Source organism: Melospiza melodia, unplaced genomic scaffold (genome assembly GCF_035770615.1).
Source record: "Melospiza melodia melodia isolate bMelMel2 unplaced genomic scaffold, bMelMel2.pri scaffold_54, whole genome shotgun sequence".
NCBI lineage: Eukaryota > Metazoa > Chordata > Aves > Passeriformes > Passerellidae > Melospiza > Melospiza melodia.
Window position 1 is genome coordinate 3,143,570 of NW_026948798.1, and position 71,696 is coordinate 3,215,265.

A 71,696-nucleotide genomic window follows, 5' to 3' on the forward strand; every position below is an offset into this window, starting at 1 on the left:
GTCCTTGGATGAAGATGCAGCCCCACAGGTAAAACAGGCAGATGCTTCCCACGCCCTGCCCACACACACACTGGGTCTCCTGACGCCAGGCTGGGGCTGGGCTGGATGGCCCCGCTCAGGGACACGGTGCCCGCAGGGGGCCTGGATTGTGCTGCCACAAGCACCAGCCCCGGCCTGCCCTGCGCTTGCCTGGGGCCACGCCAGCCCTTCCAGCCCCGGCCCAGCCCCTGGGGCCCAGCTGCCAGCACTGCTGGGCCCAGTGCAGGTGGCTGAGTCCAGCTCTGCTGCTTCCTTTCTTCCAGGACTCATGCACATGATGGCACTGCTCCGATGCCTTTGTAAATACGTTTGAGAATTCAGAAGTTGCTTGTAAATATGTTGACTGCGTTGGAAGTTCTTTGTAAATATGTTTCGAAGATTGTTAGCCCATCAGATCCCATGTAAATATGTTCTGTACGTTATTCCTGTTGTTGTAATAATGATTGTCACAACGAAACTTCTTCTGTAAATCTGAGATTTGCCGATCTTCGGCAAATAAATACTGTTTCTTTTTCAAACCTGACTTCTCTTAGCCATTCCTTTGGGTATGGGCAGCCTTTGCACACTTGTGGGTACCCCTTGTTCCGCGTTCCCAGGGCTGGAGGTCCCTGCAGGTGCTGGCATGGCCACCCCGGGGCTGGGGGTCCCTGTGCACAGGGGCTCCCACTGACACCACTCCTGGCACTGGGCACTGCTGCTCTTCCTGGCCTGGGGCACAGCGCTGTCCCCAAGAGCTCAGCTCTCACCAGCTCTCACACAGGGGGCTCTCACAGCACTGGCCCCTGCAGCCATGCCACCAAAGCAGCCAGCAAACCTTCAGCCACCCTTCCTGCTGCAGCCACAGGCACTCCTGGGCACAGAGCCGCCAGCAGGCCACAGCCATGAAAAATCCACCTGCACGCTCTCTAGGCCACCACAGCCTTGGCAACTGGGCCACCTGCATCTGGGCTGCTGCAGGGGCTGATCTTTAAGCCTTGCAGCCTCCAAAGGCCCTGGGCTCTGCTTCCCAGCCTGCTCTGCACTGCCCTGAGCCCGCATTGTTCCAGAGACAAAAGCCAAGCCAGGGCATCCTCACTCTGCCCGCACTCCTGCTGCTGCCAGCGGCCACGGGCCCCTGGGCCCCACTCGGGTGACAGCTGCAGGGACAGGGCAGCCTGTGCTGGGCAGGGGGCACGGGGCTTTGGGCCCTGGGGCTGCTGCTGCTGCTGCTGCTACTGCTGCTGCTGGGGGCCATGGGCCCAACAGGGCCCCGAGCTCAGCCCCTGCCCAGGCATCTGCCCCCAAAGTCCCACACTCCCCGAGCATCCCCATCACACCTGCCAGGGGGAAATCCCACGGGCTTCAGGAAAGGAATTCCCCATAGTGACTAAACCAAAGGGTCCAAGGGGAAAGTCAGCACCAGCTGATGTTTACAGCACCTTGACAATGGTGGCTGCAGGGCAGGTGAGATCTCCAGGGCCTCTGGCAGTGCCTGCTCTGCACGTGAGCCTGTGCGGCTGCTCCCAGTGGGACACAGCACCGGGCTCAGGCCAGCCCTCAGCCCCTCACAGCTGATCCCAAGGAACAGGCTCACAAAGCATTTCCAGACCACTGCCTGCAGATATTTCAAAGGACTACATGTCATTCTAGGAAGCCACCTTGCACATTTAGTTTTGGTGTCATGGCATGAGAAGCTATGAAGGTGCCTCTGATTGTGCACTCAGGGCACTTCCACTGCCATCCCACAGGGATCACAAAGGACAGGCCTTAGCTTTCAGCACTGCTGAGCTCCTCACCCAGAAATGAAATCTCAGGAAGAGGCAGGAATTATGTGCTCCAGAGATTCTGGACTCCAATAAATGGCATAAATTCCACAGGCTATCTAACCCAATGACCTGCATGTTTCTTTTTCCTCTTTCTCTCATCCCTCATGTCACTGTCCCCAAAACCTACCATTGCACAAATGGCCGAAGCATCAACCATTAGGATATCCTTACACCATGATGCCAGCCTAGCTAAGGCAACATTAGTTTGAGCAGAAGCTCAAATCATTTTGCATGTTGCAGTACAAGATGTCATCACCGCAGTACGGGAGAAAGGTTTTTAGATTGCAGCAGATAAATTCCAAAAGACAGACTCCTGGAAGTAGCTCGGCCTAAAAATCACAGAGAGAACCATCACACTCCAAACACAGCAAATCAAGGACAACCCAAAGACTTTGCCAGAACTCCACAGGCTGCGTGGAAGCTGTTTTGATGTCGTGGCCTGAGAAGCCATGAAGTGCTCTGAGGCCTGAGAAGCCATGAAGTGCTCTGAAAGTGTACTCAGGGCACTTCCACTGCCATCCCAAATGGAACACAAAGGACAGGCCTCTGCTTTCAGCACTGCTGAGCTCCTCACCCAGCAATGAAGTCTCTGGAAGATGCAGGAATTAAGTGTACCAGGGAACCTGGCCTCTAATAAAAGGCATGAATCCCACAGCCCTCCCAACCCAAAGCCTTGTATATCTGTACCTTTTTCTTCTTCTCTCTTCTCTCATGTCATCTTACCCATATTCTCTGTCCGGGAGTTTGGCTTTTCTCTCTCCTCTCTGCAGGTTCGGCCGCACGTGTGACTCTGCAGGAACAGCCTGACCTGCAAGCAAAGGTCACGTTATTTCAGAGCACTGCACGGCTCCAGCTTGGGGAGGAACTGGGAACTGGAGACACATGCTCCTCCTTGGGAGCAGCTCCTCCCCATCCTACACAGTGAGGAGTGGGATATCTACCACTGACCTCCTCCCATGCAGCAGCACCCCTGAAGTGCTGCTTTTCCCTCCCAGAATTGCCACCCTGAGCCACCCAAGGTGTCCCTCCGCTGCCGGGCTGGCTCTGATCCACAGTGGAGGTGGAACCCTGAGCCCAGCAGACACTGATTCCCTCCCTTCTAGCCCAGGTCCTAGCAGAGCACTAAAAGTCCACACTAGGAGTGGATTTGGAGGCTACATGGAGGAAGGGGAATTGTGTCTGATTGGGGCAGACAGAATAAAATGCAGCTGCCAAAGGGAAATCAAAGCATCCCACAGAGTACAGCCAGGTACGCTGCACATCTAGGCTGTGCTGGTGTAGAAATACTGTATTAAAAGGAATTTATGATCACTACTATCTGCCAACAAAAATACACAGAATACATTAAGCTTCAGTTTTAAATGCAGAAAAGATACGAAATTCAGAGTGGTTTTCACCAAACACATCTCAATGGCCAGCCCAGCACTGGGGTCAAGGGGAGGCAATATTTTGTTGCTACCTCTTGATGGCATTTCTTCTTCTCCTAATGCAGGAATTCTGCCTGCCCAGGACAGCAAGGATGCAGGTGGACAGTCACAGAGCTGCTCACAGATGGACAGACAGACCAAAGCTGCTCATCTTCCCCGTTCTGAGGAGGATTTCTTATTCAAACTTTCCTTTCTCTCTTCCTTTTACCTAAAAAGATACCTGGGATAGAGTAACAGCTTGCAGGAGACAGGGAGCATCTCCTACCAAAGGGAAGTGAAGGCAAGGGTAATTATTTTGTAGAATAAGTACATGTACTCACAGATAAAAACTCTGATCTTGGGAACAAATGGATCGATCCCTCCCTGTTCAAGACCAAAGAGACATTTCCCTGATCAAAGGACCTGGTCCCTCCTGTGTAAGACTGGGATGTTTGTCACAATTCAGACAGAAACATTTCAAAGCCTGTAGTCATCCAATAGGTATAAATGCTTTTAGAAAATGCAGGAAAATCCATCTTGGAGGATTTCCTATTAAAACAAGGTTTGTATTTCTGGTAGATTCTCTCTCCATCAGTCCTGTCCACTGGAAGCTGCATTGGTTGCATATGTGAGAGGACAGGTGTGATTATCTCCCCATTTTAGGGGAGGATAGGCTACATGTTCCTCCTCCACACTTGGAATGCTTTCCATGGAAAGATCCCAACCTTCTCCTGCTCCTCAAATTTGTGATACACAGGACCTTTAATCTCTGTCTATCTATGGAAGCATCCTCCCACGCTGAGAAATAGGGCTCTGCAGGAATTTGGTGCCCTCACCAATGTGTGCCCCTTGCTGGCGGTGGAGTGCTGGTCAGAAAGGAGTTTGTAGGATCTCCATGAAAAGGCCAACATCACATCTCCTGTCCCTGGCTCGGGCAACACCAGGACAGGGCTCTGCCAGCAAGGAAAACACAGCCAATGCTGACCTGCTCTAGTGGGAGACGTCCCTGCCCACGGCAGGGAGGTGGAACAAGGTGAGCTGTGAGGTCCCTTCCAGGCCAGGCTCTGAAGGATGAAATGCCATCGCGGGCTGAACGGGAGGCGGGAGGACGATCCCCTCCTCCGCAGACACAGCCAGGGCCCGGCTGGCTGCCTCCCCCCAAAGCCCAAAGCGTTCCTGACCGTGCCACCAGCGCTGGGCAGGCCAGGTCACAGCCCCAGCAGTGGCTGTGGCAGCTCTGGGCTGTCACACAGCCGGGAATGGCCCCTGACAGGGAGCACAGCACAGCCCCAGCTGCATCCAGCCACAGCAGCCTGCCAGGGAGGGGAAGGAGGTGGATGGAATCCCATCGAGGGAATCACCCAAAGGGAAAGCACAGGAGCAGGCTCCAGAAGGGTGGGGGACTGGGGAGCCCAGCCCTCCTGTTTCTGTTCTCAGTGTGAGAAATGCTACTCACTCCGAAAAAATTTAAAAGGTTTATTAAAACCTTATCAGAAATACAACAGCAGATGGAATAGAGAAAAGCGCTGGGAGCAGAGGATTTCCCCGCCATGTGCTCACCCACACCAGGGAGGTTTCATCTTTTAACCCTTTAGCCCCCCCAAAGTTCTGTCCATCGACTCCTCCTTCCCTGCCCAGGGGTGGAAATCCCTTCCTGACACCGTGAGTGGGGCTCAGGTGCTGCCACAGGAATGAATGACCCTCCCAAATGTCCCAAACCCAGGGCATCCCTGATAACAACACAAGGGGGTAAAACATAACTATAAAACTTCTCTGAACATTTTCTTTTTAATTGTGAGAGTCAACCATGGCATTACTCATCTGTCTAATCAGCAAGCAGAAAACAAAACCAAACCCAGGCCTGGTGCTCATGAGCTGCACCCCCAGCACAGTCAAATCCCCGAGGCTGCATCAGCCCAGGCACAAACCCTTCCTGCTCCTCCTTTGCACTAAATGGGATTTAACCAGGAGCATCCAAACCCCAGAGCAAAACTCACAGCCCTGATGTGTTTAAGCAGCTCTTGGTGCTCCAGAGATTTCCCCTCCCCACCCAGCACAGCAACTCAGGCTCATGGCACAACAGGACAAATGTGCTGCTTTAATAAATAAACCATGAAAAACATCTCTGTTTTCAACAAAAAGATTGACACTGACACATAAAAATGTTACAGCTGCTCAAGGAAGGTCTTCTGTCTTATTTAGTTTGGGGTATTTTGAAGTCAAAAGTGTGTTTGAGGGTGGGTTGGCTTGAATAATGTGATTAAAATTGCTGATTTAGACAAGTAAGTTGGAAATACTGAATTTTAATCATGTTTCAGTATGTAGTTTCTAGACATTTCTCTTAAAAATAGTTGATTCTCTTTGATTCCTATAATGTGATACTATTTAACAACTGGGAGCACACACTGGAGCAATACATGTGTAAGCAATTACACAGCTTCACATGCTGCTAAAACAGAACCATTCGGTTAATAGCTTTTTCCCGAGAGAAAATAATTTTTACTTATTGTTTGCATTAAGTTGCATTTGGGAAATGAAACTCAATTTAAAAAATACAAAACCACGCTTTCATTTAAGCCATTTCGTAACATTTTTTCTCCTTGACACCTCAGATAAATAAAATATGTGTATCCACAGGTAGGCACTGCATAGATGTGTTACTGAATCGTCCCTCTTCCCTGAGAGCTGCAAATACTACAGGTTTGTGGAGGGGATTTCCCAGCTCTAAATCAACTACCCAGTGAGCAGAAATATCTGTGAAATCCCCTCCACAAACCTGCCAGAAGGGTTCCAGCTGTGGAGAGGGAAGCAGCAAATTCCTGCTCCCACAATTGGTTTGGAACCCTTACCAATTAAAAAATATCCCACTCTTGGGATTTTTTTAACCACAACTAAAATAAATTAAAATCAATTAAAAATAAGATCACAGACTCACAGAATGGCTTGGGTGGAAAGGAACCTTAAAGCTCATTCAGTGCCACCCCCTGCCACAGCAGGGACACCTCCCACTGTCCCAATGTCCAGCCTGGCCTTGGGCACTGCCAGGGATCCAGGGGCAGCCACAGCTGCTCTGGGCACCCTGTGCCAGGGCCTGCCCGCCCTCACAGGGAAGAATTCCTCCCTAATATCCAATCTGAACCTGCTCTCAGTTGGAATAGGTGTTATTGCATTGCCTTGGGATGATGGATCAGGAGAAAGCCCCAGGGTGTGAGCAGAGCTCCCAGTGCCGCTGCTGGGGACGTGCCACCCACCTGCTCCTCAGTCACTCAGCTGCCTCACACCCAAAAAGACAGTGTCCAACAGGAAAAGTACTCCCAAAGGATAAAACCCTTGTCACTGCACAAATGACAAGGCCTTTATTGGGAATAAATGTCAAAGCAGAGCAACAGCGTTTATTTTCCAAACAGGAGACACTGATCCTGTGGCGACACTGCAGGGATGGTGTTATTCCTGTTCCTGATTTAATCCCTTTATCAGCTGCAGAAGCACCAGGACAGGCTTTGGTCTCCCATGCCAGCTCTGACTGACACTGTTGTCCCCACAAGCTGTCCCACCCCTGGGTGCTGCCTCTGCAGCCCAAAGCACCTGGAGGTCCCTCTGAGCACTGGCACTCCTCCATTTGGATGCACTCTGTCCATAAAGATGCTTAAAGAGACGCCGAGGAAGACTTTAATTTATAGCCCCATTCTTTTAATCTCGGTCAGCCAGGTTTTTTCAGACATCTGTTTATATCTCCTTATAATATATTGGCTGGAGCAGCAGCACCAGGCAGCAGCTCCCTCACAGGGGCTCTGCTGACATTTATAAACCAAAGCGATTTCTCTCGTGTGCTTTATGTTATCAGCTAAACCTGTCCACTTAAATTATTGCCTTGTAACCAAATCACAACTATCTGTTACTGTGCTCTGTGCACGTTTCCCAGGCTCTATACCAATATCAAGCTTTGCAGAGGCTAAAAACAAGATGATAAATTAATAAACAAATGGAAAACAGGACATGCTTCCACCAGGCTCACAACTGAGGGAGGATCAGGCACGTTGTGCACCACATTAGTAAAAGCAGAGGGCTGCTGGTGGAATATGCAGCACGCAGTGATAACCAAAGAACCCCATCTCTCTTCTTCTAGAGCAACCAAATGATCAGCTGTGTTTCCTCACTAAAGGAGAAAGGTCTCATCCTGGGCTCCTTTCCAGCACATCATTCCACATTCCACAGGTGGGTTTGTGTTCCAGCATGGGAACAGGGCTGAGCCCCAGCTCACTGCACAGCTACAGGCTGGCAAGTGGTACATCACACACTGACCTGCAAACCTCCCACCAAGGTTGTGCAGTAACTGACTGCATTCCTGGCAGTGGCTTCCCCATCCCATCCCATCCCATCCCATCCCATCCCATCCCATCCCATCCCATCCCATCCCATCCCATCCCATCCCATCCCATCCCATCCCATCCCATCCCATCCCATCCCATCCCACCCCACCCCATCCCATCCCACCCCATTCCATCCCATCCCACCCCATCCCATCCCACCCCACCCCACCCCACCCCATCCCATCCCATCCCATCCCATCCCATCCCATCCCATCCCATCCCATCCCATCCCATCCCATCCCATCCCATCCCATCCCATCCCATCCCATCCCACCCCATCCCACCCCATCCCATCCCATCCCACCCCATCCCACCCCATCCCACCCATCCCATCCCATCCCATCCCATCCCATCCCATCCCATCCCATCCCATCCCATCCCATCCCATCCCATCCCATCCCATCCCATCCCATCCCATCCCATCCCATCCCATCCCATCCCATCCCATCCCCACCCCTTGGACAAAGCTGACAGCCACTGACTGCCCATCAAGAGGAGCCCAAGAGGGACAGGAGACTCTCCCCCTGCAGCACCACCCTGCCCCCTTGGCACAGGAATGTCCCCTGGGAAGGCTGGAGCAAGCAGAACAAAGGTGATCCAGCTCACTGAGGAAGATTCCTGGCTAGTCCCCAAGTGAGCATCCGTGTTTGCCATTGTAAGAGAATTCAAAATCTATCAAGGGTTTGAAAACAAACCCCAGTTATGAGTCAGTAAGTGGCTCTACAGCTCTCAAAAATTACCTCGGTGTGTGAGCAAGCCTCAGATAACATCTACCTTCCTTTACTCTTTGTTTCTCTCCACGCAGGGAGTGAGGGAAAAGGGACTTTCTTTGTAGTACAGGCAACAAAGGAACTTGGAATCAATATGTGAATGTTTCAGCAAAACACACCGGCAGTGCTGCAGTACTGAAATAATCACACTGCCAGAGCATCCATAATAAGTTATCTGATGGCACCACACCTTCTCCCTTAATAAAATAATGATTAAAAACCACCAGGAAACAAATCCCAGTGAGCAGCAGAGCTCCCCAGAGCTGCGTCCCCAGCTCCAGGAGCCACCAGTGCCAGGGCTGGGGACCCAGCAGAGGCTGGGGCATCCTGTGCTGGTGGCACACAGGGACACTGTGCTTGACTCCAGCTGTGCCTGGGTGGATGGGATGTCCCACACCAGCGTGCTCAGAGGAAAGCAGAGGAGCCAGACCCAGTCTGGGGGCTCAGCTCACACCCTGACCCCAGACTCTGGTTAGAGCTGCTGAGCAAGGAAACAGCAAAGCCTGCCTCAGTTTTTCTTTCCTTTCTTTCCTACAAAGGCAAGTCTACCACTCTCCAGATTGTTTGTTACTTCAAAACAGAACATTTTTACACACAAAAGGAAGACATATAACAGACACAGGTAAGGATGAGATGGATTACTCATGGGAAGATGAGACCCAGAGCCTGAATCTCATTAATATATCTATCTTTCTTTCTTTCTTTCTTTCTTTCTTTCTTTCTTTCTTTCTTTCTTTCTTTCTTTCTTTCTTTCTTTCTTTCTTTCTTTCTTTCTTTCTTTCTCTCTTTCTCTCTTTCTCTCTTTCTTCTCTTTCTCTCTTTCTCTCTCTTTCTCTCTTTCTCTCTTTCTCTCTTTCTCTCTTTCTCTCTTTCTCTCTTTCTTTCTTTCTTTCTTTCTTTCTTTCTTTCTTTCTTTCTTTCTTTCTTTCTTTCTTTCTTTCTTTCTTTCTTTCTTTCTTTCTTTCTTTCTTTCTTTCTTTTTCTTTCTTTCTTTCTTTCTTTTCTCTCTTTCTCTCTTTCTTTCTCTCTCTTTATCTCTTTCTCTCTCTCTTTCTTTATCTTTCTTCCTTTCTTCCTTTCTTCCTTTCTTCCCTTTCTTTCCTATCTTTTCTTTCTTTCCTTTCTTTTTCTTTCCCTTCTTCACTCAGCTATAGCCTTTTGCATTAGTTCACTGTCTGATACTCACTGCTCCTCCCAGTTAAGCGCCACTGGAAAATGTCATTAATATGCTCTGTGTCACCTCCTCCTGATAGCTGGTGGGGAGGTTTCACAGCACCAGGCCTGGAAGCTCCCCCAGCAGCTGCCCCAGCACCCCCAGCATTCCCCACCTCAGGCAGGGAGGAAGCTCAGACACCTGTGTGCACATCCCAAGTACAAACTCCTGTGACAAACTCCTCTTCCTGGGGAAGAAATGCTTTACAAATGCACTCCCTGGGCAGCTCCTCCTCCCACGGTACTGCCGGGGAGCCAGAGCTGCCTGCTGAGTGCAGCATCTCCTCAGAGCAGCACCAGACTGGGCACTGCCTCTCCATTGCTCAGGTAACCAGGGACAGCAGGGGCTCTGCAGGGGATGGGATGCAGGAGGAACCCCTGGGGTGATGCACCATGCCCAGTGCCACGGTGCCACCTCTCCCAGGCGCTGCCCAGCTCGGGCTGGAGGAGCTGGGCTGCCTCTGCCTGCGAGCGACCAGCCCTGGTGCTGCCAGCCTGGTTTCAGCACTGTTCTGTCTGATCATTGCCCAGAGGGCTGACAAGGACAGAGATGTCCTTCTCTTCCTGGGGTTGCAGAGGAAACCCTAAGAGAGGAGTTCTGTCCTTACAGCATGAGCAAACAATTGGCATTGCTGCTTCCTTCTGCCTCCCAGGGCACCCCGATGGAGCAACACAGGGGTTTGGATGGTGGATGCTGCTGCCTATTTCCCAATAAGCATCTCCTTGGAAAAGCTGCTTGGGTGAACATTCAGGGAGAGCAGCCAAGTCCACACACCACACTCACCATGGCCAGTTCAGCCACGAGAGGCAGAAGGGCCTTTTGTATGACAAATTCCAGCAAAGGTTTATTCCAGCCCGCCAAAGGGGAATCAGAGACAAAAGAGCTGGCCATGTGGTGTGCACAGGGTTAATTAGGGGTCAGTGGCCAATGGCCCAAAGGCACTGGGGTGGCACAAAGGGCAGGGCAAAGGGCACTGCCCTACAGGGGAGACACAGAGCCAGGCACCAGGGATACCACAACCAATGAGGGAACAGGGAAAGGAGAAACTACCAGAATTTGGGACATATGGGGAAAGGAACTGGGGTGGTTCATAGTGTTGTGCAAGGCTCCATGGGGAAGTTTTCTCTTGCAGCATAGGTGGAGACTCTATAGCATAATTTAGGGCAAGGCCCTGGGGATTGCCCTGAGGGATTCAAAGGATTCCACACCCAGACACACAGGGAGCAGGCAGGGCCTGATCCCCCAGCCACAGACCTTGCAGAGGCTCTTCCAGAAAGGCCTGAAGGGAATGAATTGTTGAGAGATTGAATGAAGAGTTCAAAGCACCTCAACAAAACCAAGGAAGTCTCATGTAAGAACTTCAGTTGGCTAGTTTATCTGACAAACCTTTCTGTGACATTCCAAGCTATGTTAATAAACATCCTGGAAATTGACCTGTCAGAATGGTGATGTCTAAGTATGACATCTTCTCCAGCATCTGATTTTGTTCTGTGCTGCACTGGAGCAGGGACAGAAGCCATCTGAAATGCTTTCAAGCTTGCCAAGGGTGAATATGTCCCCTGTCCAACATCCAGCACAGCTGCTGGCAGCAAAGGCATTCCTGAGAAAGCCCCAAAGCCACCCTGTTCTGGTACATCCCAACAGCAGGTGTGCTCCTGCCCAGGCTCCTCACAGGTCCCAAAGCAGCAGCACTGCTTTCTGCTTGAACCCCACTTGGACAGGGACAGGGAAAGAACTGTGGAACGGTTTGGTTGGAAGGGACCTTAAAGATCATCCAGTTCCAGCCCTCCTGCCACAGTGATGCCACCCCAAAAGGGCTGATCCCGTTGCAGTTTCTCATTTAGCAAGAGACAAGTGCCCCACTGGTGCTTGCTGTGCTGCTGCTCTCCCATGGCTGATGCCACAGAGCTCAGTGGTGGACTCAGGGTGTTAAGGGCTCCTCACACCAGGATTACAGGGAGTCACACCCCCACAGTAATCTTGGGAGAACTTTCTTGCACCCAGGGATTTTTAATGCCAACCTTGCTGCAGTAACCACATCTTTAAGCACCATCCATCAGGCCTTCAGCTCAAACACTTGTTAGGCTGAAAAGGGTTTTAGAGCCACTCTTTTGTCACAGTGCTGAGAGGTCTTCTCTGTAATTTGTTCCCCTCAGCAAATAGAATGAAAACATTTTTAAAATGATGCCAGAATCCAATCCCTCCTCCTGTGATTCAATCCACAGCTAGCAGAGAACAAAGCCTCACAAGGAAGGGGCTCTCCACTAAGTAACCCTTGATAAGAGATGTGAAAGCACCATTCCATTTGGACACTGGGCTGGACGGCGCTCACAACTGGCCCTTTTCCCTGAGCCAGGGCTCTCCTGTGGCACTGGGATTTATGTTCTCCCAGCTGATCAGTGGGTGCTGAGTGCTCTGAACGCTGCTATTCAAACAGAGGCACCCTGTGGGGGAGGCTGGGCTGGGCTCCCTCCTCACACCGCCTGCCCAATCCACTTGGCTTCTCCTGCAGCTCCTGCAGCAAGGGGGAAGGAGGGGCAGGCGAGCCCCTGGGACAGGCAGGGCCGTGGGGACAGGCAGGGCCTGGCAGTGCCAGAGCAGGTCCCTGTGACTGCCACCCACCCTCCATGGCAGCCAAGGTGACGATGATGATGGTGGTGGCACACCAGGGGCCCAGCCTCATGCCCAGAGCTGAGCCTGCTGAACACACACCAAACCTCATCCCTCCCGTGCAGGGGAGCCACAAGGACAGGAGGGGTGTCCGTCACACACAGGGCACAGCGTGGCCCTCCCATGAGGTGCCTGGGCCCCCTGGGAAGTCTGGAAGTGATGGAATTGAAGGTGAAAGCCAGCGAGGAGCCTGGGGAGGAGGGATCTCAGGGAAGGAGGGGTGACAGGAGGGCTCCAGGGGGAAATACAGGGCCTCTGATGGGGGCACTGCTGCAGCATCTGCTGATGTACCTGCTGCTGCTGCTGCTGCTGCTGCAGGAGGGAAATGCTTCCCGTGGCAAAGAGCTCCTCCAACAAGTGCTCCATTCTCCACCTCCCTGCTGGGAGGGCTGCTCTGCCTTCAGTGCAACAGCAGCAAACACACCAGGAAAAAATAACCACAGGGCAGGAAGAAGAAGGGGTGTCCTTTTGTAGAGTGGGCACAACCTGTTTTCACTTTGCCAGCAAAGCCTTCTCCCCAGCTTCAAGGCAGGCACTGCAGTGAGTTACCACAGCCCCGGGTGCAGCAGGAGCCATGTGCTCAGGATTTAATACAAGGCACTTGATTTATTTTTTCTTCTGATACTGGGCTTGAAGTCTGTGAACTGCAGCAGTTTAGAGAGTTTAATCCCACAAAGGTCTGAGCAGAAGAAACAGAGAGACCAAACTGCCACACTGATATCTCATCAGTGAGATATCAGCCACACTGATATCTCATCTCTCAAATGGCACACCAGGCTGCAGAGACACTGCAGTGACCTTTGTCTCACCATGTCCCCAAGTCAACATCCATGAGAAGCTTACTTACAAATGCCAGTTTTAATCCCTTTCCAACTCCCTACAATATTTATCCCCAAGCCAATGCTACAATCCATTCAATAATTGTCATTCCTCAGGTCTATTTGTTACTCCAGAAAGCCCATCTGGGATGCTGAAGGCTTGGCTACGTTCAGAGAAGATCAATACAGGATGTAGGCAGAGAAGAACAAGGCAGCTGACCAGGAGAATTGAGAACCTGACAAAAGGAACTGAGGATGATACTGAGGATGATATTAATTTTGTGGGATTTTAGGCATTTAATACCTTTTGAGAGAGGCTTCTTTACTATGATGGAGGTTAGCACCTCCAGAACATCATCAACCATCATGTCTCCCACATGTGTCACTCTCAGCCTCTCCTCCTCTCTCAGCGACTCAGGAGAGGGCCACCAAAGAACCTGGCAATGTGGAGGCACATAAAGGACACAATAGGGAGGGATAATCCATCAGGACCGACACCAGTGTGAGAATCAGGAGGTTTAAAACAGCCATGGTAATCTGTTGTTGGAAACAAGGAGTTAAAGGCTAAAAGGGCTCAACTTGAGGAGGGTAAAGGAGCATAAAAGGAAACTATTTTCCAGGGGAGGGCTGGGAAGCTCAAGAAGGGGATTCATGACCAGGCCTCAGCACTCCCTGTTCCTGTCCTCAGCTTCTGAGTCTGTAACTCAGCGCTGAAATTGCAAGGATGAGACACACACAACACAAACTCCCTTCTCCCAGCTCCAGCTCGCAGTGGGAGCGTTTCAGGACACGCTGTGCCGCTGTCAGGGCGTGCAGCTGACTGCCTTGGATCCCCTCTGTGCTCGATGGGTGTCAGCTGCCTCCCCTCCCCCAGGCCCCAGCCCCGTCCCAGCAGTGGTGCCCCCCAAGCCGGAGCATCCCGGGACCGAGGGCTCCGCAGGGCTTGGCCAGCACTGCCCGGGCCAGCCCGGAGATGCTGCTCCCACCCCTGGCTGCCAGACCAGCAGGATGGATGGGCAGAGCTGCCTGCCAGCCCTGCTGCCAAGGCAGAGTGAGAACAAATTTGGATAATAAAAGCTGGAATAAGGAGATGCCTTGGAGAGGGCGCTGGAATAGCGCTTTGCGAAGCTTCAATTTAAAGCCTTGTTTCTACAGCTAACGCAGCCGTAAGGGACATTAGCCTAATTTCTGTCAAGAGAACTTGCCAACATAGCAGTATTTAAGATAGACACTAAAGATGTGTTTTATCTCACAGATAGATCACTGGGAAAGGAAGGAGCTGTGCCACACTTGGTTCACAGGAAAATAAATTGATGTTCTCCTTGGGCCTAATTCGTGGATGCTGTTTTATAACACCACATGCACGAGCAGCCTCCCATTTTATCAGTATGCAGCTGAGATTGGTGCCAAATCCACTAGAAAGTGGGATTAGATACAGGAACCCACAGGGACATGCTTCAAATGGGCACCCAAGGACACAGAGCTGGGCATTTTCCAGCCACAGAGTATCTGAAACATTGGGCCATGTCCTGAAGGGTCAGGTCCTTCTACTGATGGTGCTCACTAGCTGAGCCATAGTTGGTGGGGGGGCTTTCAGGGCCAAGGGGAGAAAACTGGGGATAGAAGAAAAGAATTGTCTTGGCTTCCTCAGGACCAGCAGCAGGAACTCACCTGGCCTGGTTTTTAGAGATGCTCCATTGTGAGTCAATAGAAAGCAAAGAAAAGAGAGGCTGTACCCTGAAGCTTCAGGAGAAAAGTGTTGCAAGCTCCTGCTCCCATCATACCCCACTCTGAGGAACTAAAACATTCCCAGGAGTCCAAGTATATTAAGGCTGGCATGGCTCCACATGTCCCACGTGCCAGCCTTGGAGCTGGGTTGGAGACATGCCCAGGAGAATGCTGGTGCCACGGCACAAAGGATTGTCCCAGACTTGCAGCTTCTGCAGTGGAAAGTTGAAAATGCCCTTTTATTTGCAGTTGTTACACAGAAATAACAGCCATGTAACCTTGTCCCAGCCTTGGAAAAGGAATCAGCTTGCAGAGGAAGCCTGAGGGAGCGTGACCCTGAGCTGCAGGCTCGAGGGCAGGAGGGTGGCTCTGCTCTGCCACGGATTCTGCACTTGCAGGAGAACTAAATCACTACAGCAGCCTGAAATGTCCCTCGGGAAGGAAATCCTCTCAAAGATAAATCAATAACTCAGTGTAATTTTAGCATGCAGCCAGGAGAATTTACATTGCCAGGAAGGCTGAGAGCTCTGCCACAGAGACAGAAGCACAGCATCATCAAACAGCCCTGCAGCAGACCCTGCACAGAGCACGGGCTCTGGGTGTTCACTGCCAAGCCACGAGGCTGGGCTCTGCATTTTGTGACCCCACAGACCCAAACCACAGGGACAGCAGCAGGGATGTGGTCCAGCCAAACACCCTTGGGACAAACCCACCTTTCCCTTTTCTCCTCTGCGGCAGCAATGCTGCAATCATGGCAGTGCTGGCAAACACTCCAGATCCTGCAGGGTGAGACACACAAAGCTCAGCTAAACCAGGCTCAGGAGCAGAGGGGGAGTGCTCCAGCCACAGCCCCCATCCCTGGCCAGGGGTTCCCACCAGCCAAGCCACCCACAAAACAGCACATCAAGGATGTGCTGCAGTCCCCAGTGATTAATGAGACTGCAATTTACGTAATTATATTAATGCTAAGTACACTTGGAGCAGTGAGTTCAAGGGAAGTGATGACACTGTAGAGGACAGTTCAACACTGAGCAGTAACTCCAGCAAAAAGGGGGGAGAAAAAAAGCCCCTAATTATTCAGTAGCTCTTCTCCCAGATTCTCAGGGTCAGCTTGGAGGAGAAGGTGGCCTGAATTATATTTTCATTTCCAGAACATCAACAGAATTGCTAAGTGAGTTGCAGCGGCAGTGTCAGAGCCTGCCCATTGTTATGGGTGCCAGCCCTGTCCCCTCCCTGGCTCTGCAGGGCCAGGCAGGGCTGGGCTGCCGTGTCCCTGCCAGTGCTGCCACCACCGAGCCCTGCTATCCTGGGGACACAGGACCAGCTCCCGTGCCAGTGTTTGTCCTGGTCCCCAGCACAGACAGACAAACTGCAACAACCAATTCCTCAGAAGCCAGGTGTAGCCTCCATGCCTGAAGGTGCAGGAGCCTGTCCAGGATAAGCCTGAGGAGCAAACAGCCCGGTCCAGCCAGCAGGGGTTTGTGCACACCCAGCCCTCTGCAGAGTGCCTGTTGGCACAGCCACAGCCCCTGGCAGATGTGGAGCCTGTGCCAGGGCATGCAGAGCTGGGAAGGACTGTGCCCACACACACACAGAGCTCTTCCCCTGTACGCCCACCTGGAGCCACGGAAGCATTTTGGAGCACCCATGCTGGCCACAGTCCTGCCACTCCTCACAGGTTCCTCTGGTGCCAACAAGCTCTCCCACAGATTGTGCCATCAGTGCTGATGTGCTCCAAGAGCCTCAGTCTGCAAATCCAGCTTTACAGCAGTTACCAATGCACACTGGGCTTCTGCATTGCTTCATTGAGACTTGAACCTTTACAGGGGCCTGGAGTGCCAGGACACAGGGAATGGCTCCCACTGCCAGAGGGCAGGGATGGATGGGATATTGGGAATCAGGAATTGTTCCCTGGGAGGGTGGGCAGGCCCTGGCACAGGGTGCCCAGAGCAGCTGGGGCTGTCCCTGGATCCCTGGCAGTGCCCAGGGCCAGGCTGGACACTGGGGCTGGAGCAGCCTGGGACAGTGGGAGGTGTCCCTGCCATGGCAGGGGATTGGAATTGGATGAGCTTCAAGGTTCCCTTCCAACCCAAACCATTCTGGAACCCAATGACTCTGCATCTCTGAAATGCTGAGATCTGCCTGCAGAGCTGCCCTAAGGGCCAAGGTCAGTGCTGGAAGCTAAAGGTGCATTATGACCACCCCACACAAAGCCAGGACAATGACTTGTTTTGCTCCTACAACACAGAATATGAAGCTGCCTGAAAAGCCAGGGCAGAAGAACTCTGCAAAGACAACACAAAAGAGGAGACCCCACAAGCCTCATGCAACCCCTGTGTCTGATTGAAAACCAAACCCAAATTAAAGCAGTCACAAGTTTGGTGTCTCAGGATTGCACTCAGAGCTCTCCTGGTGCCTTCCAAGCTCAGCAGCAGCATCCAGCAAGAGGGAACATGCAGAAGGCAACTCAGTGATGATTAGGAAGACACATATAAAGTTATCCATCACAGAGCAACCTGTGTGCACCTACATGTCCTGCAATACAATCAGAAATCAATAGCAAGATGCAGAAATCCTCAACCACTCAGTAAAATATAAAGAACAATTGTTATATTGATTTTAAAAGCACCTCTGTAAAGACAGTTGAGAAGAAGCCTGAGAAAGCAAAGCAAAATGCCTGAATTGAAACCTTTTCTTTCTTTTCCCTCAGAAAGACATTAATAATGGATTTTCAATGCAAGAAGGAAAACTGAAACCCACACCAGATTCTCCTGGTAATAACAGCTTTCTGCAAAGCCCAGCTATTAATGTAACAGGGACATCCATCAATCAAGCACACAGAAAGTACTTTGAGAGCTAAAAAAAGAGCATGAAAACATCTGCTTTTGGCAACTTAAATTTTGCCCTTAAGCACAAGGAACATAATAAATTAACAGGAGGTTGGGCTTGAACTTGTTTTCCTCCATCCTGGACCTAAATGCTGAGGATAAGGATGAAGGTACACAAACATGCTGCTGCAGGGATATGTCATGACAAAAAGTGGGCGAAAGGAGCACAATTTCATTTGTGTTTTCATTTGAGAACACTGGTGCAAGAGGACACCAAGCAGGGGTGTAGCATCTCCCTGTCTGCAGTTCAGGGAGCTCCTGTGCACCCTTTTCCACCTCCAGCATCCTCAGCACATCCAAGACTGCTGGAGTGGTCCCACAGTGGAGTGACAATGTGCCAGTGTGCTCCAAGGTGCCCATGGCTCCCCCCCTCGCCCAGCTGCTTCCCTGCTCCCTGTGGAGCTGTGGTGATTTTGGCAGCTCCTCAGTCCCTCAGTGTTCTCTTCAACCACCACATCACACCTGGGGTCCATCCACACAGCCAAGCACTGCCTGGGGTGTCCCAGCAATCCCAGAAAAGCTGGATTGGCACCAGGGGAATGGCTGCAGAAAGCAGCTGGGGTGTCCCCACGCCTCCAGTGTCTCCCCCCTTGTAAAACACAGCAGGTCAGAGCAAGTGCTGGAGATAATGAACACAATTTATGGATTCCAGCACAGGAGGCTGCAGGCATGGCTGCAACCAAGTCTTAATAAATTCTGAAGAGTGGCACCATAAAATGGCATTTTGGAAGGCTGTATTTATTGTCTCCCCATGCTTCCGTCTCCAAGGTGCCACACTACACTTAATAACAGTTTTCTCCCCAGCTGCCAGTGCTGCAAACCCTGACAAGCTAATGGTCAGGCCAGCCCTCCCCAAACACACACACATCTCACCCAGTACACAGCTTCCATGGCAGGAACAGGCAAAAAGGATTAAACCAATGCTGCCCAGCTGCTGCCCAGCCTGTCCCCTCCGTGCTGGCTCTGCAGGGCTCCCTGCCATGCAGCAGGACAGGAGTTCTGTCCCTGGAAGTGATGCAGAGGAGGAGCAGCTGCTGTGGGGTGGTACCTGCATGCCCAGTGTCCTGCTGGGACAGGAGCATCCCTGCCCTGCCCTGCTGGGAACACCAAGGCCCTGCCAGCAGAGCAGCCCCACCTGAAACTGCTGCCTGCTGTCACAGCAAGCTCTGGGCAAGGCACCAGCACAGCCCTGGGGGGAACCATGGGGAACCAGGGATCCTTATGGAGAACCAGAGGTCCTCATGGAAGACCATGGGGAACCAGAGATCCTCAAGGAGGACCATGGAGAACCAGAGATCCTCAAGGAGAACCATGGAGAACCAGAGGACCCCTGGTTCCTGGTGCCAGAAGGGCAGGAAACCTCCCCATTCAGCATTCCCACCTCCCCTACCACTGCAGTGTGCACTTCCATGGTTCCATATTTAGCTTTTGGGCCACGCATACAGTTTTTCTGGAGCATAATCTCCACTGAGTGTCTTGTTCTCCCTGCTGGTGTAGTGTTCTAAGCCTGCAAGAAAATCACTTTGAGCTTCAGGCAGTGCGTTGGGTGTGGATGGAGACTTGACAAGTATAAAGATGCTGCTGTTCCATCCCTGCCTGTATCACCTGCACTGCAGAAGGCACAAAAAAAATCATGTGAACCATCTTTAGTTCTCTTCAGAATACAAAAAGGTAACAAAAATGCCCAAACTCACATCTATCAGTTTATCAAGTACAGCAAGCCGTACAAACAGGAGTGAGGGTGTGTTTGGCACTCACAGTGGATGGAGCTGAGTGTGAACATCTCCTCACCCAGTGTCCCCCCCTGTGGCCTCCGTGTCCCTCCCCTCTTGCCAGCTGCCAGCCACCAGCTCTCCTCAGCAGCCTGGCTCTGCTCCTCCTCCAGGACAAGTCCTTTCCCCTTCAGAAAGCAAACCAAAGGTTTAGAGAGCATCTGAAGAGATCAGTGTGTGGAAGGATGATGAAACAGGAGTCAAGTGAAAGCCCCTTGGCTTCTCTTCCAGCAAAGGCTCTGCCCTCATGGACCCCCTTCCCTGCAGCCTGTGGCTCCTGGCTCCAGCCCTCTGGACCCACAGCTCCCCAGCAGCTCAGACATTTCCTGCTGCCTCTTTTCAGAGGAGCCCTTTCTGTGCTTGCCCTGCTCAGACTGCAGCTATGTTAGTGGGGCAGCAGTCAGCACCACCACCAGGGCTTGCAGCCCTCTGTGAAGCCCCCGTGAGATTCTCTGTCTCAAAAAAGGCACTGCCAGACAGTCCCTGATAGCTGAGCCTGGAAACACCTCTGGGATCAACCCCTGCTCCAGCAGTGTCCCCTCCAGCCCCAGGCCTGTGCTCAGGAGGGTCTGGGATGTCCCAGGATTCCAACACCTCTCTTGTGGAGATGGCCGGCTCCAGCCACCCTGCAGTAACCATTTTTCTGTGTTTAAGCAGTGTTTTCTGTATGTTTTGCTGCTGGGATGGCAGCACAGCCAGTGGGGCAGCAGCCACTCATCCAGCATTTCCTCAGACAGTCTATAAATACCTGCACTCCACCTGTAAAACCCATCACCATGTGCACCCCCCTTACAGCTCCAGCTAATCCAGATACTGCCAGGGATAACAATTTTTTGTGTATTATCTGGTGAAGAACAGACAGATAACTGTAATTAGTAGCATCCTGGTTAGGTGAAATGACAGTGTAATTAATGAAGATCAGGTAGGCTTTGTTTCAGATAAGGAAAGCAGCAGATTCTATCAAAATGTAAATGCAGCTCAAAATCCAGCCTCAGTGATCACTTAGAGGTGCTTTTAGAAACACCACCAGCCTGAGATGCAGAGGTTTCGCTTGGGCTGAATGACACATTCTGAAAATAAACCCTGGTCCAGGGCTAACATGTAAATTGTTGATTAGATCTATTTATTCACACCCCACAGTGATGGGGAAGACTTGCAGCTCCCGGCTCCTCCTCTGGCTTTGCAGGATCACTGGCACATTCCTGTTATTGCTGCTTGCAAGGACTCTGCAATCCCGGGAGCTCTCCAGCAGCAGAACAGCAGCAATTCCAAGTGACAAGCTGCACACATTAATTCTGTATTCCCATAACACCCTGTTGCAAGTGAATGACCCAAGCAAAACTTCCTGCAGTCTGAAGGATCAGGCAGAAAAATCAGAAGAGAGGAGCCTGAGTCTTTTGAATCAGAAATGTTGTCCCTCATTACAATTTCCAACACCACCACCCTTACTCCTTCCAAAATGTAAACACATAATAAAAAATTAAACATTAATCTGGCGTGGAAGAGTTCTTCCAATAAATGGGAATTAGCTGTACAAAATATCAGGACAGACCCAAGGAGATTACATTTCCTTCCCCAGCTTTTGCTGGTAAAGCACAGCTGTAAAAACAGAGCCATATTTATTTTTTAACTGGGAAGCTTCCTCAGGATGCCAAAGGAAGCAGCTTCAGTAAAGCAGAGCCATTTGTCTCAGTGTGCTTTCAAGTAAGAACAAATGCAAAACCAGCTTCTAGACCTCAAGGAGCATCAAATAGCTTTTTAATTTATGTCCCAAATTCCCTGCAGATTCTGAAATGAACAGAGGGCAGGGTTCAGAGAAAATGCCTCGCTCAGTCAAGACAGCTGGATGGATATTCTGAGTTTTCCTCAGAGGAGAAGGTGCTTTTGCACCAGAATGGAGCAGGCACAGCACACGGCTCTGGAAGGATCTGTAGAAAAAGCAGACCTGTTGCTTGTGTGACCCTATAAATAAATGTATGGAAAACTGAATAACTTAGAAAAGAAAAAGGAGAAAAAAAAAAAAGAAACTGGAGCCCCATCTGAGCAAGAGGACAATTTGCAGGCAAGAGCTGTGAAGGAGCAAGTGAAATATTCCTCACATGAGCCATCTGACTGTGCTGACTGCCTGAAAACCCTCTGGCCTTGTCCCTGCCCGCCCAGAATCAGCTCTGTGGAAGTTTCAGTAAGTCAGGCCTTAACCCACAGGGGAAACTGCAGGGAGGAAGGGCCTGAGCAAGACCATGGAAAACACTCCCTAATTATGGAAAAAGATAATGCTGCAAAACTGTGGGTAAGGGATGTATATGATGCAGACTGAACAGCAAGGAAAAACCAGGGATTAGCCCCTAGAGCCAAGTTCTTTTGTAACAACTGCCACACACATCCCAGGGCCCAAATCCAGCAGCTCCTGGAGCATATGGCCACACGTATCCTGGGAAAAGGGCTCAGAAATGGTCATCCTGGCCACAGGCTCAGACACCTGTGCTCCAGCAAACCTTCAGTCAGGGCAGGGTCTGGGTACAGAGACAACAATGCCAAAGGGACAGATGTGGAAGGAGGTGGAAAGATGGTGCATCCCCTCAGGGCTGGGGCTGCCTCCTTCACCACCAGCAAATGACAGCAAACACAGGAGAGTGGGCTGAACACACAATGTCTGCAAGATATCTATAGGTCAGGGCCAAATTTATGACATTACAGAATAAAGTTGACAAATTTAGGAAAAAAAAATCTCTGCAGGAATGCCTGACCCCAGAGCTGCCAGCCTCTCCCAGAGTGTGTGGTCAGTCACATCCTGCAGCAAACACCAAACACTGCAGTGCCTGCAGTGCCTGTCCCACACAAGATCACACATTTGAAGCCTGAGGGAGTTGCTGTGATTATGTTTGATCAAACCTTCATAACTGTTTCAGTAACCCTGGGACCCAAGTCCCATGTTTTGAAAGTATATTCCCCCAGGAATTTCCCATTTCCCAAGGAAAAGGTTGGAGCTTTGGGCCTGCTGTGGCTTGCTGGCTTTGGAAAGAGGAGAGATGCTAGCCAGACTGGAAATTCAAGATAACCAAGGCTGGAGGCACTGCCAAAACATTTCAGAGGAGGGAAAACATTTTTTTTCCAAAGCACTGTTACAAGCTTGAAATAAATGTGCAGACTGTTAGATAAAGAGAGAGATAAAAATAGGCCTGTTAATAAATACCTCTTCTTTAATGAGGTTCATCCTTCTAAACAGCCACTCGAAGGTTATTGGAGCTATTGCAGCAAATCCAGCCTACTTGCACATAAAAACCAGAGCAAGGTATTCCTCATCACCCAGCACACATTTGAGCACCTCTCAGCAGCTCACAGGCTCACAGCATCCCCAGCTTGGCAGGGAGGAGATAAAAGCAAGGAATGAGAGATGTCTTCCCTGGGAAACAGTCTCTCTTCCTTCAAAGCACTTTTCCCCCACCAAACAATGTACATTAAACCACGGGAATGGTTCCACTGCTGATGTCTGCTGCTATTACACCACCAGCAGCCTGAGCATCATTAAAGTGAAGTTTGAAATTATTCTGAAAGCTGCAGCTTAACCTCCTCCTGTTGCACTAAAACCACTGCTTGACTCTCAGCACCTCATCCCCTGGTTTATGGCCACTCCTGATCACCTGGAATACCCTGCAGGGCTCAGAATTCCACAAACCACTAGCAGGAGTCATGGCTTGGCTCATGACAACACAGCACTGCACCCTTGTTTTGGCAGTGCCCACAGCCTAGTCCATGGCTGCATGTTGGAGAAGCTCAGATTTTATTCTGGCTGCTCAGAAGCACAGTTAGTTTTTGGCAGAAGGAGCATCCCTGCAAAAGTCTTTTGTAACCAGTTTGAAACCAGTAACATCATGGCCAGCAAGGGACAGGACGGACCTGACACACCAAAAACCCACCCCAAGCCCACTCTGCTCCTACACCTGAGCAAGCATTGTAGGGCTCTTTCTCACCACATCAGTGCTGCCAGGACACTGCCACTTCTGGAAATGACAGAAGTTTTACCTGCATTTGGGGGGCAAAAGCTGGCTCCCAATTCATGGAATTGGGGGTCCTAATTCTGTACAGAAATGCTGAAACCAAGCTGCAGGGCAGGACATTTTTGCTGTGATTCCCTGACCAGAGCTGTCATCCTTCAAACACATCCTCCTGCTGGAGCAGGGGGCTGGGAACCCCTGTCTGCTCACTGTCCCAGCATCTCCTGAGCCCCAGTCCTGTCCTCTCACCAACAGCTGGAGGGAAACATCACCATCCCTCTTACCCAGACCAGGACCAGGGCATGGAGGGTGTGCTTGGTGAGCCCCATCTGCCTGGCACTGCCCCACATGCCAGGCAGGAGCAGCTCCTGGAGCTTCAGCCCTGGCACTTCTGCCAAGGACTTGGAATTAGGCACAAGTGTTAGGGACACTGTGCCTCCTGTGATGTGAGGATGAGGGGCAAAGGGAAGCTCACAAGGGTAGGAAGCTGAGAGAGGAGCCCACGAAGGCAGCTGGCAATAAAAAGGACAGGCAGGAGATAAATTAAGGAGATGGAAAGCCTCCTATGCTAGAAGTCAGGTTGAAAACAAGTAGAGGGAGAACTACCAGGGACTATAACTCAGCTTCCAAGCACTGAACATTTGCTCTCAAGTCAGCCTGGCCTTTCCTACCTGCTGGAATCATCCTCCAGCTCTCCTGTTGCTGGCCAGACAAGATTATAACAACTCCAGAGTCGAGATTCCTCCCATCTGCACATCACTAACAAGTTGTTTTATAAAGAAACGTGGAGAAGAAGCATTTCATCTAGTATAGATGAGGTTTTTAAAATTCCATTTGCCTTTCCTCTGTATGCAAAACCGTGCTGATCTGATGAGGCTCCTATTTCCTGGATTAGACATGTCAAACTTTGCAAAAACGAGCACACCCTGGTGGTTTCACTCTGTATTTCACAGCCCTCTCTTGACTGTGCTGCCATAAATATTTCAGAGACATGCCCACCACTGTCTCAGTTAGGTCTGGGTCAGTGAGAAGCCAATGGTTTGGACAGTGATGAATTCAGCAGAGCAATTAGCAAGAGTTGTTGCAGCTCAGGACATCCCAGCGAGCAGCAGGAGCAGACAAGGTGTGAGGGGACCCTCAGCAGAGCCAGGTCACCCCCACGGGCTGTGGCACAGGCCTGGCACAGATCCTGCTGCCTCCTGCTCCCCTGCCTCAGGAACCCCCTGTCAGCCAAATCAGTGCTGCCTCATTTGGCCACTGGAATCCCCTGGGGGACAGACTGGCAGTGAAACTGGGCCGAGGTACTGCCCATCCTCAGCCCTGTCCTTGCACAACAAGCCCTTCAAAGCAGCCCTGAAAACGCCTCCCTGCCGTGGCTGCCTGCAGAACTGGGCTCCCACAGGTGTAAAACCTTGTTTGAGCAGCAAATGAGACGGGAGAAGACCTGTGACAAGCAGGAGCAGCAAAGGCAGCCTGAGGATCCTTGGGAGCTGCAGCCATGGATATTTAAATGCCAAGCAATGTATCACTGGCTCCCTGCTGAACATGAGATGGTTTCATCTTTGCAGAAGCAGCACCAACAGCATGCTCACATCGGCTTCACTCTGGCAGCCTGACCAGCAGCAGCAGCTGTGGCTCCTTGGTTTTTAACTGGGAAATCATTGGGCACTGCAGAAAATTACTCTGGGCAGCACAAACAGTGGGGATCACTGCAGGTTCAGCTCTGCAAGGCAGAGCTTTAACCACAGCTGCAGGTGCAGGCCAGCTGAGCTCCCTGCTCTGCCCTGAGACATCCATCCAAAGCCCAGAGAGATCCACGCTGCACTGTGCCAGTCACGGTGCCAGGCTCTGCTCCATCCCTCCAGTCTGCAGGGAGCTGCTCTGCAGCAAAGGCAGCCTCTGTGCCCCACTGCTGCCTCTCTGCAGAGCAATCTGTAAATATTTTGATATTTGGGCAGTGGAGGTTCTCACTTGTCCATCTGGATTGGAAACTGGACTCATTAACTCCCAACTGTCAGCTGGAAAAGCTGCCAGAGGGTTTCTGCCACATTAGGGAGCAGCAAAGGACTGCTGCCACGGGGATGGGCAGAGCAGAGCCCTGTGCAGCCCCAGCTCTCCACTCATCACTGCTGGGGGGCGATTTTCCTTTCCCAATTAAACCCCTGCCTCTAATATCCTTGCTCTGAATCTTCACAGCAAACTCTTCCCAGAGGAGCCACTGCTTGGGTGGAAAATTTCCCACCACTGCTGGGTGGAAAATCTGCTGCTCAGTGATACAACTAGATGGCCAGAGAAATCCAACTTCCAATCATCATTAGGAATGCTGAACAAAATATTGGGAAATTTGGTGCCCAAATAACAAAAGTAAAATATGTTCCAGCTCCCAAGGGTACTGTCACATGGAGAAAGTGTATTCTGAAAGAAAAAAGACTGCAGAGGAAGCACAACTTTAACAAACTCTGTTACCTGACCATGAGGAGTCAGAGCAGGGGTGTGAACCTTCATTCAGAGGAAACAGCAATCCCACTCACTAAACCCCAAAAAACCTCCAGGTTCCTGTGGACTCCAACCATGGACAGAAGGAAAAGCCCCACAGATGATGCCCAAAAGTCTAAGAGCAGAGGTGCTGGAAGCCTCTCTGGGGCACACATCTCCCTTCAGTCTGAGCCTGCACCTGGTGCATTATTTAGTGCCAAGTGAGAAAGAAGCAATGCCTAACCAAGTGTTAAAGGGCTTTGGGAAGTTTCACCAACCTTTCCAGAGCCGTCAGCTCCGGCTGCCTGGCAGAAGAGACAACTGATCTTGCTTCCAAATTACAGGCAGCACAGCTCTTAGGGCAACTGTCTCTCTGTGTTTGCATCCAGCCACCTCCAGCAGCTTGAAGTGTGCTCATAGTGCAAGGAAGCACTTGATCAAAATGCAGCTCACACTGTAGACAGCGAGGAACAAGCGCCCAAAGCATTACAGACACAACAACAATCGAATCTGGGGAGGGATTTGACAGGTTACAGGCTGATGACACTGCTGCAGTCCCAGTGGAAATGTGGATTGATGCCATTAGCAACAGGGAACTGGAAACTCAGCAGAGGAAAACTGGGAACACATCTATAAAAGATGAGCTGCTGCACCATTGTAGAGAAGAACAAAATCCTGCGTGAGCTCAGAACAGGAACAAGTTGAAACAGGAGTGAGATGGGGGAAACGCAGCTCCAAGCTCCCTCCCAGTGCTCAGAACTGTAGATCCAAATTCTAAATTCAAACACTTGAATTTGCTTCCCCCAGTGAGACTGGCCTAGTTTGCCACAGGGATTCAACGGGAGAGGGAGCGGGGGTGTCCTGGAGACATGGGCAGCAGCAGGCAAACCCTGAGCCCAGCCAGGCTCTGCTCAGCTGCCAGTGAGTGCAGCCACACGGAAAACATGGCAAGATGCAGAACCAGTGGGATGGACACGCTGCCAAGTTGCGTGGCTCTGCTGCAGCACCAAAAGGTGAATCCCTGTGCAGCCACAGCAGCAGCTGTGCCAGTCAGCTCCCTTCCAGCCAGAGCTGAGCTCACACTGGGAAAGTGTGGCCAGAGGCTACAGGGATGGGCTCATGCTGGCAGCAGGGCCCCAGCCTTGGCTAACACGTGCTGAAGGTGTCAGTGCCAGTCCTCACAGGGATTTCACTGCAGAAGAACCCCAGGAGACAGAAACCCAGGCTGGCAGCAGGAGACCAAGGCCGGCTCCTCTTTGTGCCACGTCCCCAGTGCTGGGGTCTGTAGCAGTCAGAACATGAGGCAGGACACCATTTAAGTCTTTACAAGAGTAACCAAAATTACTCTCCTCTGTGAATACTGACAAGCTCCCCACTTCCCCAAGCCCTTCACTGCATGTGTCCAACATGGAATAACTACAGAAATGAAGCGGAATAAGGCACCCGAGTGGAGAAGGTGCTTGTGAACAAATCCTGCAATGAGGTTTCTAATGATTGCAAGTATGTACATGTTCTGCTCCAACAAAGCTGGTGGGGATCTGCCAGGCTGAATAATGAGCAGGGACACCACACGCCTTCCATACATGATGGTACAGAAATGGAATATAAGTATATACTGCAGCTCTGTGGAACGCAGGGGCTTTTGTAGCCTTTTATGTTATACAAAGATTTACATTTGGAAAAGTCATTCTGCTATATCTGGCAGAAATTTCAAGACAAATGGAACCCATACTTATTCTTTCAATGATAATACTGAGCACAGGATAAAGCTCTTAAATTCAGAGCACTTTATAAAAATTAATTACTACTTAGTTCACCCTTGTGAGGTGGGAAGGTATTACACCTGCTTATACATGAGGACAACAAAGCACAAGTGGATTAAACAGCTCGTTCAGGATCCCAGAGACAGGCTAATTGTTGAAATATGTATGCACATGTGCATCTGTGTGTGTTTGAATGGGTTTGGCCCCTCCAGAGCCTTCTCAGCACACAGAGGCCAAGCTGCTCTGCTGGGCTCCTCTCACCACAGAGTCCCAGGCATGTCTAATGAAAGACACCAACCCAAAGAAAGGGAAGAGATTTTTTGTGGTTTGCACAGATGGAAATAAAAGCTAGCTTTCAAACAGGTGAGGAACAGAAAAGCCATTGTTAAAAAGCTGTGCAGTGCTCCAGTGACAGCTCCTAATCAGCTTGCCGCTGAGCAGCGCCACACCGGAGCACAGCAGACCTGGGAATCCACGTGCCAACAAACGTTATAAAACCTGGCCCTTGACAAATGAAGAGAGAAAGGGCTGTGGGGCCAGTGACAGAGACAGCCCCCCACCACAGGGGGCTGGCAGCCCACTCCTCCTGCTCCAGTGACCTGAAAGCCCTGGAGCAACCTCTCCCCTCCTTGGATGCTTTGCTCACCACCTCCAGTCCCTGCACTGGGTCACCGAGTCCTCCCCTCCGTGTGAGCACCAGCAAAAGCACACATTGTCATGGGCACAAACAGCTCTTGGAGCGTCTGCAAGGCTCCTGTCAGTGCTGGCAGGTGGGTTCCAGAGGCATGCTATAATTAGCAGTTACCTGGACGCAGGGTTTGCCACTGATCCGTGGGGTAAAACACTTCCAGGTCTTCAGGATCAACGTCATCCTCTGTCCCCAGCTCCTTCCCACTGTCATCTTTTATGTCGCTCTCTTCTATTTTTGTAAGGGCAAACTCCTTTTGGAGAGAAGAGATTCAGCTCATTAGCAATTGCATCTGGGTAATTTAGTGCTGGCTGAGAATACAAAATGTTTTCCCTCGCCAGCAGATTTTTTTTTTGACATCTGAGATTCTTTCCACATGGTTAAATTTAGATTTAAAGTATATTAAAGGTTAAACATGCATAACTAGCATGACATTTGTGCTGAACAAAGCAACGCAGCTTATTTCCTATTCCAGAGCAGGTTGCAGGTTTCAAACCAGCTCTAACAGAGCCTTACCTGTATTTCAGTCAGAGGCAGGAGCCCTGGCTATTATTAGGGTTGTATAACATTGTAAGATTGTAAGACCCCATTTTCCCTTGCCTAAAAATATGTCAAACTTTTAACTTTTTCAGCTGAAATTTTCCACACGAGTGGAATGCCTCAAGGCTTGTTGGTTGGTTTGGGGTTTGGTGAGTTTTTTTGGGTTTTGTTGGGTTGTTTTTTGTTTTTTTTTTTTTCTTTTTCTTAAATGCACTTATTTCAGGCTTGGAGAAGATTTCAGCTAAAATAGTTCAGCTGTTTCCAAAATAGGACACGGGAAAAAACACACCGAGCTGCCCACATGATACAAATGTGAGGATCCTCTTCTCCACCCTCTTCCAGTGTTCTCCAAGGCTTTTAAAACAATGAGGCAGGGATTTAATCACCACCTCCATGGCAAGTGCAGCACGAGGCTGGCAGAGGTGTAGGAGAGCAGCCAGCACGAGCGGCTCGATGTTACACCAAGGGAAGAGCAGCAGGGAAAAAAATCCTTGCTGTGAGGGAAACCTTGGTGTTCAATGGAAAGCCTCCCTAGGGAGCTGGTGGGAGTCACAAAAACCTCTGGAGAGTGCACAGAAATGACCTGTAGCCTCACACCAGGCACTGACTCTGGGTCTGGGCTGTTCTGGTTCCAGCAGGAACAGATGAACTGGTCCAGGCTCATCATCCCCACAGCTCAGTGCCTGCTGAAGGGAATATTTTCAGCTTCTGAGATCACCAATTCAGTCACCACTGAGGAATTTGAGTTAACCACCCTACAGGGAATGATTAGTCCTAATTGTTGGCAATTAAGATGGAGTTACAGCTCACTTCATGAAGTGTTTGGTTCTTAATCCTTAGGATGTTTTCACAGGGAAAAATGTAAGTAAATTCAGAGGTTAACTGGGAAATTCTGGGACACATTCTGCCTTCAGTTCTTCCACTCTTTGGGAAAAAATGCATGCACATTTTCTGTCAGAATTTGGATGCTCTGCATATAAATATCCGTTTCCAGCCTAGAAGAGTCTTTCTGAGCCACAGAAATGTCAACCTGAGCAAAACATGCAGAGTAGCAACAACAGTGTGGATGTGGCACTTGGGGACGTGGGCTGGTGGTGGCCTTGGCAGCACTGGGTTAAAGGTTGTACTCAATGATCACAAAGGTCTCTCCCAACCTACACAATTGCACAATTCCATGATTGTGGTAACACACAAGGAAGGCTGACAAACCCATAGAATGTTTTTATTTCAGCTGTGGAAAGCGACTGCGATTTCAGAAATGCACGAGGAACCAGATCTTAACTCCTGCTTTTGCTGAGTGCATGAGGGGCTTGGAATTGTTTAAATTATAACAAATGGTTAAAGCTCAGGAACAATCACAGCCATAAAAGCCCAGGTTCTGCAGATGAAAATCAATGTTAACCTTTTCTGAGCCACGACTCAACAGGACTAAAAAAGAGTGAGTGGAGCAGTTATTACTTAGCTGATTTCCACAGCTCTGTGATTATCCAAGAGGGAGTTAGTGATACAGGCTATTGTAAATTTACCACCAGGCCTCCCAGTGCTGGATCTGTTCAAACACATAATGGAGACAGCTGATGTTTACCAGCTCTGCTCAGGAAAAGTGTGGGGTTTAAATGCTCAGTAAGGATAAAAGGATGTGACTTGGTTCATTTAAGTGCTGCTGTCACTGCCTGGCCACAGTTGCATTGCAATACCCCATTTTCATTAGCATTTCTAGCAAAAACGGGCAGCACCACACAAGCGATTCTTCATTTACACAGAAATCAGCAGAACCCTTTCTGGTTTGTTTTCATAATTCAAGCAGGAGAAAGACATTTCCTAAAGAATAATGGGCATTTCCTTAAAGGCAAAAAGCATCTGTGTTTTATCAGTCTGAAGTCAAGTGGAGCAGCCAAAACTTACAGGCACTCTCTGTCCCAGGCTGGAGCAGGAGAGGAGCACAGAGCCCAGCAGCAGCAGCAGGCTGACCCTGGAGGTGCTGGAGAGGAGCCTGGCCCAAGGAGACATTGCCACCAGCCTGAAATGCAAAGCAAAACAAACCCAATAGTATTTTTTTTCCATTTTTGCAGGTTTCAGGACTCTTTACACAACACTTTGCAACACAGCGTGGGATCAGGGGTGTGACATGGCAGGAGGCACAACACCTCGAGGTGTGAGCACAGGGACTCGTGGGGCTCACTGCTAATGGGGTTTGTGACAGGTAATGCCAAGAACTCATACTGACCCCACAGGGGATGATATCGCTCCTGGAAAATATGAGGAGACCTGCAAGACTTGTTTAAAATCTCTGTGTCAGTGCCATGGATGACAACTGGAGGGAAAAATAAAAAGCCGTGCAATCCCGTGAAGGCTTTTTATGCCTGTGCCTCATTTTAAGCACTGAAGTAGCTGCGTTAATTCAAATTAAACAAAACAACCAGCTGTCCAAGGGGCAGGGGTTCATCTAATCCATATGTAGGGTTTTTTTTGAGGAAAACATTTTGCAGAGGTCAGCAAGGTTTACTCAGTGGTTCCTACAGCACAAGGCTTTTCCTGCTGCTCAGAGCAGAGGCTCAGCCCAGCCATGGGGCCAGGAGCTGGCTCTGACCATGCTCAGGTGTTCCAGGGAGCAGAGCCATGGCACAGACCCACTCTGATGGAGCACAGAGCTACCCGCATGGAGGACAGAGCCATCCTGATGGGGTACAGGGACACCCTGATGGAGCACAGAGCCACCCTGATGGAGCACAGACCCACTCTGATGGGGCACAGAGCCATCCTGATGGGGTACAGAGCCACCCTGATAGGCACAGAGCCACCCTGATGGGTACAGAGCCACCCTGAAGGGGCACAGAGCCACCCTGATGGGGTACAGAGCCACCCTGAAGGGGCACAGAGCCACCTTGATAGGTACAGAGCCACCCTGATAGGGTACAGACCCATCCTGATGGGGTACAGAGCCACCCTGATGGGGCACAGAGTCACCCTGATGGGTACAGAGCCACCCTGATGGGGCACAGAGCCACCCTGATGGGTATAGAGCCACCCTGATGGAGCACAGAGCTACCCTGATGGGTATAGAGCCACCCTGATGGAGCACAGAGCTACCCTGATGGGTATAGAGCCACCCTGATGGAGCACAGAGCTACCCTGATGGGGCACAGAGCCACCCTGATGGGTACAGAGCCACCCTGATGGGTATAGAGCCATCCTGATGGGGTACAGAGCCACCCTGATGGAGCACAGAGCTACCCTGATGGGGCACAGAGCCACCCTGATGGGTACAGAGCCACCCTGATGGGGCACAGAGCCACCCTGATGGAGCACAGAGCCACCATGATGGGCACAGAGCCACCCTGATGGGTACAGAGCCACCCTGATGGGGCACAGAGCCACCCTGATGGAGCACAGAGCCACCCTGATGGGTACAGGGCCACCCTGATGGGGCACAGAGCACATCACGGGGAAATGAAGGCTGCTGCTGCTGCTGTGGGTGCCAGTGCCCGGGCACAGAGCAGTTGTGCCCACCCTGCGTGTGAGCACACACACGTGTGCCCCCAGTGCCTCACACGAGGCTCGGGATCCACCTGCAGCCTTCAGCTCTCTGCTGGGCTAGGGAGTGCAGCAGCCTGCCAGCACACAGGCTGCACAAGTATTTCCTTTGATTGGCTCTAAATTTACATGCTGCTAAATTAAACTAAATGAGGTCTTTTGAAAGAAGATAGGACTGATTAGTTCCGTTCAAACACTCCTTCATTACCCATCCCTCCATCAAGTCTGCTCCTACTCCTATCCAGGTTTTAAAGAAGTTCCTCCCCTACACACAGTCCGAAATATCTTGCTTTGCTTCATCAGGGTGGCACATCAGATAGCAGAGCTCTCCCTCACTGAAGCAACCACTTTGTGTCCCACAAAGCAGAAAACCTGCTCACAGCAGCACCCACCACCAGCTCCTGGCACCAAAGAGCCTCTGCCCCCAGAAGCCTTCAGGGACGTGGAGGGAAGCCTCCTCTCCTTCCACCCTTTCACTGGTACCTTGTCCTACACTCCACTTTGGTATTTCTTCCTCTCCCTGCTTGGTTTTTGCCAGAAAAGGAAGAGGAAACCAGGAGAGGGACAGAGCAGAGGTAACAGTGCACCTGATGTACTTCTGCAGCCTCCAAAACTCCTGAGCCAGGGTCTTCCTGAGCAGCAGCCTCTTCCTTTGAGCCACCTCAACCACATCAACTGGATTTTTCTCATTAATTGGTTTTGGAACAGATCTGGATTTCTGACACCCACAGCATGCCTGAGCAATGAGCATCCCCCTGCTTAACTCACACAGTTCAGGAAAGCATCACCTCCCAGTTCCTACTTCAGTGTCTCCTCTTTCCTAAAGGGTCAAAGAATCACCTCAAGGGCCCACAAGCCCTTATTAAACCACAGCTGGAGTAAAAGAAAAGCTCCCTGTTTTCATAAGCCAACCTGTGGCCAGAGCCTCCTGCTCTCTCCTGGGACATGGCCAAGCAAATCCAGGCTACAACCAACACCCAGGCTCCTGAGCTGGCACACCCAGAGCACAATGCACAGCCTCAAACTCCCTCTGCTCCCAGGTCTTGATCCTTGTGCCCTTCTGGACAGTCCCACGGTCCTGACCTCAGTCCAGTGTGACCACAACACACAATTAATTCCCTCTCACCTCAGAACAAACTAAAGCTTTTTACACAGGAACAGGTTTCTTGGTTTGATTGAGGTTTTTTCAGTTATAAAACAAGCAGCAAAACTGGAATAATGAAAAATAGATGTATCCCTCAAACTTTATCTGCAAGCCTGGAAATAAAAAGAGGGAAAAAAAAAAAAAAAAAAAAAAGAGAAATTCAACAAAGCAGTGGCTGAAAGCAAACACACACTCCCAATAAAAACAGAGCTCACGTGTACCGAGGAGGCTGCTAGCAAATGACAGCACAGCCTCTTCCAAGCCTCCAGCCTCCTGCCTGCCTGGCAGATGACATCTGCACAACAATTAGCACTTTGCTCAGTCCCAGGTAGGCAGGAGGAGCCGACATGTGCAACAGGGGCTCTGGAGCTCCTGGAGAGGAGCTTCTGCACAGGCTGACATCTCCTTACAGACAGACACACACAGAGAGCAGGAGAGGATTTCCACACAGAATGTTCTGTGGATACAATGAGAGCAGGAGAGGATTTCCACACAGAATGTTCTGTGGACACAATGAGAGCAGGAGAGGATTTCCACACAGAATGTTCTGTGGATACAGTGGATTTCCAGAAAAAACTCTCACAGCCTGTGAAGCAGAAAGGGTGGTCGTGGTGACCCCACCTGCACACGGAATGTTTGCTTGGATTTGAGGGCATCTTTGGGGATCCAGCACGTACAGCAGCCAGGCAGCAGCAAAACTGGACTAGGAAGGTCACAAATTCCCCTTGTGCAGAGTGGAGGGGCTGGTTTTTTCTCAATAATCCTTTTTGTCAAACAAAATCAGGCACTATGGAAAGAGCAAAGGGTCAGACTCTGAGAAGTCTCCTCTGCTGGCAGTAACCCTCCTGTCAGAGATGGGGATGTTGCTGGCTGGGAGGTTCTGCTCCACAGCTCCAGAAATCCTGGTCTGCACCAACAGCAGCAGAAACAGCCCAGAGCTGTGCTCCCCATTAGCAGGGACATTCCAGTGAGGGCAGAGTGTGCACAGGGGGCTGCACAGCCCCGGGAATGCAGCTCCCACAGCCACAGGTGACAGCCCCAAGGCAGCCAGTGAGAGGAGCACATGTCATTGATGCCTCCTGCTGCTGGCAGCACTGCCCTCACAGCCCAGCACAGAGCCCACGCTGCCCGTCCTGTGCCACTCCAACAAATCCTCCCGGAGCCTCATCTGAGCCCTGACATGCTGCTCCAGAAGAGCACACAGACAGCCCAGAGCCCCTCAGCCCCAACATCAGCCTCTGGCTTTGCAGCCAGCTGGAAGCAGAATTCCAGAATCACTGAGCTTGGAAGAGACTGCCAGGACCATTGAGTCCAAGTTGTGCCTGATCCCCACCTCGTCCCCTGCCCAGAGCACTCAGTGCCACCTCCAGCCCTTCCTGGGCACCTCCAGGGATGGGAGCTCCAAACCCCCCTGGGCAGCCCCTCCCAATCCCTGAGCCCCCTTTCCATGGGGAAATTCCTGCTGTGCCCACCCTGAGCCTGTAGGCAATTTCCTCTTGTCTTGTCCCTCATTCCCTGGGAGCAGAGCCTGACTCCAACCTGGCTCCTCCCTCCTGGAAAGGTTCCCCTGAGCCTCCTTTTCTCCAGGCTGAGCCCCTTTCCCAGCTGCTCCTCACAGTTCCATACACTGCTGGGACTCTCCAGCCCCTTCCCAGCTCTGTTCCCTTCCCTGGACATGCTCCAGCCCCTCCATGTTTGTCTTGCCATGAGAGCTCAGAACTGGACACAAGACTGGAGGTCCCTCAGCAGTGCCAGCACAGGGGACAGGCACTGTCCTGCTCCTGCTGCCACCCCAGTGCTGATACAAAAACACCAATTATCTCCAAGAATAAGCAATACCAATATGCTAATCCTTGTTTTCACCTAGGGATGACCTGAGGGAGCAGGACTGGTATTACAGCCTTACAAACTGTCTGCAGGTTAACTCAGGGCAGGTTTCTGTCCAGCCAGCCTCACTGAGATGGCAAGGGGAGCACCAGCAGCACACTGTGCCATCCAGCACAAAGCACCAACAGAGCTCCCTCAGTGAGAGCAGGGCAGGGATGGGAACCCCCAGGCACCTCCAGCTGAAGCAGGGCACAAAGCCCTGGCGGCACTCACAGCCTCTGAGGCTGAAGGAGAAGTTTCCTGGGCCACAGCAGCTCAGGGAATGAGCTCCAGCCAGCCGTGCACGGGGGCTGTGGGACTGGAGAGGCTCTCAGGACACAGAGTGCACTCACAGCGAGCTGAGATCCCCTTCACACACAATGTCCTTCCAATGGTGGCATCCAGGGCCGAGCCCCTGTGACAGGCTGAGTGATGTGCAGTGCCACAGACAAAGAGAAGGAAATGCAGCTGACCTGACCTGCAATTTCCCTCCTCTGAGCAAGAGGGTCCCCAGGTCTGTGAGGAGCACTCATGTTTGCTGGTGTGCTACAGACACCTTGGGAGCACCCTGTGGCCAGCTCCTCCTGCTTGCCAACCGCACAGCTACACCAGCAGGAGAAAGAGGAGGCTTGGGGCTGAAATTCAGCCTATGCCTAGGACAGGAAACAGCTGGACGGCAAAGAGAGGATTATTGGGAGGCCACAGAGGATTACTGGGAGGCCACACTCTAATGCCCTTCCCCAGTCACTAGCTGGGTGTGCACAACCCTGTGCTTTCACACAGGACAACCTGCACACACCATCACCCGAGGTCAATGCCCAGGATGATCCCAGCAGCTCTGCTCCTCCAGGCATCCTGTCCTCAGGAAAGCACCCCTGTGCCTGCAGTGGGTGTCCCAGCCCCACTCCAGTGAGAGCCCCCAGCCCTGCCAGAGGGTCCCACCTGGGCACAAAGCCCCAGCCAGGCAGGGCAGCCCCGGGAGCAGCAGTTGTTTTCCAGCCCCCTCACACCTCCAGGATCCCAGTGGAGAGGGTGTAGCTGCCACACAGACCATTCCATTCATGTCGCCTATGAAATGGCTTTAAAAAAACATTTATTCTTCTTGCCTGCTCCTCATCATTTACTCCTACTAGGACTCTGCTCTGGCATGTTAAAAATACTCCTACACAAAGGGAAAAGTTGTGGGAACACCTTCTTGCTGCCTACAGAGAACCCACACAGCAAGGAAGCCACACTTTGAGGCTGGTGGGAATAAACTGGGCTGGCTGGGCCCAGCCTGAGCAGGGGCAGCAGGTCCTGCTCCAAACTTGAACCAGCCCACAGGAGGGAATTGTAACACGGGCACAGGGTAGCAGAGGCAGGATAACCATGGCACAAACACATGTTTACAGAGCTTGGCATCTACTGAGCACTCATGCAACCTTTGTAACCGCTGCTAACAAATAATAACAATAAATATTAATAACCCCTCCAGGCTACCTGTGCAGCCATCAGCTCACATCAGCCCCTCGAGCAGCAGCTTGGCCATGGCACCACCCAACACAGCTCCGACAGCCCTGCCAGGTGCCAGGAGCAGGACAGGGATGTGTCCAGCAGCAGGAGACAGCCCAGCAGTGCCTGGGCACGGTGGGGGCAGCTCCTGGCACCAGCAGCTTCACCAGCACTGCCACAGCTCCCCCAAGAGCAAGGGAGGCGTTGTTGTGTGTTGGATAAAGCCAGAACCGCCCCTTCTATGCGGCCACAGCAACCCTGACCCTGCTGTTTATACAGCTCGCACAGTTTAACACTAAGCATCGTTTAGTCTATCGTTTAAATTGACTTCATTCATTCATTCAGCAAGCTGCATTCACACAAAACGCTGCTCTCCAGAGGGCAGGAGCACAGCTTTGAGCTGGGGTGGTGTGAAGGCTGAGCAAGGCTGCCCTCACCCTCGTTAGCGGCCGTGGCACAGGGGCCACGCTCATTAGTGCTGCTGGCAGAAGGGGCCACGCTCCACCGGGGCTCAGCACGACCCCAATTCCATGAGCTGCCTCCCCCAGACCCTCCACGCCAGAGACAGACTGCTGAGTCCAGCATGGGGAATCTTCTCTGCCAGCATGGAGCGTGCAGAAGCAGAGCGTGCCTCGGAGATCAGAGGCTGAATTTATCATTTATTATTTATAAGCAGCGCATCTCTCTGAATTTCTGGCAGCTGCTCTCGCAGGGCTCTGCTCTGCCTGCACACCACATGACACTGACTCCTCAGAGCTCTGGGGTTGGCAGGGACCTCTGGGCCCACACCACAGCACTGGTGCTGATTTGCTCCAATTTAGGACTTCAGGACTTGCCTGGAGATGAGAGTGCACAGGGACCTTCAGGACAAACATCTTTCTAAAAGCTGTCACACTGCCTGACCTCCACCACATGAAACAGCTTTTCCCTTCCTCTTCGCCTCCCCACCACCCCGAATCCCAGCCAAAACACCTCTCATCCTACCCATACCTATTCCCTTCTCCCACTCCTTGCTGCAATTTCCCATGCACAGCACAGACAATAAGTGATGTTTTCTCCCCCCCTCAGATCTATCCTTTCCACCAGTTCCTATTTGCAAGGTGACACGTTGCCTCACACTATCCCAGGAGTCTCCCAGCATTCCGTGTTGTTTTTATCCCCTCTGCTTTCCCAAGCTTGGAGAATCTAAGCCCCAGCTCAGCCTGCAGGTTTCCTTCCCACGGGGATTGCCAAGCCAAGGAACCCCTGCCAGTCCCTGCACAGCACTGGCACAGAGCTGCCCCAACAGTGGGCACGCAAAGGACTCCCCCAGCTGCCCTATTGATCTGCCAGGAGCCATGAGCTGTGAGCTTCATGAAAAATGCATTTTCTCACCTCTCCACAGAGCGTCAGTCGGTGGTGACAGCTCTGACTCCCTGTGACAAACCAGGGGACCGGGAGCAGCAGGGAGCAGGATGGCACACGGGCAGCAAACGTGGGGCTCACCTGCTGCATGCCCTGGGTATGTGCACAGGAATAACATGGCATAGCAGCTTGTGGATTGAGCTCATGGAATGCCTGGCTGGATGTCCAGCCCTGGCTTGGCTCCCACATGCTTCCAGTTTTGTGGCAAGCTCCCAGATGAAAAGGCAGAGGCCACTGGGATCCACCTCATGGGTCAAACCCAGTCAGGAGCTGCCAGACTGGCAGCAAAACCTGGGATAAAGCCCTAACAAGCCAATCTCAAACCCACCCCTGAAGGGGAGGAAGGAGCTCTCTGGGGATGAACACAACCTGCTGCCACACCGGCTCCCTCAGGACCAGTCCTGGCTTTGTCCCCAGTCCCTGCATCAATCTGGACACATCAGTGCCCACCTGGGGCTCAGCTGCTCCATTCCAACACTGACACCATGGTTACAAACACTGAGGTCAGCAGCAGTAGCTCCCTGTGCTTGGATCAAAGGCTTGATGCAAGTTTGCTTTTTTTCCGTCCCTGCACTGGTCCTTTCTCAGTGGTTGCAGAGGATGCCTTTGTTCAGCAATTAAATAAGCCCTGGGACAGGAATGAGCATGAAGGGAGAGCTGAGAGATTGCCAGTCCCACCATCCAGAAGTGACTCTTGTGGTCATTGCCGTTCCTCTATCCAGGCATTTCCCACCAAGACTGAAAAGCAACTCTTGCTCCCCAACCATCAAAGCTTCCCCAGGACAAAGCCAAAGCAGAACAGCCAGCCACTGCAGGCAGCATTCCTTCAACAGGGTTTTTCCTAAGGAAATTTAAATTAAAACAAGCCCCAAGGCCTGCAAATGCAGAAGCAAATGCACAGACACAGAAAGCAGAAAGAGAACATAATTCCTTCCCTCTCATGTTGTTCATCTGCCACCCCTGCTTTGGGGAATGGTTTGTTGCCTTTTAGAGCTATTTTAGATGTTACTTGCAGCAATGTGTGGAGAAAACAGTTGAAATGTGATGGTGCAGCATTCTTTTTAATTAAACAATCCCTCAGGCATCACAGAATGGCTCCAGTCAAGCCCAGGACACTGCAGGTCTGCCTCCTCCAGCACAGCAGAAGGTCTCCCAGGCCCCTCTGGAGGTCTGCTATCAGATGGCCCAGATCTTCTGCAGGCTTTGTCCTTCCTGCTGCCATCCTGGCTTTTTGCCCTGTCAGCCTCTGCTAAGCAGAGCTTTGATCCTCCAAGCAACTCCTGGTTCAGGGACTTTCTTTCCTTCTGCTGCCCAAACACGAAGGACATGCAGCTGGAGCTCCCCGTCACCTCACCTTCAGATGGGAAGGCTTTGATGGGGTACAGAGTGCCTGGATCTGAGATTCCTCAGGTCTCTTCAAACAGCAGCAGAGCCACAGCTTGTGATCTGTGCAAAAGAGCATTTTCCTTGGGAATGGAAGTCACGCCAGCGTTCATCTCCACCTTGTCATGGCAGAACAAGCTGCATCGGTGCTTCAAAGAGCTCCTCAGCCTTAAATCCTTATAAAACATAGACTAAGTGGAGAACCTGTCTCTGAACATCTCATGAATCCCAGCAGAGGTTATGAAACGGCTTTTCTGTGACTGCCTGCAGTGCCATGGGACCCTGCACGTGCCACTGGAACTGCAGCACCGTGGGCTCCCCTCACAAGGAACGCTCTGCTGCCCCAGGAGATCTGCATTCACGGCTTGTGGAGAGAGAACTAAAGAGCCAGTAAAGCTCCCAGGTCCCTCCTGGGCTCCATGACCAGGCTCCCTGCTCCTCAGAGCCAAGGGGTTCACTGAGCAGAACTTCAGCTCCATCCCCATTGCCCCTCAGCCACAGCACTCCTAAACCTGCTCTGAGGAAGAACAGAGACGTGTTCTGAGTGGGTTTCCTCCACAATTTTCTCTTCTAAGGGACAATTACTCTGTTTGTAACCTCAGTACCTTCCAGTGAAAGCACTGTTTCTCATCTGGAGCTCAGACCAACAGCAGGAGATCCAGACACTCAAAAGGAAAATCCTTTTGGTGAGACACCCTATAAAGAGCCATTTCATGGACTGGCATATCTCAGTATTGAGCAGCACTGCTCCACAGAGGGTTCTTCCTTTGACAGTCCTGGCTGTCACTGGACCTGCTGGCTCTGCAAACACCCAAGCAGCAGCCAAAGGACACAGGGACTTTCACTCCCATGTCTTGGTGTTTGCTGTGAGGTGATTGGCAAAGCCAAGAGCTCAAAATCAGCTGTCAGAGTGAGCAACAGGCTGTTCCCTCACACACCCTCAGCTCTGATCAAGAGGCACCTGCAGCACCTTCCTCTCTGCTGTGAGACACCAGAACATCCTGAGCAGCTGCCTGTGCATCCTGGTGGTGCCATGGCAGGTGGGACATGGCACATCCACCACAGGTTTGCCACACCACGTCTGTACATGTCTGAGCTTCTCCCACGATAACTGCAGCTCTCAGCTGTCCCCTCCTGCACACAGGTTTCCTACCCAGCTGTTCTGCAGAGCTCCTCCATCAGCTGCCATCTAAATGAAGCTGCTCTGTGAATCCAGGCTGTTTCAGTGACAGCCTCCACAGTGACTTCCAGTGACCACACACGTCACGCGTCAAGACAAGTTTTAGCACTGACCCCAATGAGGGAGTGAGAAATCTCCATGCACCCAGAGGCAGGCAGGGGCAGTTCCTCATATGTCCAAGGGAACAGCAGTGGGAACAGGCCACATGTTTTCTGAGGCAAGGACCCTGACAAATGGCACATTTATTGTGCTATTCAGGAAGAAACAATAACTACAGTGGCCTCCAGTCTCCAGCTCTTTTAAGTCTGTACTTAAAGAAAGAGCAAAAAAAGACCAAAGCAAACAAGGCTTCCACAAAACCCTCTGAACAAGCTTTTAGCTGCTGGACAAAAGCGTGGCAGCAGGAACTGCTCTGTATTGTCCCATCTCGTTCCTGTTTCCTAACAGCCCCGGCACTGCAGGCAAAGCACAGCAGCAGCAAAGCCCTGCTCGGGTGCTGGAGCTGCCCTGACTCCAGCTCCTGCCTTGCCACTGTGCTCCAGGTGTGCTCCAGGTGTCTCCCAGGTGTGCTCCAGGTGTGCTCCAGGTGTGCCTGGCTGCCCTGGCACGTGCTGCCTGCTGGGCTTGTTCATCCCAGGGCAAGGAGCAGGGAGCCATGATGCCATGAGGACTTTTTGCCATTCTTTTATGTACCTTTTATGTATTCTCAGTGCCCCTAATGTGCACACTTGTAATTCCTTATGTCTGATCACTTACCATAAGCCTGGCATTCTGTTAGGTCAGAAAACCAAATATCCAAAAGGCCTCTCAGCTGGAGGCCAGAAAGCCCTAAGCTATCTTGAGAAACCAAGATCCCCTCTAAAATACATCCTGTAAACTAAAATTAAGCCCATCCAGTGAGAAATACTTTGAAATAGGAAGATATCAGGCTATTCCTTCAAGCCTCTCATTGAGGCATCTTTGTTAAATATGTTAATTTGCAAGGTCTATAAATTGTATACCATGTGTGTGCATTTCAGCACATTCCACCTTGGTGAAGTGGTGCACCATAAAGGTCTTTATTAAATATCAATATAAAAACCCTTTATCCCCTAACTGTGTCTGGTTCCTCATTTTAAGACCAAGGAAAAGGCATCACCTGGTGGGTTCTGTGTGCCAAGGGCATAGAACAGCAGCACCCAGGGCTCCATGCACAGCTCCAGGATGATCTCCTGGGAACACATTCCCAGCACACATAACTCTCTGTCTAATCAGGCACTCAGGCCTGTTTTGGAGGAGATTTACAGTGAGGTTTTTTTTCTCTTGGAAGCAATAATAGATGGACAGCAGAAAAGGGAAGAAATTAATGAACGAGTAATCATTCCCAAAGTTGCAAATAGGAGCAATTCCTCACTCTGAGACAACTCTGGAAAAACAGATTAAAATGCTTAGGGGACATATTCTGAAGATTGCGGGTAATAGAACAAATAAAATGTATTGACACTATCTCACAGGGGACATGTACTTTTTATTCTGCTGAGGAATGTAATATTCTGCTGCTCATTGCAGAGCTAAAAGGGTGTCCTAAAAAAAGGAACTTAACAAAGTGTTTTTAGTGGCAACTGGGTCTGATTCCAGAACACAGGTTCTGCTCTGCCCCGCCATGGGAGCCACAACCAGCACCTGCAGACACACCCAGCACACAAACACCATTAATAATCCATGCCAGCAGCACCGTTACCAAGCAGCAGAAAGGAGGCTGGGATGGCAGGGGGGTCACAGCAACGCTCTCTGCACTGATGTTTCCCAAGAGGAGGAGGCAGGGCTGCCTTCCTCCACTTCCCAGCGCCCGCAGAGCCGCGGCTGCCAGCGAACAGACTGTGCCTCAAGCAGCCGCCAGCAGAAACAATTTGTCATGTGTCAGATCAAATAAACTCTTATGAGGCCCCTGTGCTCCCTGAAGCAGACGGCTGCCAAACTCCAGAGGAGAAATCCAAGGAAGCGAGCCGGCCGGGTCAGCCCCGAGTGCTTGAGGAGCCCAGCACACTCCTTGTTGTGAGACTGCAGATCCCGTGCAGCACCCCACACCAGGCAGACACCAGCAGCTCCCATCAGGAACAAGGGTTTGGTGTTTAAATTAGCACTCCACATAGTCCAGAAACTCCACATTCCTCATCCAGTGGCACAGCACATCGCTCATCCCAGGGAGGCCTGAGGAAGGCTGGTATCTGCCAGGTGTCTGGAATGGGCTGCAATGGATTATCACTTGTCTGAGCAAGTGCTTCTCCCCTCCCAGCCAGCACATGCTCTCCTGCTACAGTAATTCCCTCAAAACTGCATTACAGATTACTACTTTTTCATTTTAAATAGACTTATTTTTGTTCACTCCCAAGCACCATTGTAGTTCCCCATGCACTGGGCTTGTGCCCTTGAGCTGAGGCCCCTTGCAGGTCCTGTTTGCTGCATAGTCCTGCAAGAGCCACTAAAGCACAGGGCCCAGGCATGTCCTTGTCTGTGATCCTGCTGGGCAGAACAAACCCCTGAAGTTGCTGTGGGCACTTCTGCAAGAATAAATCATGCCAGCAGTACTGTGAGGATCTCAAATCACTCACCTGCTCGTGCAAAGACCAGGCTCAAGCACTCCCTGGTCTGCACAGAGGGCACATCCCTCAGCCCAGGGCTCAGCCACTGGCTCCAGATGATCCAGTGTGCTCCATCTGGGAGCAGCCACCTGAGCCCTGCCACAGCCAGGAAAGCCTCTCCTTCTATAGATGATGGATAATGGCCCCATAAAAGTGAGTCTGCAAGAGGCCTGAAGTTCCTAGCTGGAAGGAGATTAGTTTATGGCACAGTGAGAGCAGCCACAGGCAGAAAGGCAGGAGATGCAAAGGAAGGACAGGAGAAGCTGGACGTGTTGCTTCAAGTCACCAGAAAGCAACATCCTGCCCCAAACCCCAGCAACAGAACCTTGACACTGCCTATCAACAAAACAAAGTGAGCAAATGGGAAAACTGGCAGCCTAAAGCAAGGAACAAGGGAAGAACAAGGATTCAGGCATGGGGCATTCCCCCAGCATTAGCAGGGCCAGTACAAACCTCAGCTGTGAGGGGTTTTTCCAGTTTATTTAAACAGTATCCGGTGCCTGATGACGAGTTCTATTTATACCCCTTCTGTCTGTACCAGGACTCCTCTCCAGCCACAGGGACTGGCAGGAGCACAGGACCCCATCCATTGCTCCAGGAGCCTCTCACCAGCTCAGAACACAACCCTCAGCCGGCCCAGGCACCAGGAGAGCTGCAAAGGACTCAAGGTGCTGCTTCCAGCAAGGAGCAAACAACACAGGCTGTGCCTGGAACACGGCAAGCGTTACACTGAGATCCCAGGGAGGAGGAGGTGGTTACGGCCTCCAGTCTGTCATTTCCAGCCATGCTTTTCAGGCAGGTGCAGCTGCACAGACATCAGGAGTCAGGTTCCCACAGATTCCCAGCCTTTGCACGCTCCAGTTTCCAGTCAGCAGCTCTCTGGACCGTGACCCAGCCCAGCTCAGCGGTGGAAAGCAGTGCCAGCTCCAGGCACAGCCCTTGCCCCCAGCCTTTGAAGGCAGGTTAAGCAGGCAAAGCCTTAGGCATCAACCCAGGACATGGCTTGAACTCACATCTCTGAATGAAGACTCTGCCTCTGAAAAATTAATGCTTTGTTCAGCTCTCTGCCTTTGGGAGATTTCTGAGAGAATCAAAGGGCTGGAGGGCAGTGGGAGTCACACTCACGTCGGGTTCCTCAGCAAACTCTGGTTCTGTTCCTGAACAATGGTAATTTCTCCAGACACCTGGAGAAACCAAATCTGCCTCAGCCAGCCCATCTCACCCTGCTCCTCAAATCTGAACAAAGGAGCCCATTAACAGCACCCGTGACAAATTTCTTTACCCAAGAACACGTGTCCAAGTGCCACGCTGTGAGCACTCAGATGGCTCCCAGAAACCTCCTGCTGATGTGGAACACTCTGCCCGAGCTTCCCCACATACACTCTGTACTTGATTACCCCACGCTTGCTGGGAGAAGAGGAACAAAATGCACTCCAGAGCCACTTACTGATTCCTGATTTGAATACGACCATGGCAGCAACACCATTTTTCCCTCCCTCTCCAAGGCTGGCACATGCCATGTTCAGTTCCCAGAGACAGGAACCTCACACCCAGCCCTTCTGTTCTGTCACCCTCAGGAGGGCCCATCTGGAGGAGCCATCACACACTAAGTACCAACACAGCATTCAAAACTACATGCAGAACTTGCAGGAGCACTTAGATCACCCACGGCTCCTGCTGGAAATTTTCCACAGTGTAAGAGTTTATTTTGTGGGCAGGAAGAGAGCAAGAAAATTAATTAAGGCAGAGTAAGAAGAAAAAACTCCTCCTGAAGTGAGTTAAATACACTAAAGCAGCAGTTGTGAGCAGGCCAAGTCCATTTTAAGGGCTATACATTTTCACTTCCACAGTCTTGAAAAGGAAAATGAAGAGACTTCGTTCTGTATGCATATTGTCCACCATTTGTTATTGTCTGTCTATTGATGCTCAGTTGAAAAACAAAATTTAATTAAACCCCACAGTACTGCATTGCCTGCCTTTGAAATATGCCTGCATTAGTGGATCATTACAGTAAATGAAATACAGCTTCATATCGGATTTTTCAAATAACGTCCTAAAACTGTTACAAATTAAATAATACTCCTGCAGAGAGAAATTAAGAGACAGTGTTTTTAGCAAGGGCAAAGAGATGTTTACAGATGAAGTCTGGAATAAGACGTGGAGGCAATGAGGCAGAGTTGCCACAGGGCCCTTCCAGACCTTGTTGGGAGGGTTCTGTGTACCAGAAACTAGAAAGGAAAGAGTGTGCCAGGGGCAGGCACACAGAAAGGGCAGTGTCCCAACCCCCCAAGAATGTCTGCATGACCAGAACAGGGTTTTGGGGTGTGCTCAGCCCAGAGAGGTGTTTCTGCATGGGGGAGAACTCACTGCAGCCACACACCCTCCACGTCCTCCCCAAACCCGGCCAAAGCAGCAGCAGCCATGGGAGGTGAAGCCTTGTAACCACTCAAAGCATTGAAAGCCTGGACACTCAGTGGGCAAGGAAAGGGATCCAGGAAGGTGCTGTCGTGGCAGGATGACAAATACCTACACAGGGAGGAGAAAAGCAACAGGAGCTTTGTTATCTCGGGGTAAGTAAAAGCACAAGTGGGTCAGTGAGTCAGCATTGGGCACAGCAGCAATGCCTGATGTGGAACACATCAGGTGAATATTGTATGAGCCTTACAGCTCTGGCTTCAAGAGATCTTCTCCTTAATAGCACCTGAGCTGATGCCAAGTGTTCTTTGACGATTTATTTACTCCAAGAAACCATTTTCCCTAAATAAGAGGAGCCCGTTACCGCATCCTTCTTCATGTGAGCCTGGAAAAGGCTGCGCCCTGCAGCTCCTGTGGCCTCATCTCCATGGTGATGCACCAACACACACACACACACACTGACTCCAGAAAGAAGGCAAACCTCCCCAAAGGAAAGGCTGAACCTCACAAAAAGAAAGGCTGAACCTGCCCAAGGGAGAGGCTGAACCTGCCCAAAGGAAAGGCTGAACCTGCCCAAGGGAAAGGCTGAACCTCCCCAAAGGAAAGGCTGAACGTGCCCAAGGGAGAGGCTGAACATGCCCAAGGGAAAGGCTGAACGTGCCCAAAGGAAAGGCTGAACGTGCCCAAAGGAAAGGCTGAACATGCCCAAGGGAAAGGCTGAACCTGCCCAAAGGAAAGGCTGAACCTGCCCAAAGGAAAGGCTGAACCTGCCCAAGGGAGAGGCTGAACATGCCCAAGGGAAAGGCTGAACGTGCCCAAAGGAAAGGCTGAACGTGCCCAAGGGAAAGGCTGAATCTGCCCAAAGGAAAGGCTGAACCTGCCCAAGGGAGAGGCTGAACAGCCCCCAGGGAAAGGCTGCAGGTGGCAGAGCTCTCAGCAGCACCAGCCCTGGCACAAGGTGTGCTGCAGGTGTTGGCAGGCAGGGCTTCCCTGAGAAGCAGAGCAGGTCAGCCTATCAACAGGCTGGAAATGAAGAAAACCTAGCAAGGGCACCTCTGGATCCATTTTATAGGAAAACAGCACATTTCCAGCTGCTGTCCATGCCAGGGAGCAGCAACTGAGAGACAAGTTCCTAAAGCTCTCATCAGCCTGTGAATCAATTATTTATAGGAAGAAGGTTTAGCATATAATCATTGAAAGCTGTCAACTTCCAGCCCACACAGAGCTTCCTCTGTGGAAAGGCTGCTGGTCTGTGAGCCAGGGACTCCTCACCCCTCATGTCACAGGATTAAATGAGCAGCTGTGACACGAGGGGATCCATTACACTACAGCCACAATGAGCACTGGCACCCCAAGGCACTAACAGCACTCAGCAACATCGGGCAAAAACCACAGGAACACAGCAAATGCAGCCCAGCATCCTTCCTAAAGGAAAAATAGTGGTGAAAGGGCATTGGGAGTGATGTAACAGGGCTGGCACATGGAGCAGCTGGGGAAGGAGACTCTGACAAGGCTCTGTGGGGCCAGCCTGCCAAAGGCAAGGCAAGCACAGCACTCAAGCACCAGCCCAGTGCTCTGCTACCCCCACAGCAAAGCCTCTGTAGGGATCAACAACTCTCAGCCACTCACCTGCACACCCCCAATGCTCTCCAACAGGAGACTCTGGCTTTGTGCTTCCCAGGCTGTGGCAAAGCCACCCCTAATGGTTAAGAGCAGCACAAGCAGCTTGCAGAGAGGATGGAGATTGCTGAGGCTCTGCAGCTCCCGAGGGTGGGAGCAATCCTCGAGTGCCACAATCATCAGGCCGTGGGAGCACGCCAGGAGCAGGGCAGACAGAGGCTGAAAACGAGCAGGCTTCACACTCCCAGGTACTGCAGGAAACGTGCTCATCCTCAGCTCACCAGCACTCTGTGAGCACAGCCAGAATGAGGTCTGAACATTAAAAACACACCAGAGTGCTGCTCCCAGTCTGCTGGAGGAAATAGAGGGAGGGGGATGTCTGATGGGGAGGAGAGGGCGCAGCACAGGCACCTCTGGAAGAGCCCTGCCTCTGCAGTTCAAGGTTAAACACCTCCTTTGCACTCATCTCTGAATCTGCCTCTCTTTAAAGCTGCACCAGGTAATTAGAATCATTATAACTATTATTAGACCATAATATTATTATAGCATTTTTGCTACACTTGACATCTGTTGGCTGATAGATTTAACTGGTACATAAGAAATAACTGTGCAGAGATTTCTTGAAAATGAGCACCAACACGGAAGACATTAAAGCATTCTGCATTCAAAAAGTTAATTTTATGGAAGGACACTTGAAATAAAAATTCTAAAATTAGGTTAAACCTTTAAAACCTGCTGTTAAAGGAATTATTTGGGCTTTAAGTAGGCAACCATTTAAAAAATCCTGACTTTTATTTAGATGCTGGAAGGCATATATGTGGCTTGGTATCTCCTTCAGATCAACATATGCATCTTTTTCCCTTCTACTCCAGAGATTTCTAAATCATCCTTGCATCTTCCTTTCCCTCTCTCTGCAGCAGGCACTTGAATTATTTGGGCAGAGTCTGATTGCAGAGGGAACCAGCATAATCAGCGCTCTTACAACCTGCTGTCTGCAAATCCTATAGAATTATCAGCAAACACACATCCAGAATAAAATACAGCTTCCTGCAGCCCATGAAGCCCAAAGGGCTTTGCAAACTAGACTTGGGATGCAATTTATCCACCACTGAGATTCAGCTGTAATCCAGAGTGGAACACAACCTTTCCATCCATATTTAACTACAGCACACAGCCCCCTGGAGAAAAGTGAGGAAGAATCCAACAGAAGCCATAGGAAGGTTTTAGGGAGACTGCATTTTCTGCCCTGGAACTGAAATTAGGTCAGGGCATCCACCAAGTTGGACACAATGATGCTTGTAGGTGCCTTCCAACTCAGAATATTCCATGATTCCATGACTCTACCATCAGCCACAGACCAACAGAAAGAGGACACAGCATCTCCATCCTGTTGATGGTGTCCCTGAAGCACAGCTGGATTGAACAGCTGGGTACCACAAGTTACCAGCCTGGAGAGGAGGAAGACATGAACACCCTGTGTTGTCCTTAAATTCAGTGGGGCCCAAATTTCGCCCCACAGTTACACCCATGTGCAAAGAAAGATGGAATAACACTTCAGAAAAGGACCAAGTCTTGAACCTCAGGCAGCTGAGCCCAGCAGCTCAGTACTCACAGAACTCAGGGAGGGTAGAGCTAGGCAGAGATGTTTGCTCCAGTGAAATCTATTTCAGCTCTTCCTTAAGCAGTTGGCACTGAGGTGACAGCAGAGGCCTGGTGCAGTGAGGTGTCTTGCAACCACACCCACCATGACACACTATTTAGGAATAAAAATGAGCGTCATTAATTTCTCCAGAGCAGGTAGTTTTATCTTTTCCAGAGAAGAGCAACCCCACAAGGAACTTGGAATTGCTTGAGGAGAAAAATGCATTTTTGCTACCTTAGCCACATACAGACAAGCCCAACTCTCACTGAGGAGAGACTTATAGAGAGAAAAGGGGAGCAGGAGATGCTGGACACAACTTCCCCCCTGCACAGCCCACTGCTGAGGCAGCTCTGAACGGGAAGCAGGGCTGAGGATTGTCCCAGAGCTGGGACAGCCCCAGCAAGCATCAGCAAGAAGCCCCAGGTGAACAAAGTTCATGAAAGCTCTTAAAAATCACCTCAGTCTTCAGAAGGAGAGCACAACACAATCCTCCCCTACAGAGACCTGCCCATCACACCTCTGACCAGCACAAAGCAGGTTTTTCACTCTATCCATCTGATGCTTTCAATAGCCAGAGGAGCTGGGTCTGGGCAAGCTCACCTTCACGAGGCCCAGTGCTCATTAATAAGAAGAAAAAAGACCAACCAAAGCAACTCAACCCCACACACTTGAGGGGTAGCCATCAGCAATTCCCTGTCACCACAAGAGAAATCCTTGTGTATGAGCCCTGGGAGCTCAGCCCAGGTCTGCTTCTGTTCAACCTTTCCATTAATAGTTTGAACAAAGAAGAGAAAGCACTTTTATAAAACCTGAAAGGATGCCCAGGAGTTAAGAGCTGGAGGCACTCTGGAGGTCATGATTGGAATTGATAAACTGAAGAAAAGTTCCCAAAACACCAACAAATCAATAGAAAGAAAAGCTAAGAAAACAATGCAAAGAAGTGTACTTGGAAACAGCACAAACAGAGATCAAGCACACAAACAGAGTCCAGGGGAAAGTTCTCCAGACAGAGGGAACCTAGGGAAAACTGGGGACCAGACTAAATGTGCCAGCACTGTGACACCACAGCTCCAAAGAGCTGAACTCCCCTCTGTGATCCAGAAACATAAAATACCCAGTTCTGGGCTCTGTGCTGGTATCAGCTCTGAGGTACACACAAACCAGAGGGTCTGGGCAGCCAGCAGAGCAGTCAGCAGTATAAAACATGCTGCCCTACACCAGCTGTGGAGGGGTTTCTCCATCCCTGCTCCCTCCAGGGCCAGCCCCAGCTCTCAGATTTTAACAGGGTTTACTCACAAGGAAAACCAGCCACAGGACTCCCCACTCTATGAAGGCAAGACACAAACTGGCTGCTCAGTTTGCTGCAAGGACAAGTTAGATGGGCTGTCAGGCTCTGAGAGTGGGATTCCATCAAGGCCCAGAGGGAACTGGGCCCTGTCCAGATCTGCACTACCATCCACCGCTGCCCAGCCTGGAGCCAAGCATCTCTCACCTGGCTCAGGACAGGGGCACGGACAAGGAGGCTGTTCCAGCCCTGTATTTCCTTTTAGCATCCTCCATCTGGCTACTCCCACAGCAGTGACAAAGCCAAATGAACAGCCTTCTCTTCCCCAAAATACAACAGAGCTCCTCATCCTGCTGAGGGGCACCCACACAACACAGAGCCAGCACTGCTGTGGCCGTTTCCATTCACGCCTTCCTTACCCCTCACTAACAGAGCTCATCAAGCTTCATTTGCCACCTGCTGCTGCAGCAGAGAAGCCAGCAGGGAATGGGATGCTGCCCTGGGGGAGGGCATGGTTTCCTAGCTTCCCTCCTCCCCTTCCACCCCACTGACCTCTGCAATGCCTGAAGCCCACAGGGGCCATCACCCAGCCCTGCCCACCCCAGACACCTTAATTTGAGGGGACAGTTGTTAAAAGCCATTGCCACAAGAACACAGCTGCACCAAACCCAACCAGCAGCTTGGGAGAAACCCAGCAAGGGGGCAAAAGCTACAAATCTCATGCAAAAGCAGGGCTTAGCTCTCAGGAACGTTTCACATTTCCCAAAGACTCAGAGGGATTTGGGGTTTTGCTGAGCTGCCTTGTGAACCACAGCCAAAATGGATCTCACGGTGAGCAGGCGCCGTCTCCCTTGGCAGGGCTGCTTCCCAGAGACCCCCAGCCTTGCGTCACTTCCCACTGCAGGTGCTAAGAATATCTGCGTGCTCATAAAAAACAGCAACCAGCTATTGACAACTTATCAACAAAGTGCTCGACAAATCTTAATTAAAGCTGATTCACCTCCCTCACGAGCCCGAGTGGAGCGTTATTTCTCAGAGGAGAACGCTGGGTGTAAGAGCTGAGGTGGGTTACAAAAGCCACGGAGGGAGTCAGTAGCACAGAGCATTAGCACATGGAAAGGCTGACTATTATCCCTAAATTTATCCAAATTATCCACTGCCTCACAAATTCTCAAGGTATGGCTGCTGTGCATTCAACCCCATCTGCTCAGCCCAAGCAGAAGCAGAGACAGGTGTGGGGGTGCTGGAGTTTGCCAGGTGTTTTATTGCTCAGGCTAAAGGAACTCTCCACTGTAAAAATGAAGAAGGTGGTGGCAGTAGCACCAGCCCTGCTCTTGTGCTGCTTCAGGACACAGGGACAACACTGTGGGTTCAAAGGCTGTTCTGACAGTTCACCAGGAATTGTTTCCAGCTGATTTCTTACCAAGAATCATATTTGTATCCTTTCAAATTTAGTAAATACATGGTCACACAGACAGCAGCCTCCAGGAACTCGCAACACTGCTCTCCCACCTCTGCTAGCTGGACTCCTACACTGAAGTTTCTGGGACAGCATTTTGGATACTTCCACCACAGAAATACCCTAGAGGCTGCTGAAAAACTAAGTGGATCAGGCTGGGTCATTTTAAGGCAGGATTGGGGGAAAGAAAAGACAGAAACTTAGAAGTGCATCCCTTAACAGTGCTACTCCCAGAGAACAAATGAATTCAAATGATCACAGGGAGCAGGAGCACTGCGGCAGCACGTTGGGTAAATGACAGGGCATGTCACCATCTTCTAACATCCTCTGGACACTTATCTGCACTTAAAAGGCTCCTGCCAGGCTGTGCACGGACCAGCCTCTTCCACAGACAGCTCCACCACAGAAATGCCTCTGCTGATCACCCTCCTTTGGCCCGCACACTGAGCAGCACCAGCGCAGGCAGCTCTGCCTCTGCACTGCACTCAGGGTTAGTTCTAGCAAAGAAACACTGCAGAATACCTAACTTAAGAAATTGTGTCTATAGAGCTTGGTGTAAACCCAGACCCTCCTGAAGGTGGGCAGCATCAGAGCTCTGTCAAAGCTCACTCCTAATGCAAGTGTTAGTCAACCACTGAACTTAAACATTTTAAGGCAACATTCCAAACAGTGTTTATATATAAAATCCCATTTGCTCAGTGTTCTCCTTCCTGGCCTTGTGGAATGCATCGTTTCACCAGTTCTCCTGCCAGAAAACCATATGCGGGCTTGTACCAAAACAATTAAACCAGTTTTAAAATTCAGACCTCGTGTTACAGAGCTCACACCCTGAAGAAACATCCATTTTAATACCCCAGAGCTACTTCAATTTTTCCAGCACGTTTTTATTCCACAGCAGCCTGGGCACACAGTAGCCCAGGCAGCCTCGTGCTCCAGGCAGGATCCAAACTGTGCCCGTTGGGGGAAACTCACGTGTAAGATTTTTGTTTAAAAGCCCTGAGTGTAAGGGACCCCTGCCCTGCTCCGACTGTGTGCCTAAGTGCCCCTCACAGGGCACGCGTTTGCTGCAGCACTCCAGCCGCACAGGCTGCCCGTCCTGCCGGGGCTGCCGAGCCTCCGGGGCCGCACACGCAACGTCCCCAACGGCCCGGCCACAGCCAATGAGGGGAACCGGGCCGGCGGGCAGCCTCCACCCGGCAAGGCCTTACCGCCGGGTCCGCTCGTGTGAGGGCAAAGCAGGGAGGCAGCAGTGGGTACCCCCGGACCGGGACCAGGGCTCCGTCCCGGATCGCAGATCCCCCGACCCGGAGCTGCGCCCCGGCCCTCACGGGCCGCCAGCACCACCGCCCCCTGCTACCCCCCCACCCCGACTCACGGCTCCGCACTGCGCACGCGCCGCCCGGCCCCAGCCGCCCCGCCCCGGACCCGCTCTAGCCAATCAGCGCCGTCCTTGCACGAGCTCCTGCCATTGGCCCCGCCCCTGACCCCGCCCTACTCCCTCAGCACGGCCCCACTCTTGGCCACACCCCCTGACCCGTGCCTGTCTGTCACCACCGCTCTTGGTCCCACCCCCTGATCCTGGCCCCGCCTCCTGATCCTGACCCTGCCTGTGCCCTGTGAGGCGGCGGTGGCGGCGCTGTCTCGGCCCCGCCGTGTCCCGGACTGGATTCGCCGGCCTGAGCCTGAGCCTGAGCCGTGTCCCGGGCCGATCTGAGCCATGTCCCGGGCTGAGCCTGAGCCTGAGCCGTGTCCCGGGCCGATCTGAGCCATGTCCCGGCCTGAGCCTGAGCCTGAGCCTGAGCCGTGTCCCGGGCTGAGCCTGAGCCTGAGCCGTGTCCCGGGCCGATCTGAGCCGTGTCCCGGGCTGGGTTAGCCGGGCTGAGCCGTGTCCGCTGCCCTGGGCTGCAGGAGCCTCCCTGGCTGTGGGAACGGCGTGTCCCGGGCAGCAACCCCATCCTGGAGGATCCGTCCCTCAGGAGTGAACGCCTGCTTTGGTGCGCCTCTGTGCATCGTGTTAGGTTGGACTAATGGAGGAATTTCTCCGTGGAAAGGGTGGTCCGGCCTTGGCAGGGGCTGCCCAGGGAGGTGTTGGAGTCTCCTGCCCTGCACATGTCCAAGGAAGGGCTGGAGGTGGCGCCCAGTGCTCTGGGCTGGTGACAAGGTGGAAATATCTGGGATGGATGCCTGGGATCAGGAGGGAATATTTGCAATGATCTGGAGATATTGGCTTTACACATCACATCATCCCTGCCACAGGCTACTTCAGCACCCCCTTTATTTTTCACAGGTTTTGAGGAAAGTAGTGAGGTTTCAGGTAAATACAAGGGTGTAAATTCTCAGTCTTGGCACCCCTGGTTGATGCTGAAATGAGGTGAGAAAGTCAGAGAAGGCACAGGGAGCTCACTGGTCCCCTCACCTCATTCACTCAAAGCACTCTGCTGATTAAAATCATGCCAAAGCATTTCCCACCCCTCTCCCAACTGCAACTGAGTGATGGCATTGCAGAGATGATGGAAAATCAGCCACGAGCTGTGCAGCCCTCCCTGGTGAGGGCTGGGCTGTGGCTGAGGAACAGGCCATGGGATCCACTGCACAGCAGCCAAAACCAACGTGCCAGCCCCAAAATTAAACCTGCAATGCTTAATCATCTAGTGAAAGATGCTCAGTGACATCAGGGGACCTGTCCCTGGGCCACTGTCCCCACGGCTCTGCTCACCCATGCTGTGTTTCACTGCTGGCGCCCACAGAGATCCTGGAGGCAGGAGATTGACTGTAAGCAAATCTCAGCTCTCCTTGCCAGTAATCGAATATTTTCAATCTTTCCAGGTTGGTTGTAAACATCTCAAAAACATAATTTGGAATCAAATCCCTCAAAGCCTGTCAGGAGTGCACCGGAGCTTTATAGATGTTTATGATTTTTGTTGAGGTTTATAGTTTCTCAGGCAGCTACGTGATTGCTGCCTGGGTGTAACTCCTGGCTTTTGGATGGGGGAAGTACTGCTGTACATCATCCTCCTCCTCCTCCTTTTGGGCTCCACACACCAAGCCAAGGCTGGCAGCCAGGCAGGACTGGTCTCTCTGCTTGCAGCCCAGGAGCCAAATGTCAGCTGGGGCACTGAGAAGGGGATTTTCCCCCTGCTTGTCTCAGGCTGCTGCACACCAGGCACTTTGGGAAGCCTCACTGAGATGTTCAGTCCATCCAGACAGGAGCACTGCTGCATCCCTGGGCAATCCCAACCAAATCCCACATCTGAAACTGCTCCCACATCTAAGAGATAAGAAAATACACTCTGCATGTATCACCTTCTGCATCTGGAGTTCCTCTCTCTGGTCTGATGGGATGAAGGGCTTTTTCAAAAGGTATTAGAGAAGATGGGTGTGAGAGAGTAATTTGGGACTGAGAGTAATTTTTCATCAATATACTTAAAGGCAATCACAGCACTAGGAGGGAGGCCTAATTGTGGAGTTGTGTAATTAGTTTTTATGTCACTGCAATTATTCTGTTGGCTATATATAAAGAACATGGGAAAATGCAGCACTTAATTTTAAATCAAGACTTGATTCTCTTTTAGTAGGTAATTGATGTTGATCACATCACTTAGCAGCAACTATAAAATGTGCTATTTAGATTGTAAAAGGATGGAGAAAAGGACTGAGCAGATAGGTAATTGATGAATCGCAGCAGCGTTGTTGGGAGGCAGCAGGAATCCCTCAGCTGCCTCTGCCTGCAGCTGCTCCTGGGCTTCCTTAGTGCCCAGGGCTTTAACAGGCACTGAGCCCCTGTCCCAATCCCACAGCATTGCTTTGTCCTGGACAGCAGTGGAACAGGGCAGCTGCTTTTCATGGAATTGATCCCTCCTGGGAAAACCCCTTCCTTTAAGGAATCCAGATGTTCCCCTGGCAAAGGTGTGTGAGTTTGCTCCCAGGACTGCCATATGCTCATCTGGAGCCACCAGGCTCCTCTCCTCTCAAGGCTGTTTGGCTTCTCCAGTGACTCAGTTGTGGCAATGTGTCCCAAATTTGGTCACAACAGCTAAACACTCCCAGATACATAACTGGACATTTAAGTCCACAAGCAAAATTAAGTCCCAAGTTGCCAATGCTGTGAAGGCTCACAGTGCTGCCCTTGACAGGTAACTTAGTTTTTGGTGATGGGTTCATACTAAAAGTACCTGCAAGTAGTTTTGGTTGGGGGAAGACCCAGAGACAAGGCCCACAGCAAGGCACAGACATCCAGAGGGTTCAGTTGCCCTTTTCTCTCTGGAAGGATGCCAGGATGAGCATGAGAGGGTCTCTTCTGGGTACAAAGCAAACTCCACAGGCTACAGGAGACTCTTGGGGTCACATTTCCAGGTGGCAGGTCCAGGCTTTGCGCTTGCACCAAAACAGATGGATTTGTGGCCAGACAAGCCACTGCATAGAGTCCTACCAGGATTTTTAAGTGAAACACTTTTCCCCTTCAGCCTTTCCTTCCCCTGAACCTTTTTTGTGTGCTGTAGCAAAATATGAGATGGAATTTGGGCTCCAGTGGGTGTAATTGCTGAACAGCCTGCCCTGGCCAGCCTCACCGCTGCCAGAGCGCTGCCCACAGCCACTTTCCTGCTGACACAATGAAATGCATTTTTACAGCCCAAGACATGAGTCATGACCTAGCCTGAGTTCAGAGCAGAGCATTTTTTAAGTACTTGTGACTCCAAAGAGACCGGAGGGGAACCCTGGGCTTGAGATAGGATAGCATCATAACTGCAGAGTTTCCCCAGTCACTTTTAAAAATGCTTTTTCTCACCCATTTTGTGTACTGGGACGTAAAGACTATTGTAGGACCTGTTCTGGCATGTCACAATCAGCCTCTCTGAATTGCTGTGAGGATCAGATGAGTCCATCTTGCAGTCTCTTATCACCAGCAGCACAAATCCTATTTCATTCACTGCCAAAATAAGAGACTCATCCAAAGGCTTTTGCCATCAGTCCCTCAGGAGCTCTGGAGCCGTAAGTGGGATGCAATGAGCCCGGGGCCATCCCTGCTCTAGAAGGGCTCTGCCGGCGGGGATGCAGCTCGGGGTTCGCAGGTGAGCTGCTGCCCATGCAGCCCTGGCACAGCTCAGGGTCAGGCCTGCCGGGTGACAGCCCCCGAGGGTCCCTGTGCCATGTCCCCAGGACAGCTCTGTCCTGGCACAGCTCAGGGTCAGGCCTGCCAGGTGACAGCCCCTGACGGTCCCTGTGCCATGTCCCCAGGAGTGATCTGTCCTGGCACTGAGGGCTCAGCACCCGCAGGGTGACAGCCCCCGAGGGTCCCTGTGCCGTGTCCCCAGGACAGCTCTGTCCTGGCACAGCTCGGGCTCAGCACTCGCTGGGTGACAGCCCCCGAGGGTCCCTGTGCCGTGTCCCCAGGACAGCTCTGTCCTGGCACTAAGGGCTCAGCGCCCACCGGGTGACAGCCCCTGACAGTGCCTGTGCCGTGTCCCCAGGACAGCTCTGTCCCCGTGGGAGCTGTGCCAGGGTGAGAGGGGCGATGCCGGGGGGCTGCCGCCTTTCACCCCCGTTATTAACGGCACCGCTCGGCATCGACGGGTTCTTCACAGCATGCCGGGCCCCCGGGCTGCCCTCGCTCGCTCCCGCCTGGTTAAATTTGGATTAAATCAGCGAAGCCAACACAGTGATCAATTCCCAGTGCTCTCCTCCGGAGCCGGGCACAAATGAGGGGAAAGCAGGGAGGAGAATAAAGCCCGGAGTGAGGGCACAGGAACCTGCAGGTACAGGAGGGATGTGAATGGAAACTCAAGTTTTCAGTGCCACCAGCTCAGCTGTGACTAGGCAGGGACAGCGACCCTAGGGACGCTTTTCTAGAAGCCATCATGCCAGATGATCTGGGCAGGGGCCTTTATGGGTGCTCAAGCCAGGATTTAGGTGAAAAATTGGCCAGCACAGAGGGCCATGCAGGCAGCAAGGGGACAGTTCAATCCCCTGCCTCCTCCCCATGGAACAGAGCCTGGTCACAGACACACAGTCCTGGTTATCCCCCAGCAAAGTCAGACTCCCTTGGCCTGGAGCAGTCACTCCCTCCCAGGGCTGAAGGTTTCAGATCACTGGGCAGCTGTGGGCAGCACCATCCCTGCCTCTCTGGCTGCCTCCCCCAGGAGCCACATCCTGGCTGCCACCTCCTTGTCACTGCATTTGAAGCACGTCCACATCACAGCACACACGGGCTCAGGAGCAAGGCCAGGGACAATTAATAAAATGCCTCCCCTAAGGTGGAAATGAGACCACCCATCTCAGCAGTGTCACACCACTAAAGGAGAGGGGATGGTTATGAGCCATTATTCCCTGCACAAATGAGCTTTAAATTCATCATCCATCACCAGCACCCAGCACTGGATGTTCCAAAGGTGTCCAGCAAAGCCTTTGTGGCTCCTTTCCACCATGGCATGGGTGACCACAGTGCCCATCACCTGGAGATCCTCACGGAGCCTCCACACCCACACTCTGTCTGCTCTGGGAAGAAATCAGCCCTGCCAAACATCAGCAAGACCAAACGTGCTGCTTTGGGGTCTCAGGTATATCTCCCTGGGGTGGGATCATAGGAGGGCAGGGTTCCTCAGCTGCCCCACTCCTCCTGGCCTGGCAAGGGAATTGGGTTGTTACGGAGCAGCAGTGCAGGAATTGAAAGCCTTTTTCCTTCTGGAAGCCCTTGAGGCTGCCAGTCTCAGCTGAGCTGCCGCTTGCCAACAGTTTTTCATTTCTTCTCTGTTTCATCTAAACTTTCCATTGGGTTCCTCATCCATCTGAGCTGCAATGATAAATATGGAAATAAAGAGGCATTTACAGCCCCTCTCTTGGGCTGATTCTGTGTATAAACAAGCTGTGCTCACAGCATCCTCCTCTCCACAGTGCTGATTCAGGAGCAGCAGGGTCTGCCCAGGACTCAGTGGGCACAAGGATTTGGGGGAAATCCCTGGGTCACTGTGGGGAGAAAACTGCAGCAAAAGGAATGGGGCAAGCAAGGCCCACAGGGACTTCTGTAAAGGACTAGAAGGGAAAGAGCAACAGCTGAAGAGCTGGATGTGCAAAGTATGAAGAAAGGCTTTAATTTGCACAGAATCTCTTAATCCATCAATCACAGGGACATTTGTGTATGAAAACCTCCCTCTCGTTTAATACTATCTCAGGTTTGTCCAAGAAGGTCATAACTGTTTGGCAGGGGAGTGGGAGGGGCGAGGTGGGACAGACAAAGGCCATGGGCTTGTTTCCAGGGAGAGATCAGCCATTAACAGCGTGGAGCCAGCCCAGGGATGAGCAGGCATGAAAAGCACTGGACATGGCAGTCCAGGAGTCACAGTGGCACTGGGGACACCAGTCCCCTGAAAGAGGATCTCCCAGTGCCTCTTGGCTCTCTGGAGGTTGCCTGCAAAGGCTGGACAAACTTGCCTCGGTGCCTGGAATAGAGGGTTTGGGGGTTTAAGAGCACACTCTGACATCTTCCCCTCCCCTCCACCACAGTCATTTCCTCTTCATTCACTGCTCCAGTATTCCTTTCCTCGCCCTACAGAGCTGGATTGTGAGGATCATCCTGGAGGCAGGGGGAAGCTCTGGCAGCACAGCATGGACTGATCCATCCCCTGATCTTCACCTGATGCTTCTCTCAGGTTTAACCTGTTCTGCTTTAATCCCACATTCTTTCTCAGCAAATCCAGCCTTGCACCAGACCAGCCAAAGTCTCCTTGTGTCCCATGATGGTCCCACAGACCTCAGAATTCCCTGTCAGCCAGTGGGTAAACATAATATCTACAAACCCAGCTGCCTTCCTGGAGCTGTTACCTGTGTTCCTCAAGGGTGGAAAACAGGAAAAATTAGTGTGCGGCTTCTTCCTTGAGAAATCAATGTGATCTCAACTCACTGTGAAGTTCCCTGACTGTTAGAGATGCTGCACTGGTAAAATCTAACCCTCAGAGGAGAAAGGGTGGGAAAAAAAGAAAGAAAAATAAATTCCAGTGACTAGACAAGTCTAAAATGTTGCAGAAGGCTAAACTGCCAGGGCTGGGGCTTGTTTGGAAGTCCCAGAGTGGAGAGGGCTGTGCAGTCCAGCTGTTTATCACCCCACCAAGAATCAGCTGTAATTGTTAATTCTAATTAGAACTGTTGGGTAAAAATGTAATCAAGCGTTTCCATTAGGAAAAAAAAAAAGACATTTCATCTAAATTAAAAATTTTGTTTTTTAAGAAAGGGAGTAAACATTGAAAATTTTGTAACAACTCATTTCAGCATTTTCAAGATGAAAAGGGATGTATTTTTCCTGTGAAATGCATCATCAATTCAAATTGTTTTATCTTACAGTCTGAAGAGCAAAAAATAGTTTTCAAATCAAAGCAAAAATGGTATTTTTAGGCATTTTCTTTAAAAAAGCCTATCTGGAGGTTTCTGTCCTAATTAAGGATGATTATTGGTTTTCTTTTTTTCTTAATGGAATAAGCTGTTCCTAGTTAGCTCTGCTCTAAAACATTGGGTTGATGTTGACGTGCCCACCCATCTGCCCCAGCACCTGACCCCAGGGCTGTGCTCACACCACCCCACTCTGCGTGTCAGCACTGCCTGAAATCCCTGGGATTTGAGTCAGGCTTTATAAAACTCACAGAACTTAAGCAAATTCCTTGCTGCCAGGAGACCTGGTGGGGCACTGGAAGGACACAGGTGTGTTTGGTGGGCCTTGTGCAGGTCTCAGTTCCTGAGGCAGGCTGATTGTGGTGCCCACACTCGGGCAAGGCAGCTGCAACCCCCCCTTGTACGTTTGACCCTGTGGCTGATGCCATGGAATTGCCACAGATCCCAGCAGGGGTTTGCGTCCTGGGGAATCCTCTCCACACGATTAGCAGATCACCTTTATCACACTGAGACAGTGGCTTGGGATCTGGTAGATGAATAGCAGAGCTTGTGGTTTGTGATCTGTCCTCTGGCTAGGAGCACTGAAGGAGAGGACAGAAAAGATGGGGGTTAAATGGGAGCTGGGAGCAGAAGGGGACACCAGGGAAGGAGACTGGGCCAAGGAGAAGCTCAGAAGGAGGAGAGGAGGGTGGAAGAGGAGGGAGCAAAGCTCAAGGGCTCTGCCAGAGATGAAATGGAAAAAGGAATTGCTGTGCAGCAGTTTCAGCCCAGAACAGAGGGAACTGCACGGGCTCCTCCAGCTGCCCGAGGACATTTTGAACAACAAAACCAGCAAGCTCTGACAGGGCCAGGAGACCCAGGCAAGAGTGAATGGACAGAGGGGCTGCAGGGTCCCACAGGCAGGGTCCCACAGGCAGGGCACGCTCCTGCCCAGCCACATCCAGAGTGGCACTGCCCTTGCTGCTGCTGCACCACCCCTCTGGCAGCCTGATCGGGGTTATGTAACCTTTCCTGACTGCTCTTTCCCCTGATCAAGTGAGGTTGCTGCTCCAGCTCCCTGCAAGGAGCAGCCGGAGCAGCCTTTCCTGAGCTGCCCAGAGGGACACAGCCAGCCCCAGCCTCCGAGGCAGCTGAGCAGCAGATCCTGCCCCACTGCCACCCCCGGGGAGCTGTGCTGGCAGAGCTGGCACCCAGGACATGGCACCAAGCCCCGGTGGGAGGCTGCAGGCCCTTGGCCAGGGAAGGAGATGGTTGGATCATGGGTTCTTCCTGCAGGAAGCAACTGGTGAGTGAAGCCTGGACCACCCACTCACACGTGGGAGCAGACACAGGGGATAACACACTGCACCAGTGCTTTATGCACCTAACTCAAAATAAGCTTTCTTTTTAAAAAACATATCTAAGAAGAATGATTTTTCTCTTTTTTTTTTTTTTTTGTTATTATTTTGAAGTTATAAATTATTGAAACAAATTATTCTCACTACTCTCCCAAATCATTCTCAGGTAAAGAAAAGGCAGCTCTACCTTCAACACTGCTTTGTAACAAAATGAGTCAGATTCGTTTTGCTCATGATTTGCCCTTGGCTCCCTTTGTCCATGTCTTAAACTGCATCCTGGCTTGGTCTGATTAGCAGCGTGTCCTCGGAGGCAGAGGAGGCCCTGCAAGAGCCCGAGGTACTGCAGGTCAAGATTAAAGTGCTCTGCATGACATTCCCTGTCGAAGCTGTAACTGGCTTAACTCAGTGCAATTAGATGGCTCAGGGTTACACAGTAACGGCAGCAGTGTTTCAGTGCAGCTGAATAAAGCACAGCCCTGGCTTAAAGGATGTGATTAAAAGGCAGTGTCAGGGCTGAGACCTGGCAGAAGAGCTCAGCAGGCAGGGTTAAATCCACAGCTTCTTCTGGGGTTGGACACCCCAGGGCCTGGAAAAGATCTCCAAGTATCAGCTGAGCCAGCTCAGATTTTAGGTCTGGAATGCCATCTTGTGATGGCAGTGGGAAAGTGGAAATGGCCCCTCTGTGGAGGCAGAGGAGATGATGGAATTACAGAATGGGTTGGGTCAGAAGAAACCATAAAAATAATTTTATTCCTCCCCCTGCCATGGCAGGGACACCTCCCACTGTCCCAGGCTGCTCCCAGCCCCAATGTCCAGCCTGGCCATGGGCACTGCCAGGGATCCAGGGGCAGCCACAGCTGCTCTGGGCACCCTGCCAGGGCCTGGCCACCCTCACAGGGAACAATTCCTGATTCCCAGTATCCCATCCAGCCCTGCCCTCTGGCAGTGGGAGCCATTCCCTGTGTCCTGTCCCTCCATCCCTTGTCCCCAGTCCCTCTCCAGCTCTCCTGGAGCCCCTTTAGGCCCTGGAAGGAGCTCTGAGCTCTCCCTGGAGCCTTCTTTTGTCCAGGTGAGCACCCCCAGCTCTCCCAGCCTGGCTCCATGGCAGAGGGGCTCCAATCCTGGGAGCATCTCCATGGCCTCTCTGGACTTGCTCCAACAGCTCCAGGTCCTTCTGATGCTGGAGCAGCTCTGCACGGGTATCTCACAAGGGCAGAATAGAGGGGGACCATCCCCCCCTCACCTGCTGCCTGTGGAGAGTATTATTAATAATTGGTTAGCTGAGAAAGGCCATACTGACATAATGCTGCTGGTTAAGCTGAAAGAGGGAAGTAAGCAGTCAGCAGGCTGAAAGGAGATCCACAGTTTTGGGGTACATTCAAACAGGTGGTGGTTTCAACTATCTTGCCAGGAGGATCTGCCAATAAAGCGATGAATTTAGCAAAACAATTAGGATGCTGGGCAAGGGATGAGCTGAACAAGACATCACTAATTCTAGATATGTTAACCGCAGATGTGCAGAGTGTTAACGATGCTGTTTTGCAAAACAGAGCTGCTGTAGATTTTTTGCTCTTAGCACAAGGGCATGGATGTGAAGAGTTTGAGGGAATGTGTTGCATGAATCTGTCTGATCATTCGGTGTCCATTCACACTAAGATAAAAGAACTGCAACAGGGACTTCACAATCTCAAGGAAGAAGAAGGTTTAGGAATTGACGAATGGCTTAAAGGCTTAGGACTTGGGCCATGGCTAAGGAACCTTGTGATCTATGCTATAGGGCTACTGGGTGTAATTTTACTGTTTTTGCTTATTTTGCCTTGTATTTTTAATTGTATTCAAAACATAGTCAGCCGTACAATAGCAAAAACATGGCAAACTAATCTCCTTGCTCAAGAAGAAAACGGGGGAAATGTGGAGAGATTTATTAATAATTGGTTAGCTGAGAAAGGCCATACTGACATACTGCTGCTGGTTAAGCTGAAAAGAGAAGTCAGCAGTCAGTAAGCTGAAAGGAGAAGTCAGCAGTCGGTGACCAATGACAGGCAAGGACAGAATGCCCTTGCCGCAACATGAGGATAGGGAAGAGAGATCCTCCCTGAGAATATGTAGAAAGTATCAAAAGTAGAACCATAAGAATGCAGAAGTAGACGTAGTTGCTGATATGTAACTGACCAATCCTGAGCTCAACTTTTGCAATATGTATGAAGCTCATTATGAACTGTATTTAACCTGCTGTACTGATCAATAAAATTGGGCCTGTGATGATCTAATTGATGTCCTGGTCTCTTTCCGTTGACAATTTTCCAAGCTGGTTGGCTGAACACTCAGGCAATGGCTGGTAAAGAGTGCTGAACTGCAGGTGGTGAATTAACCCAAGCAAGGAAGGTGATTTTATTTATTAATAGCTATCCCTTTTCCTACTGAGATCTGGATCAGTGATTGTCCCAGTCTGAGGCGGCTGGATTCTGCTTAAAAGAGGTAGAGAGAGAGACCCCCCCCCTCAGAGCTCAGCAGCAGGCTGTAGGATTTTGAGCATCACTTTTGTGCTGAGTGTTTCAAGCAGCAGAAACCTGATCCCAGTTTCTTCTGAGGCACTGCAATGAATTTAGGCTCTTCTCTTAGACTCCCCTTCATTATTTACTTGAGGCTTGGACCTGAAGCTAGGGGCAAGGTGGGTGAGGTTTTGTAGACCAGGGGAGACATTCCTGCTTGCCACACATCTGGGAAATCAGGTGCTTTGGAGAGGGAAGGAGATTCCCTGAGGTCTCTACATTTCAGAACAAACATCTGCCTCAAATATGACCTAAACCTCTGTCAGATACACTTGTGAAGTGTGTCTGAATTTGCAGTGTGAGCCCAGCACATCCCTCTGGCAGGGAGGGATGGTCATGGACAGAAAGCAGTTCCTGTTCCCCATAACAAACATCTAACTGGCATATTAGGGACAAGATTAGGAGTTTTAAATGGAATTGATTCAGAAATACTGATGAATAAACTGGCCACTGCAGCAGGTAGCCTAACAAAATTGAAGCAACCCTTACAGGCATCTCTGTTGGCATTAGGAACTAGCCAGTGGCAGATTTCAAAAGTACTGTCAAAGTGGGAAACGGCCGGGGACCAAGACCACAAGCTAATAGTAGAAGCACTTAGTACAGTTCAAGATAATGTGTCTTTAGCTTTCAGTTGTATACAAGTACAGTTATGGGTGCAGGCAACAGCAGCTCTGATCATACGGGAAGGGAGTGAAGGTAATTTTCCAGTTGAAATTCGGAAGATTGTGTGGGATAATGCAATTGATATTGAAAGGAAGTTTCAATCCTGGTGGACTATGGTGAATTTCACCTATGATCCTGTTTCTAATATGGCCACTGCCTTTGTGCTTACCATACGTAATGCCCAAGATGTGTGTTTGGACACTGAACAGAGTATTTGCCACTTTGCAATTCATCCAGTCACTGACCAGAAAACTGTGCTCGTATATACTGGAAAAGGGTGTATGCTTGAGAACTGCTTGTGCTGCTGTACAAATTGATAGCAATGATGCTATTCTGTCTAGTAGAAACCATTCCAATTTCTGTATTTGTAATTTTGTTAAGATTATTGGGTGTGATTTTTCATATTTGGTACCAGTAACATCTCACCAGCTGATTAAAGCCAATTACACAATGTATCACAGACTACCACCTACCCCTAATGGGATGAACCTTACATTAGTGAAACAATTAATTAAGCACCAAGACCTACTGGAAGTCTTGAAAGAAATCCAAGAAAGTGGAAAGAAAACCTTAATTACTGTCCAACATGATACAAAGGAGATAACCAGAGTTCTACAAAGAATAAAAATATGGATCATCACTGGTGAGATTTGATCTTTGGGTGGTCACTACCTGCAAATGGAATCTTTAATAAGTTGTGCCACCCCATTGTAGTTTTACTAATATTAGTTGGGATAAGTTTAGGATTATCTATTGCATTGTTAATTTGGAACTGTAGAATGCTACAACGAATAGCTGTACTAACCTCTTTGTCAAACGTACATGGTGAAGTGTTAAAAGACACTTATTGTCGTGGAGGTTTTCCTTAAGTAAAAGAATTTACTTATTTCCTAGGAAAGGGGGGAATGAGACAGAGTGGGGATCCATTCTGAATTAGGTGAAGTGTCTCGAAGAGGTGAGGGGTGTGTGGGGCCAAAGCTGAAGGAAAAGCCGCATTCCAGAGACAACAAGGAGACAGAGAAAGAAAAACAGAAATGACCACAAGGTCAATCTGCCCCGACCTAGAAATTCCTTTGATAAAGAAGAACTGGTGCTAAATGTCACATGGAATGAATATGTATGAACTTATTGTGAAACTGTATGCATATGCATTTGGAAGGGGGATAAAAGAAGACCCGAGGTCTTCAGAGGTATACATACCCTTTTGGGGGGACTTGCGTCCGGCGCGCGTCGTAATAAAAGCATACTGGGCTTTACAACTTTTACAAAGTTGTGAGGTTTCTTCTTTTCTCCGCAAAACAGGAATGATCATCACACAACTCTCCACTTGTGGCTGCAGGCTCTGGAGATTCTTTCTCTGCATTCAGCTAGGCTTGTACTCCCTAACACTTCCTGGCACCACCTCCTGTTTTCTTAGCCTGGAACAGTAACAATGAAAACCTCACCAATGGCACAACTCCCCAGTCCACCAGGAAAAGAAAGGACAAGTTGTCAAGTTCTCCAAACCTTTGTCCTGCTTTGCTGCAGGAGTCCTGCTGCACTCACATTGTGGAAAGCCAAGAGAAGCCACAGTTGGTGGCAGATCTTGTGACAGGACCTTGACCTCATTCTCCAGGAAATGTTTTTGAAAAGAGCAGACAGGATTACAAAGAAGATTCCTGGAAAACTGAAACAGCTTTCCAAAAGTGAAATGAAAATGGAAAGAAACAATTTGAAATGTTTTCCTCAATTTATTTCTGTGCTCCCCTTTTCCATCTTGCACTACTTCTCCATGCCATTAATTTCAAATGGATCTCACCTCTAATATCAATGACTTAGCAAGTTTTAGACACTCTAAAATACCATGATCTGCACACAGCTTGCCTTCCTCTGTTTTTGTTGGAAAGCAGTGCTGGAGCCATCAGTGCAGTGCTTGGGTGAGGCACGAATCCTGCAGGCAGGGAATGTGCCCCAGCAGTGTGTGACCCTCAGCAGGGACAATGCTCAGCAATCCTGCAGGCAGGGAATGTGCCCCAGCAGTGTGTGACCCTCAGCAGGGACAATGCTCAGCAATCCTGCAGGTAGGGAATGTGCCCCGGCAGTGTGTGACCCTCAGCAGGGACAATGCTCAGCAGCATTGCTGTGCTCGGTCTCCATGGAACCATGCCAGGAGCAGCTGCTGAGCTCAGAAGCCATCGCAGCCCCCGCCCTGCTCCAGAGCCCCTTGGCAGGGTGGGCTCCTGCCCTGGCTCTGTGTGCCAGGAGCCGGCAGCGCTGGGTGCAGGGAGCCCAGGGAGGGCACAGCAATGCTGGGTGAGAAATGCTGGGGCACAGCGAGATGGGCGAGTGCAGCCGGCCAGGGCAGAGGAGCAGCACGCACAGGGGGCACAGCCTGCAGGACAGAAGGCCAAGGGGAGAAAACAACAAACTGCTCAGGAGGGTGGAGAACAAACTTTTAGTTGCAAACTTCAGAGAATGAGGTATTTGGGAAATCTGAAACAGCATTGAATTACAGTAAATCACTTGACAAAGCACTGACTGAGCAAACTCTAATCTGTCCAACTTCAAGTTATGCAGATTTTGAGAAGAGGAAGTCAGGAGAAGAGAGAGAGGGAGACAGAGATCCATAATCAGTCTTGGATCTCAGCTGCTGTGAGCTCTGGAGCCGTGAGACGTTTCAGTGTCACACCCGTGTTACAGCCTGACCTGCTCTGGTCCCTCTCCCAGGTGGGGTTTTCGGGGTGCCAGGGGCTTGGCAGCCACTTTGGGGCTGGGCCAGAGGCTGCAGTGGCTGGGGTGGGGCAGTGACCACCCCATCTTTGCAGAACTCTCCCTGCCCCCAAACACACACTGGAGATGTTTGGGGCCGTTCATCATTTCTCTGCTCTCCAGCACTGAGGCAACAGACTCTGGATACACCTAAGAGCTTGGCCCAAGGCAACCACCCCTGGCAATGGGGCTCCATGGAGCTGCTCTCAGGAAACTCCCATGAGATGGGGAGTGTCCCAAAACTGCCTCAGAAACATGAGAGACCTCAAAATCTCTTCAGGAAAGTGGATTATTAAAAAACTCACTCAGTAATGGGCTCCCCCTCCCTTCATCATCCTCAAACTTTGGCTGTCTCATTTCAGACCCCAACCCACCTCCCCAATCCCAACCCCAACTCACCCCACCACTCCTGGACATCAACAACCCCTTCCCAAGCCATATTTCCCCCATTTTCCACCTCCCAAACACCACTCCACCCATCCTGCCCCACCCAATGCCCATCTCAACCCTCCTGATTTGAAGCCATCTTTGCTCAATCCGCTTCCAACCCTATTCCACACCAAAGAGCAGTGGAATCAAGGAATTTTGGGGTGGGATTGAGTAGTTTTCAGTGGCATTGAGGTGACAGATTGAACCCTTGTCGAAGGAAGGGGACCCAGCCACCAGGTGGTTCATCACAGGTCCCGTTTATTGAAGAGAGCATCAAACACTTATACAGCAAATAATAAGCTTATGAATATTCTGCAAGCCAAGCAATCTATTGGTTAAACTATACCATGAACTCTTCCTTATTCCTTAGGGGTTACATCTCTCTTTTCTCATGTCTCTTTCACAATTTTTTATTATACTACAGCTAGGCCCAAGGACACGCTATCTCACAGGTGCAGGACTTGGAATTAACCACGGCTTTGTACTTTTCCAGTTTCTAGCAGCTAAATTCCCAACATCCCCTCTTGTCTCTTTGAGTGCCAAGAAAAGGGAAACGAGTACACCAAATACCCCCCAAAACCCCAAATTCTCCCAATTATTTCCCTGAATCTCAGATTCCCCTGAAACACAAGTAAAAAGTGAGGCTTTAGATGCCTTTCATGAATTTATTGATTTTTACCCCAATTTCTTCTGGTTTAAAGGGATGAAGATGAATCCAAAGAAAATTAGGGCCAAAATAAAAGAATAACCAGCCCACTGTCTTCCCAACATGGGAATGTTGATCGCCAGGGTTCTGACCATTGTGGGTCCTCCTATGGGGGATGAAGCTGGAGCAGTGCATGAAGCTTCTCCTGCAGTTGGGGCACTCACAGGGCTGCCCTTACTGGTGACTCTGTTGGTGTCGGGTAAAGAACGAGCAGTTTGAGAAGCTCTTCCCACGCTGGGGACACTCGTAGGGCCTCTCCCTGTTGTGGATGTGCCGGTGCCTGATGAGGGTAAAGTTGTGCTTGAAGCCCTTCCTGCAGTCAGGGCAGCAGAAAGGCCTCTCCTCTGTGTGAATGCAGGAGGAGATTGGAGCTGGTCTGAAACTTCTTCCCACACTGGGGATGATGCCGAATTTTGCCCCAAAAGGCGAGAATAACTGCCTAAGAGACTCAGCTTAAGTCAAATAAGCAGGAGGTATTTTATTGCGACGCGTCGGAGAAATCACAAAATGGATTTCTGAGTTTCTCGTAACAAAGGCAAGCCTTTTATACAGTTTTGGATATCGGATTACATCAGATCATATACATAATCATATCTTTGCATGAATATTCATATGGGGCGTGGTGTAGGTGGAGCGTGGGCGGGGATACCTCTTTTGAGGATCATCTTGGTGGTCATTCTGGTTGCCTTCATCATGGGATGGGGTCTCTTGATGAGTCTTCTTCCTGGAACTTTTGAACCCCTTCCCTAATTTGGCCAATTCCCGGTGTACTTGGCTTGGTCCCCATGGCTTGGCAAGGCTCTTAGGGTCAGTTTGACATTGTTGGCTCTGAACATGCTTAGCCCATCAGTTCCCCTATCCCTATCTCTCTTTCCTGTCATTGTGTTCCATGCTTTAGCCCATTTATTGCTCTATGTGTTTCCTAAATGCTATGCTTTCTTCAAATGCCTCACATTCTATGTTTTAACTCATTATTTCTTGAAGGCTATCTGTTTTGGGGCTTCATTTCCCCCCTTTTTCTTATAACTTACGAATTCTTTCATCAAATTCTAATCTTATAGGGCGCTGATATGCTCGTACCATAGCCCAAACCATTTGGGTCTTTTTCATTATGATTCTTAGTCTCTACCACATACAAATATTTGTGAGAGTTAATAGTAACAGAACTACAATTACTATTAGCATTGGGTGCACCAGGTAGTTGAAGACCTGTGTAGCTGTTGGGGAGTATCTTACTAATGATGCTGGCCTACTCGTTCTACTTCGGTCAGGACATTCTTTATTTTTTCTGAATTATGTTCTACTTGCCATACCATTCGTTTAATCATTTGATTCACCTTTTGCACCAATTCCTTTACTTTAGGATGTGCGAGCATTGCTTTAAGAATCTTGACGTCCATCCCTATTTGTAATTTCGGTATCTCTTGATATAGGTTAAAATCTGCATTAATTAGTTGTTGAGTAGTTATTGGGACAGTATAATGAAAATCACAACTTACGATCTTGGTGAAGTTGCATACACAGAAGTTAGTATGGTTAGTCTCTTCTTGGCAATTATCTACAGTGACGTTGTCACAAGCTGTCCTCACGCAAGCACACCTATTCCCTATATAGTAAACTTGTGATTGTGTTCTATTATGCGGAAGCATTTCTAAGGTACATACACTATTTTCGGCATCTAAGCATAAATCTTCTGCTTCTACCACAGCATTTTCGCAAACATAGCCTAATTGTCTTCTAGGAATACATGCTTCTGTGCTAACCAATTGCCACCTATTTTTGGTATAATCATAACTGGCTCAGACATTATGGTCTATTGGCCTGACAATGACATCTTGATGTATTGTCCCTAGAGTGAGGATAGGAAAGATAGCTCTTTCCTCTGCCGCACTAATGGTGAGGACATAAGCTTCAATGTGTTCTTGTTGAGGCTCATAAGTGAAGTTTACTAATTGCCACCAAGCTTGGTGGTCCTTCTCAAATTGTGTAGTATGATTGTCCTTTAGTATTGTTTCCCTTATTTCTTGAGGTAATATACCTGACGTTCCTTCTCTCATTATTCCTGCCACTACTGATTGTACCCATTGTTGCGTCTGAGAGCATTGGATAGCGAGTGCAATGTCTTTGCTAAGTTCCCCTGTGTAGTCAGCGAGCTTCACAAAATCTTCTGCAGTATGGTTTGCTACCATGGCTAGTAATTTTACTACTAGCGATTGTGTTTCAGCTAATGTAAGCATGGATGAACTGAGGGGCATCTTAAGCTTTCCTAAGTTCGACGTGACGGTACTTAATTTGTTCACTAATACTTCTTGATCTATCGTGTTTACTATACCAAATCTGGTGCCAATCTACTCACTTAGATCTCTTTTTGCTCTTCTGTGATGAGACTTTGTCGCTAGCCATGTATTCCATCCCTTAAGGCTTTGCTGTATAAATGGTCGGCAATCTTTCCGCAAATACGTAATATCGGCGTGAATGTTTATTTGCACTTTTTTCAGGGAATAAGTGGGGTCTAACAATAATTTTAGTTTGTTAGATTTTCTTATCACCTGAGGCCCTATAAAGGTTAGGTTATGTACTACTTTACATTCTACTGGTAGAGTGGTTTCTTGGGGCAAGTCTAGATCTGGATACAATGGGATTACGTCTCCTGGTAATTCTACCTTATATTCGACAGCACGCTTAGGGAAGCTAAAACCCCGTTCTAGTGTTTTTAACTCCCTTTCACATGTGAACGTCGTCGACTGATATAATCTAAATGCCATCTCACACTGTGCTTTCTCTTCTTCAGGACCACTAGATGCTATGATCTTTCTCGCAGGAGAGAGAAGGGGGTGAAGGTCAAGGGTTATGTTTTGAGGATGTAGTTCCCCAAGCGAATCTTCTCTATAAATCACCGAG

General features: G+C 50.6%; 1 long non-coding RNA gene across 1 annotated transcript; it reads right to left on the minus strand.

Annotated features, from left to right (window-relative positions):
- Positions 1-28,515: 28,515 nt before the first annotated feature.
- On the minus strand, positions 28,516-53,284 carry LOC134413828 (uncharacterized). The gene is made up of 3 exons (XR_010026596.1): positions 53,193-53,284; positions 30,846-30,960; positions 28,516-28,653 (listed from the first exon to the last, which is right to left on the minus strand). It is a non-coding gene; the product is annotated as an uncharacterized LOC134413828 (long non-coding RNA).
- Between the last annotated feature and the right edge of the window lie 18,412 nt (positions 53,285-71,696).